Source organism: Carya illinoinensis, chromosome 12, assembly GCF_018687715.1.
Source record: "Carya illinoinensis cultivar Pawnee chromosome 12, C.illinoinensisPawnee_v1, whole genome shotgun sequence".
NCBI classification, from domain to species: domain Eukaryota; kingdom Viridiplantae; phylum Streptophyta; class Magnoliopsida; order Fagales; family Juglandaceae; genus Carya; species Carya illinoinensis.
The window spans coordinates 25,834,774-25,903,091 of record NC_056763.1 but is presented as its reverse complement, the minus strand read 5'-3'; the positions used below and the strand labels follow the sequence as shown (position 1 = coordinate 25,903,091).

The 68,318-nt window shown below is 34.9% G+C and overlaps 9 protein-coding genes and 1 non-coding gene across 22 annotated transcripts in view; 4 read left to right on the top strand and 6 right to left on the bottom strand.

Annotated features, from left to right (window-relative positions):
- LOC122289904 (translation initiation factor IF-2-like) overlaps nt 1-2,020 on the bottom strand; it is a 7,814-nt gene extending 5,794 nt beyond the window's left edge. The window contains exons 1-2 of one of the 5 annotated variants that reach the window (XM_043097294.1): nt 1,680-2,020; nt 374-484 (exon numbers count right to left, since the gene is read on the bottom strand). The gene's annotated coding sequence lies outside the window, so the exon portion shown is untranslated. The remainder of the gene's footprint in view (nt 1-373; nt 485-1,679) is intronic. The other 4 variants (XM_043097295.1, XM_043097297.1, XM_043097298.1 and 1 more) reach the window with 4 other exon arrangements.
- A 740-nt stretch (nt 2,021-2,760) lies between these two features.
- LOC122289906 (V-type proton ATPase subunit E) lies at nt 2,761-5,576 on the bottom strand. Its single transcript, XM_043097300.1, has 6 exons — nt 5,298-5,576; nt 5,024-5,124; nt 4,441-4,597; nt 3,871-4,067; nt 3,433-3,532; nt 2,761-3,021 (listed from the first exon to the last, which is right to left on the bottom strand). Exons 1-6 carry the CDS (start codon nt 5,397-5,399, stop codon nt 2,986-2,988), a joined length of 693 nt encoding a protein of 230 aa, XP_042953234.1. The 5' UTR covers nt 5,400-5,576; the 3' UTR covers nt 2,761-2,985.
- Nucleotides 5,577-9,485: 3,909 nt separating this feature from the next.
- Nucleotides 9,486-13,306, top strand: LOC122289142 (putative glucose-6-phosphate 1-epimerase). 3 transcript variants are annotated; one of them, XM_043096096.1, is made up of 10 exons: nt 9,486-9,642; nt 9,920-10,045; nt 10,131-10,225; nt 10,474-10,548; nt 10,694-10,729; nt 10,819-10,982; nt 11,275-11,409; nt 11,860-11,962; nt 12,287-12,386; nt 12,805-13,306. In XM_043096096.1, exons 1-10 carry the CDS (start codon nt 9,633-9,635, stop codon nt 12,972-12,974), a joined length of 1,014 nt encoding a protein of 337 aa, XP_042952030.1. In that variant the 5' UTR covers nt 9,486-9,632; the 3' UTR covers nt 12,975-13,306. The 3 variants fall into 3 exon arrangements, with proteins under 3 accessions (XP_042952030.1, XP_042952029.1, XP_042952031.1); XM_043096095.1 differs by having other exon boundaries at nt 10,685-10,729; XM_043096097.1 differs by lacking the exon at nt 9,486-9,642 and adding an exon at nt 9,669-9,795 and having other exon boundaries at nt 9,920-10,225; nt 10,685-10,729.
- Nucleotides 13,307-13,606: 300 nt separating this feature from the next.
- TRNAM-CAU lies at nt 13,607-13,678 on the bottom strand. Its single transcript has one exon. It is a non-coding gene; the product is annotated as a tRNA-Met (tRNA).
- An 880-nt stretch (nt 13,679-14,558) lies between these two features.
- Nucleotides 14,559-19,703, top strand: LOC122289141 (probable inactive receptor kinase At4g23740). 3 transcript variants are annotated; one of them, XM_043096094.1, is made up of 3 exons: nt 14,559-14,884; nt 15,544-16,832; nt 18,791-19,703. In XM_043096094.1, exons 2-3 carry the CDS (start codon nt 15,596-15,598, stop codon nt 19,390-19,392), a joined length of 1,839 nt encoding a protein of 612 aa, XP_042952028.1. In that variant the 5' UTR covers nt 14,559-14,884; nt 15,544-15,595; the 3' UTR covers nt 19,393-19,703. The 3 variants fall into 3 exon arrangements, with proteins under 3 accessions (XP_042952028.1, XP_042952027.1, XP_042952026.1); XM_043096093.1 differs by having other exon boundaries at nt 14,560-14,742; XM_043096092.1 differs by having other exon boundaries at nt 14,560-15,085.
- Nucleotides 19,704-20,826: 1,123 nt separating this feature from the next.
- On the top strand, nt 20,827-24,821 carry LOC122289143 (ubiquitin-conjugating enzyme E2-17 kDa-like). The gene is made up of 5 exons (XM_043096098.1): nt 20,827-20,967; nt 21,076-21,148; nt 22,943-23,070; nt 23,510-23,614; nt 24,491-24,821. Exons 2-5 carry the CDS (start codon nt 21,079-21,081, stop codon nt 24,632-24,634), a joined length of 447 nt encoding a protein of 148 aa, XP_042952032.1. The 5' UTR covers nt 20,827-20,967; nt 21,076-21,078; the 3' UTR covers nt 24,635-24,821.
- Nucleotides 24,822-32,566: 7,745 nt separating this feature from the next.
- Nucleotides 32,567-34,599, top strand: LOC122289115 (ethylene-responsive transcription factor CRF2-like). Of its 2 annotated transcripts, none has more exons than XM_043096056.1 (2): nt 32,567-33,308; nt 33,341-34,599. In XM_043096056.1, exon 2 carries the CDS (start codon nt 33,410-33,412, stop codon nt 34,385-34,387), a length of 978 nt encoding a protein of 325 aa, XP_042951990.1. In that variant the 5' UTR covers nt 32,567-33,308; nt 33,341-33,409; the 3' UTR covers nt 34,388-34,599. The 2 variants fall into 2 exon arrangements, with proteins under 2 accessions (XP_042951990.1, XP_042951991.1); XM_043096057.1 differs by having other exon boundaries at nt 32,567-33,332; nt 33,365-34,599.
- Nucleotides 34,600-40,321: 5,722 nt separating this feature from the next.
- On the bottom strand, nt 40,322-41,710 carry LOC122290283 (umecyanin-like). Its single transcript, XM_043097912.1, has 2 exons — nt 41,396-41,710; nt 40,322-40,929 (listed from the first exon to the last, which is right to left on the bottom strand). Exons 1-2 carry the CDS (start codon nt 41,610-41,612, stop codon nt 40,538-40,540), a joined length of 609 nt encoding a protein of 202 aa, XP_042953846.1. The 5' UTR covers nt 41,613-41,710; the 3' UTR covers nt 40,322-40,537.
- An 8,881-nt stretch (nt 41,711-50,591) lies between these two features.
- Nucleotides 50,592-54,011, bottom strand: LOC122290401 (CMP-sialic acid transporter 1-like). Its single transcript, XM_043098050.1, is given in 9 exon segments — nt 50,592-50,993; nt 50,996-51,088; nt 51,206-51,283; nt 51,565-51,751; nt 52,221-52,390; nt 52,850-52,928; nt 53,106-53,320; nt 53,436-53,519; nt 53,855-54,011. Coding segments are annotated over 9 exon segments (1,164 nt in total). The 5' UTR covers nt 53,906-54,011; the 3' UTR covers nt 50,592-50,786.
- A 412-nt stretch (nt 54,012-54,423) lies between these two features.
- Nucleotides 54,424-62,941, bottom strand: LOC122289655 (protein SPA1-RELATED 2-like). Of its 4 annotated transcripts, none has more exons than XM_043096841.1 (8): nt 62,663-62,941; nt 60,457-61,988; nt 59,098-59,255; nt 57,990-58,827; nt 56,904-57,050; nt 56,050-56,367; nt 55,866-55,925; nt 54,424-55,612 (listed from the first exon to the last, which is right to left on the bottom strand). In XM_043096841.1, the coding sequence occupies exons 2-8, from the start codon at nt 61,945-61,947 to the stop codon at nt 55,421-55,423; spliced, it is 3,204 nt and encodes a 1,067-aa protein (XP_042952775.1). In that variant the 5' UTR covers nt 61,948-61,988; nt 62,663-62,941; the 3' UTR covers nt 54,424-55,420. The 4 variants fall into 4 exon arrangements, with proteins under 4 accessions (XP_042952775.1, XP_042952773.1, XP_042952774.1 ...); XM_043096839.1 differs by having other exon boundaries at nt 60,457-62,080; nt 62,667-62,941; XM_043096840.1 differs by having other exon boundaries at nt 60,457-62,064; nt 62,667-62,941.
- Between the last annotated feature and the right edge of the window lie 5,377 nt (nt 62,942-68,318).

Sequence of the window (68,318 nt, the reverse complement as noted above, 5' to 3'; positions counted from 1 at the left end):
AAATTGTGTAAAACATGATTAAAATAAAAGAAGAAAAAAAAAGTGCATTTGCATTTATCGGTTTACTTCTTTGGTTATATATCCGGTCTCCGTATCACTGTCCATATTTTAAATTCATTGGCCAAATTTTAGTTAGATTTTAATTTTGACTAATTCACTACAAGTGTTCTTAGATTAAAAAATAATGTTAAAAGACGTAAAAATTAGAAAAATTTAAAGTAAAAAAAAATTCTGAACTACTAAAAAATAAAAGTTTGTAAAATATTTGAAAAAACTTACTAGAAAGAGGACTTATGTTTAAATAAAAAACAAAAGAAAAAATAAATCCCATTTTCGGAAAAGGAAAAGGCTGCAAATAAAACGACATCGTTACCAAGGGGGTAGAAAAACCCTTACACCACGGCTCATCATCCTCCTCGGCTTTCCTTGTTCTCTCTGCGCACCGCCTGAAGAGTTAAGCCACACCATAACATTGGTTCGGTATCTGTTGCAAAAATTAGGGTAATTTCTAAATTTGCTTAGCCTGAATGCTTGGTTAATTTTCTACATGCTGGGTACAGAATAATCTAAAAGAATGAATGTTGATAATGGCTATTTGAGGGGGGCTGGAAGGGCAAGACTTGGGAAGGGGAAAGTCTTCCCAAAATCCATAATCTTGTTTTTTAGTTGAATTGTTAACTTTAAATTATTTGCTAGGAGTTGTTGCACATTATGTTGGAGTTTTGAGTATGGTTTTAGTGACACTGAAGGCTGAATCACACGCACATTCATGCTTATTCTATCACACGGACGTACGCACCCTATATCCTTATATTTTTATTCTCTTTATTTCAACGTTCTTTCCTGGGTTGAACTTGGTTTTTAGGAAAAGTGTTTCAGCTCAGTTGGGTCAATTAATTTATTTTATTTTTAAATTCCCTGTGGGATCATGTTAATGATAGAGTCCTCTCCAGCACGATACTATTGCATCTTCACAAGATAAAGTCCAATCAGATTGAACAACTACATGTTTCATAGTTAGAGTTGGTCAATATCTTGTATAGATTAATGCGATAGCTTATCAGAGGACTGAGACTCCTACTTGAACTCTGTAAATGTATTCTATTAATAATAAAAGCTGCACCACGACTTGGTGAGCTGGAAATTATTCAAGAAAAGCTATACTTTAACTGATCATGAATCATGGTAAAATGATAGATGGGAAGTCTTGGCAATCATGAATCATGTAAACTAGTTTTTGGAAAATCCTGGCTCGTGTAGTTTGTTTTATTTTGTTTAATTTTACTGAAGAAGATGGCCACTGTTGAACAATATGTTTAATTTGGATATACGTTCTCAACTACTTGATCAGCAATCGAGAATTCTGATTAGATGTTGAGCTAAAGTATGTTTCTTGTGTCATGTGAATATTGGAAACTTTATATATATGTATAAATTATATAAAGTATGAGAATGCATGACGATATTAATGCAGCCAAGAGTCCTAGATAAAAATTCAGGGCTAAAACATGCAAAGACCACTACTACGACTCTTTCAGGACCATAAAAACCTATATAACAGAGCATTTGAATCTATAAAGAAATAAGACTAGCACGTACTTTTTAATCTTACAGAGTAGCATTCCAAAAGCTAAACAGACCCAAATCGAAAAAAAGGACCCAAATCGCAGAGAACAAACCTCTGGGTCACGAGGATGATGGTGATGGCAAGGGATTCGGCGCTCAAAACAGAGGGATCATCTTCTTCGAAATCTGCTTTCCTTTCCATCAAGTAATCATCGAGACAGTGAAAAACCCGTGAGACACGGCGATGGCTAGGGTTTCAAAGCTAGGTTCCTTGTGACAGAGAGAGAGAGAGAGAGAGAGAGAGGGAGAGGTAGAGTGAGAAAGGGATGGTCGGAACTCGAGGGGGAGACGGGCCGCGTCAGACACGGCGGCGGCGGCTAGGGTTACGAAACTTCTTTCGCTTGAGAGAGAGAGAGAGAGAGAAGGGGGGGTCGGGACGTCGAAACTGGGTGGTATATTTTCTATTTATACAAACCCGGTTGTACCGGGTATTGAATACGAAACCCGGATTTCATACCCGGATCGGACCGGCTGTTCATGTTATTATAATTGCTGGTTTCGGCCCGGATCCGGTTATCCGGGTTCCGGATGAAAATGCTTGTCTAAACCGGTGCAGCATGTAAATCCCTCGTTAGGGTCATTACTCGATAAGTTGCTCGAGATCAGTTTGATCAAACTCGAGTTGAACTCGACCCGTTTAAATTATGACTGGCTATTAAATGATAGAGCTCATACAAAATCGGACTTATAGTGTTTGATCTAAAGAATTCACTTTTTTCATTATAAATAGTCACTTTTTATAAACAAATTTTTTAAATTGATCTCTATTTTATTAAAAAAATATATATTTTTTATTTATAATTTTTTTATTCTTACAGTAACTGAGATATTGATTCCTTTTTAAAAAAATACAAAATTAAAATACAACAACTATAAGTGCAAAAAAAAAAAAAATTATGAAATAGGAATTATAGATTTTGTCACTCAAGTGAAAAAAGTAAATTAAATTTTGATTTGGATGGGATTGTGGAGTACGGGATCCAAATATTTGTAATAAAATAATGATAACAGATAAATAGGAAGAGCAAAGAGAAAAATAACTACCATGCTAAAAGTATTTGTAATAAAATAATAGTAAAAATTAAATAGTTAGCCAAATTTACTGGTCACATTTGGCCAGCGGCAGCGGAGTAGTGAACAAATAAGGGGAACATTTATTAAAAGTTATCACTAAGAATAGAGCACTGCTGTTCCATGCCCCAATCAATATGAGCACCACACTGAACACACTAATTTTGGGGGATAAAATTATTCGGCAAACAAGAAAATGAAAATACACAAAGAAAGCAATTGACAATAGCTCGACCAAACTTAGAACCTGAATAAATCTAGAGCCGAAAAACAACACAATCCAACCCATTATGCAGCAACCAAACAAGATAGCCGCTTGCGGATCTGCAATAAGAAAAATATAAAACTTGATTCCACAGTTGTCTCACTCACTGTAGAACATGATCATTGCAGATTGGGAAAGAACAATATAACTAGAAAATACTGCAGCAATGTCTTGCATGAGAAACTCCTGTTTTAATGACATAGTATGATGACCCAAAAAACAATCATCATTGATAGTGAACCACAGGAGGGGGCAACAATAATTAGTATTTTACTTTTGCAACATCATAATTATCTAACCAGAATGGCTATAGATATGATATCACAATGCATGAAACAAGTGACTACCAATTAGAACGACAAAGGCAGTAACGTATACATGCATATGGATTTATGCAGTCTGTGTTAGTTTATTTTACTTTTGAGAAGAAATATACATATCCACGACTTATAATTTATATCCGGAAGTACCTCTGGAAGCTTTTTACGGAACACAACATCCAACCGTGCATCAAGGGTGTTTTCACAGACAATCTTCCCATCTCGAGAAGCCAACACCACTCCTCCAGAGCTGAACAACATAAAAAAATGGTCAGAAGGCTTTTCCATCAACATATTTTTGAATAACAAAGAGGCTGTTGAGAAAAAAGAGATTTTTTGTTTGAAAAAGTGATGTTAGGCAATCCAATTTTAGTTCTCTCTGATTGACTGGCTGCTATAAATCAATAAAAGAAAATGGATGGTGGTTCTGAAATCTTGGAAAGACCTGTCTAAAAGCTGCTTTTGTATCCCAAAAATTAGTTCAGCAGAAGTTTGGTATAGCTCAATTAGAATACTTTACAAAACCTCAAACATCTTATATGAAGGGTCATTGGCGGACAAAACTAACGATTTAAACACAAAACTTACCAGGAAGGACCATGGGCATTATGATGGCTAGGAGCAGGTGGAAGATAGACAATATTGTCGACTATGATCTGAGGTGGATGAACATTTGCTTTCTCAGAATATTCCTGTGCGGCTGAATCCAGCACAGACTGCACCAAGTAAAGATCATCTTCACGGCAACGCAGCAAAACAGCAGGCTCTTTCAGCCTGAGCAAACTCTGGAACACAGAATCATTATCTTAGTAGCAATATCAGAGACCTCAACTTTTGATTCTTGCTAATCTCTTCCCAAAATTTGTGCTGAAACTCATGGCAATTAGAAATATTTCAGCATCCATTGAAGATTACATGGATTGGCCTCTTGTGCATTTAACAGCCAAAATCGATTGCAGCAATGCATACAAAACAAAGCATGTATTTTCTATACTCAGAAAATACCCAAGAACTATGAACAAAATTTATAGGATCTATATATGTAAATGCAACTCCACCTTCTTAAATGCCGAAGCAAATTAATCATGACTACCAAAATATGATTTCCGAAATTGTACTATACTAGAAGACACATTCAGGAAGTCGGATTTTGATGACCTGAACAATCAGATCCTTCAGAAGCCCTTTATATACATGGTGATCACGGCTCACATTCAGAAGCTCCTTGGATGCCGCCTCTTTCATGGAATTAACGACGTCATCTTGAGCCTGAAGAACTTTTATCCGAGAAGCATTAAGCTGCATCGAGTACTCACTGCAACCCACCAACATAAGAATCAATTATTTATCCCCAGCATTCCTGTTTCAAAAAATTACAAGAACGACTATTTTCCAAAACCTTCTTCCATACATTGAATCCTATGTTTGTGGGAAAAAAAAATGCCCTTAACAATAGCATTCTCAGCGATTCGTTACGTTCTCTTTTTTTATCAATAAAGAAGAACTTTATTAATGAGAAAAGTAGGCAAAGTCCATGTACACGGCAAATATACAAGAGCAACATCTATTCGTTACATTCATCCCATATTATACAACCAACTGAACCAAATGCAAGCTCATGGAAGTCCAAATTTAACTTCTAAGCAATCCGAACAACAAAATGTGAGGAAATAAAGCAGTTGTGATTTGTGCGAACAAAAATGAGAAATCAAATAAGCATTCCAGGCAAAAAAGAAATTACATCTTCTTTCGAACTTCGACCTGCTTCTCTTTCCGCTCATACTCTTGCCTGATCTTCTTCTTCTCTGCCTCAACAAGTTGCAACTTCTCGATATTGAATTCCTGCCACCGAGAAATAACGATCACTTGGATAATCAATGCTACGGTCTATACGTACACGTAAGAAACCAGATGAGACTGACTTTAAAAATTTTGGGATTGAAAAATGTCAAAAAGAAGTGGAAATATAGTGGAAATATATGGGGATGGCAAAGGTGATCCGAATTTGGGCCTACTTCTTCGGCGGAAACAGAGATCTCGTTGGCCTTCTCCTCGGCTTCCTGGAGGATGAACCTGACCATCTGCTGGATCTGCTTAGACACATCGGCGTCATTCATTTTCACTGTTCTTTGAAATCTGAATCGAAAAAGAAGGAGATCCAAGAGTGTTTGAGCACCGGAGTTCGGTTCGGGGAGCTTCCTCGATCTTGATTGGGGGAACTAGACGACGAGAGAGCAGTATGGCCAATATATATGCGTCGTTTCAATGTCGTTGGGCTGAAAACGTTCTCCTTTTTTTACTTCTTTTGGCGTAGCCATCATAAATGACAAATTACAACCTTTATTTGCTACTCTCCAATTTTCATATTTTAAATAAATGGAAAAAAAAATGTAATAATGCATAATTTTAATTAAGGGTGCCAAATGTTATATTTTGCTGATTTAGTAATGCAATATATCATTTGAATAATTTGAGTTCTAAAGCAAAAATTATCACCAAAACATATTATGAAATGAAATTTATCTCCGATTTAAGATTTAATATAAACAATATTTTACATTAATTTATAAATTTATTTTTATGTAATTTTTTTATAACTAAAGTAATTTCTTTTTACTAAACATTAAAAGAAGTTCACCCACCCACGCTTCATGGGTGATCCTAGCAACCCTGGAGCGGGGCGAGATGGGTTCCAACCATTTGGAGGGGTGGCGGTTGCTACCTCCAGAGTAGATCAACTCTCTTGTTATCAATTTAGATTTTTTTTTTCTTTTAAAATGAAAATAATAATTTAATATGATTAATATTTTCTCTAATGTTCAACTTTTACAATTATGGGATGAGTTCGATCATTAGGTTCTTTGATTTGTTCGGAAAAGAAATGAGAGACAATAAAACATCTTTGATTACGATTAAAAGGAACAATCTCAAATAAAGTAAGATCCAATTTCGGGTCATTTCAGAGTACTACATTTCAATTGGTAATAACGTTCATTATTTATGTTCTAATACAAACGTAAATCCTATATACGTGTAATGCTCATGACCACGAAGCCATCCAATCAAAGTAAGTGGGTTTGAATTATTATTCCAACTTTTGTCTGTGTTTCTACGAGATTGTACAAAGGTGACCGAGAGCGACAAAATCATCTTGTCTCGGGCCCATGGTTAATAGCAAATACTTCTAACATCATCAAGATTTAAATTCTTAAAAAAAAAAAATTCTTTTTTCCCCGCTAAATTGGAACCTGTAATGCCAAAATTGTTCATGATTTTTGTATAAAACATTATTCGTATGGAATACACCTGTTGAAAAAATTTTAAAATTTTAAAAAAAATTGATAGTTACAAATATAAATATACAAACAAATATAATTCACGACTATATATCACGTTATTAAATAATAATCTTCAAATTATTTATCTACCCAAAATTATTTATTTTTAAGATTTTTGCTTAGTACACATTCTGTTGAAGTATGATAGTTGAGCTGACGATAATAAACAAAATGATAACATTGGTAGTCAAATTTTGTTGGCACGTGTTAATTGAAGATCAACGTTTTTTTTTTTTTTTTTTCTCAACAAGCTTCCTTCATTGAATTAAACCAACCAAAATACTAGGGGTGTAATGGGTCTAGTCTCGTCTAATTTTGAACAAAATTTAAGATTGAACCGGTATGTAGCAGTTTTATATTTTTCAAAATCGATTACGCACCAGTTACTTTTCTAAACCGATATTCCGAGTTTACCGATTTCCGATCCAGTTGGTTTAATTTTCTAGTTTTAATGTACTATATTATATATTATATAATATAGTATATTATAATATATAATACTATAATGATAATATATTGTAATATCTTATAATATATATTATAATTATATTATAGACTATAATGATAATATATTGTAATATCTTATAATATATATTATAATTATATTATAGACTATAATGATATATTATAATATAATATAGGTACAATATATAATATAGTACCATCAAAGCGGAATCAAGTAAAGATTGGAAGAAAATGAAGATAATGAGTACAAAGATTAATGGCAAGAATTAAACATGAGCAGAGTATGTGGAGTCTCAGACTTCCAATGCATGCTATGCTAAAATATGAAATGATGAATTAAAAAACCAAAACTTTCAAATATTATTAATTGAAAGTAAACTTTAAACAAAGACTTACAAGCTTGAGATAAAGAAAGGAGGAAGGAGAAAGGAGAAATATAAGCTTGAAAGTAAACTGGGAATTGGGGAAGCAGTTCTTGCTGAAGGTTGGTTCAGCTAGAAAGTTCTACCTCAACAAAGAAACTAAGCATCCTTTTATAGATGAAGGAAACGCTTTTACAAATAGTGAAATCCCATGAATCACGAATGAATAGTGAATAGTGACTTTTCACTATTCAACTTTCAGAAGCATGTCTCTCGTCGAAAGTAGTTTTGTCTTCTTTTATTGAAAGTGAAATCATTCTTTCTGCACCGAAAGCAACTCTGTCTTCTTGTGCTGAAAGTAATCTGCATTAACCAAAATCACATTTCTGCCCCTAAAAAGTTGAACCTTCAGGGTTGAAAAGATGAAAACAACCAGGCATTACTCAATCATTTCCTAGACGAGGGGGATAATCTTTTGAGTTATGTCCCAAAATATTGCTGTAAGGATCAGAGTCTACTAATGAAGCATCTGATTCTTTAGCTGAACTTCACTGTCGAAGTGGTACTCAATGGATTTCTTTAACAGTTGGAGTAAATCTTTCTTCTTCAATAGCCGGACCTTCGCTTATATAATTCACAACTATATGTGGTATTAAATAATAATCTTCAAATTATTTATCTACCCAAAATTATTTATTTTTAAGATTTTTGCTTAGTTCACATTTTGTTGAAGTATGACAGTTGAGCTGACGATAATAATAAACAAAATGATAACATTTGGTAGTCAAATTTTGTTGGCACGTGTTAATTGATGATCAACGTTTTTTTTTTGGTTTTCAACAAGCTTCCTTCGTTGAATTAAACCAACCGAAATACTAGGGGTATAACGGGTTTAGTTCAGTCTAATTTTGAATAAAATTTAGGATTGAATCGGTATGTACCAGTTTTATATTTTTCAAAACTGATTACGCACCAGTTACTCTCATAAACTGATACTCCGATTTTACTTATTTCTGATCTAGTTTGGTTTAGTTTTCCGGTTTTAATGTACTATATTATACATTATATAATATATATAATATAGTATATTATAATATATAATACTATAGTGATAATATATTGTAGTATCTTATAATATATATTATACTTGTATTATAGACTATAATGATATATTATAATATATAATATAGGGATATATTATATTATATTATATTATAATATATAATGATATAATATTACTATAATTATTAATACAATAAATAAAATGATATAAGATTTTAAAATTTAATATTATATTAATTAGTAATTTATTATATAATACAAAAATATTTTATATATAATTATATATTATATATAAAAATTATATACAATAGAAAAAATTAAAATATATATATGAATCGATTCCGTCCGGATTAAAAAAAAAAAATTCAGAACCAGACCGATTTTGATCTATTTTTAAAAAATTAAAATCGGTACCGGATCAAACCAAACTTGAAATCAAATTGATCTCACCGATTTAGTCTGATCCGGTCTGGTTTAGTTTATCAGTTTTTTTTACATCCTTACGAAATACAGTCATACATAATAATTGCACATTCAACGTGTTAATTGACGATCAACGTATTTCTTGAGGATAAAAAGTGTATATACATTTAAATAAAAACAGAGGGACAAAAAAATACACACGGCAGTTTGTACTTTGTCCGCTTTCTAGATAGATAAATGTATAAATGTAAAATATATAATAATATTACGAATAGTTATAAAATGTATAAATATCGTATAATTATTTTAAAAAATAATAATTTTATTATTAAAAAATTTATTATTTTTCAGATAAATCCCGAATTTATTTTTTTTAAAATGAATTGTGCAGTATTTACTCTGATTGTAAATATGATTTTTCTAAAAAAAAATAACAGATTATTTGAAACTCTCAGACTCGGGGGCCGAATACTGGATATTTTCCAAATGGGTCGTTAATTCTGGTAATCAGCGACACATGTCAGACTTCATCCTACACCAGGTGTGGAAACAGAGTCGACCACAGAAAAAATTCACGGCTGATGAGTCTTTATACGTACTTACGCACACGTTGTCACTAGTATATTATCTGAGGACTGAGGATTGAAGGCTGAACTCTGATCTTTCCAGCTGCTGACTCTCCAAGATATTTTCTTTGTCGATGAAAAAAGGTCAAACCAAAATGTTGATGAACTTTTCTTGATTATAGTGCTTTCCATTCATTGTTTGCGCCGGGTGGGCTTCAGTTTTTCTCTTTATTTATAAGATATTATATCAGTTCCCATAATAAAGTTCGTAGTAGTGTTTGGACTGGTTTGAAATTAGTGAGTATTGGGCAATTCAGAGGAGTCATATATTTTCTTGGTATTTATAATTTGTCTGTGGGTTTGTTTGAGTCGTGCATAAAGATTAAAGTAGTTAAATTGGTAGTTGGGGTTTTGTTTTCAGTTCACGAGAAAATTGGTGTTTCACAAGAAAGGTGTAGAGGGAAAGCTCAGATTCTCAACTACTTCTGTGAGCCATTTTCTACTGCTCAGAAGTGGTTGTTCACAGTGTTTGGGACACTAATTTCAGGTTTTCGTTTTGGAGAGAGTTCTGTCTTCTTGTCTCTTCTATTGATTTCCTAATTGCGTTCTTGAAATGAATCATTCTGGGGCAGAAACTAATCTGAGAGCAGCAGTTGAAGTTACAAAGGACAAGAGTACTGGAATTGAACAGGTCGTTCTAAGGAACCCTCAAGGGGCTTCAGCTCGGGTTGGATCCCTTTACCTTCCTTTCTCCTTTGTTTAATTGCTGCCTCAGAATTTCTTCTTCGCTTCCTTTACCATATCTTTTGCTTTCTTCAAGTCATCAGGTAATTGATTGCATAGATATCTGCTTGGTCCTCGATGAAATAATCAGATGAAATGACTTTTGGTGCTAATTCATATATTGCCAACTGCACCTTGAAAGCAGCAAAACTCACTGTATCATATTGATGTTGTTGTGTGACATCCATCCAGGTTAGCTTGCATGGAGGACAGATTCTTTCATGGAGGAACGACCATGGTGAAGAATTACTATTCACAAGTAGTAAGGTAAAAGTTGTCAATTTCATGGAGGAACGACCATGGTGAAGAGTTTTCATATTGCTCTGCATCCTCTCAACCTTGTTATGAGTTTTTGCTCATATCTTCTTAATTCTTATCGATTCCTCCTTCCCCCTTCTTTAAGCTATCAAAGGCGGTGCGAGGAGGAATACCAATTTGTTTCCCGCAGGTACCGACTTTCTATAGTATTATAAAATTATGTATTAATCTTGGTCGATAGTTGATGTAACTGACAATGTTTGATTAAATACGTGTTAGTTTGGAACCCGTGGACTGCTGGAACAATATGGGTTTGCCAGGAACAAGATTTGGGTCATCGATCAAAATCCTCCACCACTGCATCCCAATGATTCAAAGGGAAAATCCTGTATTGACCTGCTACTCAAACCATCTGAAGAAGATCTGAAGATCTGGCCACATAGGTATGAACTTGAGGAGCTTATCATCCTTCCTACTTTAAAGTGAAATCAAAGGTGATAGGATCACATTTTGGTTATTCAATTTTGGGAAGAAAAAAAAAGTAAAAAGAAACATCGTATTAGTTCATACAGGCCAGTGCAGTAAAAGAGCCTGATAACTTATCATCCTTCCAAAATAGGTGCACACTCCTAGAAATAGGTGCATGCTATGACCAAGGTTCCACCATAACTTTCTTGTGAACTTGAAAATTTACCCTTTGGCATAGAAAGATAATGATTTGATGTGTCTTTACAGTTTCGAGTTTCGTCTGAGAGTCTCTTTGGCGGAGGATGGGTATCTAACAATGATATCACGCATCAGAAACATCGACTGCAAGCCTTTCAGTTTCTCATTTGCCTATCGTACATATTTCTCCATCTCTGATATCAGGTACGTACACGATAAATTCATGTTGAAAAAGCTTTTGTTTCGCTACTAGCATCTTCAATAGAAGACGAAATGCTTCCTACACTCGTTATCTTTTCTTTTTCTTCCTTTCTGTCCTTTGAGGAGCACATTCATGCAAAGAATGTGCTGGATTCATATAACCTAAACTGGAAATCATTTCTTGGCTTTATGATATTTCAGACTTTTGAAAGTCTATATGCATGTATGTGGTGAGTGGTCACAAGGGGAGGGGAATGTCAATCTGAATCTGGAGCTGCAGGTTAACTCATCATCACCCAAAACTTCAAAATGGGAGGAACAATCAGTGCTATAATCTGGACTAAGATTAATAATTTTCACTGTTTTTCATGTTGCATATTTGCAATAAATTCCAAAACTCTTATTATATACTTGTTTCTTCTGGACACTGATAAATATGAACTGTACTCACAGTGAAGTGAGGGTAGAGGGGTTGGAGACTCTTGACTACCTTGAAAACTTATGTCAGAAACAGCGCTTCACGGAACAAGGAGATGCCTTGACATTTGAATCTGAGGTGAAACTTTTTATGTTTACTTTTAAGTGGTTGAGTTGTGGGAATCTTATGCTTTGGGAAGTGACCGCTAGTGCCTATTGCAAACACTTTATAAGGCAGTCGGCACTGAGTGGAATAGAACTTTTTTCTGAACATTTGTGGACAAAATCCTTTTGTTGATAGAAATTGGGAAGAGAAACGAGTGATAGTCAATATCAATAGAAATCAGACGATAGTGGGTTAACTTTGCTGTTAAACAATGTACTTATAATAGAAAGATTTTTGGTTGGACTGAGTGCTTTTTTTTCATTTGGACACTTTCCTTGTTTTCTCATTTCTTGGCAGGTGGATCGAGTTTATCTAAATTCCTTGGACCTGATTGCTGTTTTTGATCATGAAAAAAAGCGCACATTTACCATACAGAAGAAAGGGCTTTTAGATGTTGGTGAGGAATCTCTCATAGAATCATAGAGTCGACATTCTTAAATAACAAGTTAGTACTTTCCAAGAATCCACCATACACAAAGTCGGTCGTTTACGCGACACTTCTGTCTCAGAATGCCAACCATGTATCCTTCTGTCTGCATTGAAAAACTAGATTGAACCAAGCCATTGACTGCTCAAAATCCATTGAATATGTGCACACAGGTATCTACATGCACTTGCATATACACATACAGGGGCATCCAACATTATACAGCATTAAGTTGGCACTCTGTTTAATTTGCATCTACTTGGGTCATTAGCCAGTTATCTATATGATCTCAAGCATCCAGTCTTGTCATTTTTGCCTGGTTAATCATATGTAATGCCATACAGATCGACATCTAAATTTTATGCTTTTCGATTGTGCTTGCATGGAGGCGTCTGGAATCCGTGGGAGAAGAAGTCCAAATCCATGGCGGATTTTGGGGACGAAGAATACAAAAAGATGCTTTGCATTGATGCAGCAGCAGTGGAGAAACCAATCACCTTAAAACCAGGTGAAGAATGGACAGGCAAGTTGGAACTCGCTGTTGTCCCTTCAACTTAATATTGAGCATCTGGATCCCCACAAGTACAATTTCAAGATTGAAGACCAATAATACCAATTACAAACAAGAGACTGCTTTTTGCGATGGTGGCTACCATTGATACTCCTCATACACTGTAGTTACAATCTGAAACTGAATAAGAACATCAGCCTCCTAACTTGGTCATCCCTGTAATATGTATATTTTCCTGCAATGAAGGTGGAGAATCGTTTTAACGTTCCTCTCTCTCTCTCTCTCTCTCTCTCTCACCACTGTAGTCATGTTTCAAAATGTAGTTATACCTTCACCTACTAAGATTATATATGAAGCGTGAACTGTATTTTGAGTGGTAGGCATGCTTGATTATGGATACAAGTCTCTCTCTCTCTCTCCAATTTTTTTGTCTGCAAGATTCATCTTGTAAAATATCGTTCATTGTTGATACAAATCATGGATCCATGACCAAAGGCTCAAAGCGACAAGCTTTTGAAGGACTAACTTAGTAATTATGGTGCCAGGTAAAGGAAGCGCCTTAAGTGCATTTCCATATATTTGCCTTTGACCACATAAAATCTCTGAACGAAAGATATCAAAGAAGACGATCCAAATATCTGGGAAAAAAATAGTAATGGCAAGCGAAGCTACTCTTATTTATCAGAGCCAGGTTTCGATCCTGGGACCTGTGGGTTATGGGCCCACCACGCTTCCGCTGCGCCACTCTGATTTGTTGTTTAAATATGCTCAAAAAATTATAAATACAAAAACCAAAAGTTTTTCCTTCACAGGTTTCCTACTTTGTCTTCCTCAATTCTTTGCTTTTTCTTCGATGCGTATACAGGAAAATAACAAAACCAGAAAAGAGCTACGTTAGTCCCGTTTACATGGTAAAAATGTTTCATTTTATCTTCTTATTATAATATTTTTAAAGTTTGATATAAAATATAATAAATAATTTAATATTTTTAAATTTAAAATAATATTTTAATAATATTTTTTAAAATTTTAATTTTTATCTAAAATTATCTCATCTCCTTGTCCACCTAAGACATTCTTTCCTCTTATGGTGACAAATTGGAAATTATTTCCCATCTTTCAAGATCGTTCAAGCACATCCAAAATCTCATAAATAAAGCAATCAGTTTTTGAAAATAATAATGATATGCATAATTTTTTATATAATCATATTTTAAAATGAAAATATTTATATAAAATAATATTATTTTTATAAATTATTTTACAATAATACATATCACTTTAAACAAGGTTGCGCAGAGGATCTAAGATGGTAATAGTTATATGTTTAATATTTTCCCTTTCACTTTTATAAATTAAAATAAACATATTATAAATTAAATGTACAGCAATCTTAACATACAACCTCTGACTTATCATCCGAGATGATTGATACAACAAGGTTAGACGAGAGTTTGCAACTTATCCAATCCAACGGCACGATTTCGTCTGTATAATTTATTGGATCAGATTCAACGGTGGAGATTGCTTCTATACCGCCCAAACTACCCAATGTACTCATCCTAAACAAACGAGTCGACGGAACAAACATCGGTCCCACATCGGCCAGGCGGTTTTCCGTCCATTCGTACGTACGTTCGCCGTTAAGTTCTACTACCGCCGCTTCCTCACTCACAATCTCTGGTCTTCTCTCTCTCTCTCTGTCCCCGTCGTTTGCTTGCTCTCTAGCATTCAGCAACAGTGAGACACAGAAAATACAGCCATTGGGAGCCATTTCAAAAACTATCACCGGCAAAAGCGTCAATGGCGATCTCAGTACTTTCTTATCTCAACCACTTCCTCTGACTCTCTTTCTCTCTCGTTCTGTGTGAAAAATCATTAGCTTTCTCTGCCTTTTTAGCATTGGATGCTACTTTATATGGCACCATTGTCTCAGAGAAATCATAACCACTAACCAGTACGTTTTTCACAACACACATTCTTGCGATAAATCTCAGTATTTGTTCCTATTTAGCATACCGATTATAAGTTTACCTTTTAAAAAAAAAATCTCTGAGAAGCAGAGTTGTTCGGTATTTAACGTACATTCACTAGCAGAGGAACTTCTTAGTTCAGATCTGAAAGATGGTATGTAAGAATTAAGATAAGCCAAAGCCAGGTACCTTCTCTCTCTCGGATTTGTTTCTCTCTCCCTGTCTCGGATTAGTAGCTTCTGTTTCTAGTTTCTAGCGCGCGTCTCTTCTTGGAACTTTCATCCTTTTTTCCTTTCAGTGAATTCTCGATTTTGCAACTTCAAACAAAAAGTTAAAGGGCAAAGAACAAAAAGAAAAGAGGAAGCACTGCTTCTGCTGGAACAAATTGCTTTTCAGATTAAAATAAGCCTCTTTTTGACTGAAATGCATAGTTCAAAGGCTGCAAGTTTATTTCTTTGCGTGAATTTTCTGAGACCCGCTAAAACTTTTGTCGACAACTACCTGGGAATTTGAATTGCTTATTTTCCCTTCCCTATTTCTTAACAGTTCCTCCATTTTTCTTCTTTTAGTTTTTTGTCTGTTTGTTTTGGTTCATATTCAGCCAGAACTATAGATGTTAAAGAGAAGTTTTTTGTTTTGGCAGAAACAGCTCGTTATCTGGTTGAAGAATTAGGATTTTAACGCAGAGTGAGGGAATGGGGGGTCTGCGAGTTCTTTTCTCTTCGGTTTTCTTGGTGAGTTTGGCTTTCATTCAGGGTAATGCGGACCCAGTTGAGGAGAAGCGAGCTCTGCTTGACTTTGTGAACAACTTCCCTCATTCTCGCTCTCTCAACTGGAATGAGAGCTCACCTGTCTGTCACTATTGGACCGGAGTGACTTGTAGTAAAGATAACTCTAGCGTTTTAGCCGTCCGATTGCCCGGAGTTGGATTTAAAGGCCCTATTCCGCCGAACACTATAAGCCGCCTCTCAGCTTTGCAAATTTTGAGCCTTAGATCCAATGCCATTACTGGGCATTTCCCTTCTGATATTGCCAACCTCAGAAACTTATCGTTTCTTTACCTTCAATTCAACAAATTCTCGGGTCCATTGCCATCAGATTTCTCTGTTTGGAAGAACTTAACCATCGTCAATTTGTCTAACAATGGTTTTAATGGGAGCATTCCTTCCTCAATCTCGAATTTGAATCAGCTGGCGGGTTTAAATCTTGCAAACAATTCCCTTTCGGGTGAAATTCCCGACCTCAATCTGCCCAGATTGCAAGTGCTAAATTTGTCTAACAATGATCTGAATGGCAGTGTGCCTAAGTCGCTTCAGAGGTTTTCAAGGTCGGTGTTTAGTGGTAACAATATTTCTTTTGAAAATTTTCCTGCTAAGGTACCTCCTGCGCTTCCATCCTCTTCAGCATCTTATCCGAAGCATGGGAGTACTGGGAGGCTTAGTGAAGCGGCATTTTTAGGAATTATAGTTGCTGGTGGCGTTCTAGGAATTGTGGCATTTGCTTTTCTAATACTTGTCTGCTGCTTCAGAAGAAAAAGGGAAGATAGTTTATCGGGTAAATTGCAGAAGGGAGAGATGTCACCTGAAAAAGTGATTTCCAGGAGTCAAGATGCGAATAACAAACTGGTTTTCTTTGAGGGCTGTAGCTATGCATTTGATTTGGAGGATTTACTGAGGGCTTCTGCTGAGGTACTGGGAAAGGGGACATTCGGCATGGCTTATAAAGCAATTCTAGAGGATGCAACCGCTGTGGTGGTGAAGAGGTTGAAAGAGGTGAGCGTTGGGAAGCGGGATTTTGAGCAGCAAATGGAGCTTGTGGGGAGTATTAGACATGAGAACGTGCTGGAGCTGAAGGCATATTACTATTCAAAAGATGAGAAGCTGATCGTGTATGATTATTACAGCCAGGGAAGCGTCTCGGCCTTGTTACATGGTTCGTTACTTTCTTTAACCCCTGATCTTTCTGTGTTGATCACTTAATTTTTGTACTTCTATTTAATTGGAACATTTCTTAAGGTTTAGAGGAAGGCAGTGTTGTAGCCTCCTGTTTCTAATTGAGCTCTCTTGGGCATAAGCTGATTTCTGGATGTATTTTCCAGTGGTATGTTTACGTACTTTCAACATTTCTAACGACAATGCTGGATAATCCAATTTTCCTTTTCCCCATGTGATTGAGCTGACAGCATGCTGCATGCAGCCTCAAAAGTTTTTGTCCTTTGATGCCTTGACATGGACCTGGGGAGCTAAACCTTGCTACCGAGCAATCGAACTGTAATGTTTGGTTTTCCAGCCAGTAGTAATGGAACATGCAAATTAGTCCTTTATTAAATTCCTTTTTACTTGTTTATGTCTGTATTGAAGTAACCTAACTAGCAGGGACCAAAAATAAGGCCTCATTTGGTTACACAGGTGAGAGATGAAATGAGAAATTTGTGAATAGTAGTAAAATAGTTTAAGATATTTTATGGAGTATTATAAAAATATTTTAAGATAGTTTAAGAGAAAATGTTGAATAAAAATATTATAAATTTAAAATATTGTTAGAATAGAGTATTTTAATATTTTTTTGTTATTTTAGGATTTGAAAAAGTTGAATTATTTTTTATATTTTGTTTGGAAGTTTGGGAAAGTTGTAATGATGAGATAAAAAATTGAAAATTGAAAATTTGAAATTGAAAAATGTCTGTGTTTGAAATTTGAATGATGTTTGGATGCTAAGATGAGATAAAATGAAATAAGTTGAGACCATGTGTAAAACCAAACGGAGCCTAAGTAGAATTTTTGTTGCCTCTTGTGCTGGTTCACCATAGGAGGAAAGAAAGCATCATGAGAGTACAACTGCTAGCAAACACATGTTAGTGTTCAAGTCTTGTTTTCATAATTAAAAGCAATTTCATTTGTGTCTGATTTTTCCAATGCTTGGAGTTTACTTTGTACAAGAATGTGAGAGATTGTATCAGGATGATCTGCATATAATCTAAAAAAAGTGGTCTTGCGAACAATTAGATAAGGAGTAAGAACATTCAACTGGTTTTTTCAAGTTCAAGCTTGCTTTCTATATTTAGGCTTGGAGCCTTGGACATCTGAAGTAGGGCATTATGAGTACATATCTCTGTGATGGATGTCTCTCAATTCTTGAGATCAGAGCCATTCTTCTCAATCCTTAAGATAAAAGGAATGCCATTAATTTGAAGTGCGAACTTGAAGCTTTGTTGTATGAATTTCATTGCTGTAGTTTCTGCCTTCTTCTAATGTTGTCTACTTTTCTATTTCTTTTTCTTTTTTCTTAATAAGTAAAATATCAAGTTTTCTAAAAAAGGTCATCTTCTAAAATATTTTCCTCCAATCTTTTCCCAATTTTCTTTTAATTTTGAAATACTCTCGTGTTTGAATGTTACTTATCACAAGAGGTTCTAAATATCTGAATCTCAGAGGACGTCTCAGAGGACTATGCATGTTGAATACTTAAACGAGCACCTGTTTAACTTCACTGTACTAGCATACTCAAGTGGAAGTTCAACTCTGTTGATTGTCAGAATAAGAATGTGCAGTTTTGTTATTTCAGTTATTTGTGAGCAATTTGAGTGCTTTGAATATAACTTAGAAAATAAGGGTCAATAGGCATTCTATTTCTAGTTTTTGAAAGTTGTGGCAAGATTTGACTTTATCTGACCAAGAAGTCAATTATGGCTGAACCGATGTTGTATGGGCAGCTTGCTTACCATTTGATGTTTCTTCCGCCTCAAGGCTTGAGATAATTTTCTGTTGGTATTAAAGCTTCAAGAGTCCCTGTTTATGAATATAACTCGGTGAATTTCCTGGACCAGATAACTAGAGTGGTAAGTAGCTGTAGATCTTGAGACATCTTCTAATGCATATATGTTTTTTCAGGTAAAAGAGGAGAGGATAGGACCCCTTTGGACTGGGATGCCCGACTAAGAATAGCAATAGGTGCAGCAAGAGGCATTGCTTGTATCCATTCAGAGAATGGTGGGAAGCTTGTTCATGGCAACATCAAATCCTCAAACATTTTTCTCAACTCCCGATCGTATGGATGTGTGTCTGATGCTGGATTGACAACCATAATGAGCGCACTGGCCCCACCTATCTCCCGCGCTTCTGGTTACCGAGCCCCAGAAGTGACAGACACCAGGAAAGCAGCACAGCCTTCTGATGTCTACAGCTTTGGGGTGGTGCTACTGGAGCTCCTTACTGGAAAATCCCCCATCCATACTACTGCAGGTGACGAGATTGTCCACTTGGTCAGGTGGGTTCATTCAGTCGTCCGAGAAGAGTGGACAGCAGAAGTCTTTGACTTGGAGCTGATGAGATACCCAAATATTGAGGAAGAGATGGTGGAGATGTTACAGATAGCAATGTCATGCGTGGTGAGGATGCCAGATCAGAGACCTAAAATCATGGATGTCTTGAAAATGATAGAAAATGTCCAGAGGCGTGATACAGGGAATCAACCATCGTCTGTAAACAAATAGGAAAGGCCGACCCAACCACAACTGGTGGCTGGAAAAGAATTCTCTCGTGCTGAGTGAGCCATTTGTTTATCTTTCAACCTTGGTTTGGTGGTGTATTGTCAGTTGGATTCATGCAAGATGTTTTGCTCCTGTTAATGAACAAAATCACGATTCATTCTTGTTAACATGATCCGAGTGAGGTAGATCGAGGTCAGGTTTCGTATCTGTGTATCTCAGTGGGCTGTTTATGCCTGTGATAACGGTAAGATGCTCTCTCTCTCTCTGGTGTATTAACAACGATTGCATGGAATGCTCAATTCTCATATTTGTTACTTTCGATCTTAACTACAACAAGTGAATGCATCATGCATGAATCCCCTCCCACATAGAGCACAAAACGTACAGGGTAAATCATGTGTTTACTCATGTTGTTTGGAGTGTTGCCCGTTGGAATTGGAAGATTTCTAGTAATTTTGTTCGTTCATGAAATTCTATTGTGCTTAAATGCTAAAAGAGACGCAGCTAAACGGCCAAAAGCTCATGAGACTACGGAGGACCTAATGAATAGAGTAATAAGCGGGCCAGTTGAAAGTCGAAGTTTGGCTTACTTCTCAAAACACAATCAGTCTTATCATCTAAGAGACTATGAAACATAACTGTTCTTAGATATTTTCAAACTATTTCATTATCTTTCACTACTAGTTTATTATTATTCACAGATAGTATGATATATTCTTAATATTCACAACCGAGATGAAAGAATGAATTGATCTCATCTGTTCAACCCGACGTGCACAAGAGTTTTTTCCTTTCGAGTCTCCGGTGCATATGCTACTGATCAACATCGAGCTAAACTTCCAAATCAACTTGTATTGACAATGACTAAGGGAATAGTCGTACACGCACAGTTATGTAACAAATGGGTTGAAGCAAAGGCTCTGAAGCTTGAATTTTGAACAATTCTATCATGGATTGGAGGCAGTCAACGTATACGCGTTTAAGCCTTTAAGCTGAAGGAACGTATTAGCTGCATCCATCCAGCTGCTGTGTGGCATGCGAATTTGATACCCAGTACTTCGAATCGGCGAGACAGCCACAATTGACCTTGAAAATTAGCCAAGCACGACAAAACTGACCAGGGGTGAAGAATATAAATATAAAAATTTTAGGGGTACTTTTAAGAAAAAGAAATGAGATTTAAAATTTTGTAAGTTTCTCGTAATTTTTAAAATAAAAATAAAAATTTGAGATTCACATAAAAAATATATATATATCTTTGCAGTGATATCCCTTCACAATATATAGAAATTGAAATATCATAATCTAAAATTATGATACCATGTAAATAATGTCACTAAGATACATGAAACCGAAAAAAAAAAAAATTACATCAAAAGAAAAAGGAAAAAATAATGCGTGAGAGGGGTCCACGGGAGTTGACCGTTGACCAGCCACCGAACCACTTCTTGAGACCGAAAACAACCCCCGTTGGGTTTGATCGGTATATAATGTGCCCAATCTTCCAAAGTGGGGAAATGCTCTAATCCCCCATTGTCAGAAAGCTCAAATAATAATCAGAACCGCGTAGGATCCAAGGTATACTTCTCTCTCTCTCTCTGAATGTGTGTAGCTTTATCCACAGACAGAGAAGGCATCTGTAATCGTACGGTCTGGCTGAGAGGATCTGGGTTTCGAACTTTGTAGGTGATGGCGTCAAAGCGAATCTTGAAGGAGCTCAAGGATCTCCAGAAAGATCCTCCCACGTCTTGCAGTGCTGGTACTTTCTTCTTCGCTCCGATCCGCATATATATAGAGATAGAAAGAGATACACCTTATGATGTTCTATTTATGTAATATTTTTTCATTTCCTTGTATGTGCTTCCGTTCATTCCTTATGCTTTTACCTCTGTGCTTGAGTTGTGAACTTTCCGCGAGTTTGTGAGGCTGAATTTCTACTTCTTCATTAGGGTTTGCTGTGGAAATGAGCTTTTATTTATCATTTTGTTTGGGTTTGCGGTTCGGCCTGTTGTCGTGTTTGCGTGGATAAAAATTCGTGTTTGTGACCTTTGTCTGCTCAAATTTTAATCGGAGTGTCTGCTGTATCACTGAAAGTTTTAAGCAAGGTTTATTGCTGTTCATTTGGTCGGAATCAATTGCTAATGTGTTTAGGTGCCATTCAGTTGAGTTTTACCTATATTTCTCGCCTATCTATAGAAACTTCTTCATATTGGTGCAATCATAAGCACTGAATGTGTTATCCTTGGAGGATCTGAATAAGTCTTGGCACTAAAGAGAAGATATCACGGGAGATGAGAGATCATTAATGAAGGCGTAAAGTTGTTTCTTTTGACTGAGCCAAATTTATTCATTACTTTTGGAGTGAATAAAGAACTTAAAAATTAAAGGAGGTCGGAAAAAATCTAGCATAAATGACACATGCAACGAGAAATAGGATGTCAGTTTGTTTTTTGCTAATAGTTTGCATCGATAAAATTGAGAAATCATATGTTTTCTCTCAGTAAAACTCTATCTAATGGACTTCTAATTTAAAACTTACGCCACTGCCTTAAATGCTAACAATATAACGAGGAGAGTCCTAGATATTTTGTTTTTCATAGTTCATATTAAGAATTATAACACATCGTTGAACTAAAAGGCCATGTTTGGTTAATAAAATTTTGAGAATTCTTTTTTTGTAATTTTGAGATGTGTTTTTTACTTGGTTTTGTGCAGATAGATGGGAAATTGGAATAATTGTTTTAAATTATGTTCTGTATTGGCATTTTTTAAAGTGGATGAGAAGACTTGAAAAGATGGTTAAAGTAATTTTTTTGGGCACTTTTGTTTTGGTTTTTTATCTTTTCACTGAAATCTAGGCAAAGGTTGCGATGAAGAGTTGGAAGATATTTGGTTTGAAGTTGAAAAATGGTTGAAACCAAACATGGCCGAAGTGTTTTAAGTGTTGTTATTATTTTTTGTTTAGCTAATTCTGATGCATTCACGACGCCACCCTTTTTGTTACTGGACATATGGGTTACAGGCCACGACCCCAAGTTTAGGGATCATATATGGAGTGATAGTTCATATCATGCCAAAGTATGTAACTGTACTACAACAGAGTTGCAATGGACGTTTTCAATGTTAGCTATGGAAAATTTATGAATATTCAATAAAATAATTGCGGACTAATTTTTATAATCTTTATAATAACATTGTATATGGAGACTTGACCAACAATTTTAAGCATCACTTGAAAATAATGAATCAAGAAAATGCAATGAGAACAAATGAATATTCCTACTGTAGAACAGTAGGTCATTTGAGAAGTGCAAAGGAGCTCTTTATAAGTGTACCCTTTTGCTTCTTCGTGGTATCTGTTTTATGACTTTCTTTTATTTTCTTTTATCTATATCTGGTATTTTCCGGCATTTATTTTTCCTCTTCTGTCAAGCATTTTTTTCTGCAGATTGTTTTCAATCCTCGTATACATTCTTTACAAATTACAAGTTTACTCGTGCAATTTTTTGTTCACTGTTATTGTCTCTGTTTGCATGGATCTATAAATCCTCAGGCCCAGTTGCTGAAGACATGTTCCATTGGCAAGCAACAATTTTGGGTCCTCCTGACAGTCCATATGCGGGTGGAGTTTTTCTAGTCACTATTCATTTTCCTCCAGACTACCCATTTAAACCACCCAAGGTATGCAACTGATGCTTATTTTCATGTCAATTCCTTGCCCTTTTTTTCTTTTATTAAAAGGATGCTGTATTTCCTTTCTGATATTTTTGTTTTGAGATATACACGTGGTCCTTTTATGTTAGGATCTTGACATTTCGTTAATATTAATATTCAAAGCCAATATGTACTTGGTACTGACGTAGTTGTCACAAGCAATAAAGTCCTTGTAAGCTTGGACATGGCCTAGCTTTTGACGGGTCTGTACATACATGACGCTCAATTTAAACTAGAGTCTTTAGGATCTTAACTGAATTGGCACTCTGGCTTCATCTGCTCTGTTTCAGCCTTTTAAGAGTATTAAATATGCTTGTATATTAGACGAGATTTTTTTAAGTTGTTTGACAGTCTTTTCTCCAACCGACACGTATTAACATATGTCTTCGATGTATGGTTTGTTCAGGTTGCTTTCAGGACAAAGGTCTTCCACCCCAATATCAACAGCAATGGGAGCATTTGTCTTGATATCTTGAAAGAGCAGTGGAGCCCCGCCCTCACAATATCCAAGGTTATTATTTTACAGTCTAAAACAGTCCCTGCTATCTCAAATGATGCGTTCCAGTGTGGAACACAGCTTTCCCGTTGTGTCTACATATATATTGCCTATCTAATATGAATCTACCAGTTTGTATGTGCCATAACAAAAAATGTCACCCATCTTTGAAAGGTGCCAGCGAGATTTTGCAAAGAAAAATATTTTAGTCATAAAGGGATTACAAAAGTAAATCCACAAACTGACAGGGCTTGATGTAGTACGTCAGATTGTAAAGTAGATCTAACGCATCACGTGAAGCCACATCAATTTGTGAGTTTACTTTTATATAATCTTTTTTTATATCTATAGCAATTCTCTTTTGAAAAACAAGCAATCTAATATTTTAAAGATACCATTCTTTCTGAGGACCAATTATGGAGTATTTCGTGAATGCTATAGAAAACAGAATGGAGCTAGTTGGTTTCATTGGATGTCTTAACGTATGTAAGATACAGATATATAAGCTATGTTTTTGTTGTTGGTTGCTCTACTCAAGTCCTGTTCCATTTTTAAACTGGTATTACCTTATACCTGACTATCTGTTGACTGATCACATGCGCACAAGTTTGGAGCTTTCTCCGGCGCCACAGAATCGTTGTGGAATCGACAGGAAGTTTGTAAATAAAAAATTACCAATGATTATTTTATTGAGTGACAATGTCTCTCTGATTGCTTTCTCCAATGCTAATTGAGGAAACGTTGTTCATCGATACACGTTCTTGTTGTGATATTGATATTCAAACAATTGTCTTTATACAGTTGCATTGTTCCTGTCAGTCTTCTTTGCTGTAAACAATTAAAGCTTGGGAGATGTTTCTTGATACATTGTGAATTTGTGACTATGTTCAGGTGTTGCTTTCAATCTGTTCGCTTCTGACGGACCCAAATCCTGATGACCCCCTGGTGCCCGAAATTGCCCATATGTACAAGACGGACCGGAGCAAGTACGAGACAACTGCAAGAAGCTGGACCCAGAAGTATGCTATGGGCTAGTGGGCTGCTGCTTTGTGTGTGTGTGTGTGTGTTATAGGTGGGCTTCTTTCCCAAATGGATTCGGTCTTTTAAATTACTACAAGTTGGACTCCCTCTACCTGCTCTGCACGTGGTGGTCTTCAACAAAAGTTAAATAATAATGTGCCCTTGCTTTATCAATATTGTAATCGATCTCTATATTCTGCAACTTCCCTCCTCCTATTCACCACCTGGGCCCAAAAGCAATCATCCTATTTCAAAGCTCATTGAACTTTCTTCCATCCAAACTATTAACGAAAATATATCTTTGGGGACCGTTCCAGAAGTTAGCTGCAAATTGATGATAGATGCCTGTGGCTGTAACAACATCCTGGGTAAAATAAAAATAAAAAGTAAATACTGGTGCCAACAGTGCTAGGCCCCCATTAAGCAAACCCTGACATTATCTTAATAACTTCCTCCATCAAACTTCGCAGGTGAAATAATGCTTTACTTTCATTTATGACAGTAAGAGGTGGATACAATCCATAGTCCATATTTATGGAGAGAAGGGGGGTGGGGGAATAATTTTGGTTTGGGCCAAGCTAAAGGTCAGACGACAAAACAATGGAGGCTGAGGCTCCTTTATGCCTCGAATCAAGAACAGTACGCACTCAATTATGTTTCGAAAAACATAGTTCAAACTTGTTCTTAAAGAATGATTTATTGCTGGGTAGTTCTGCTGCGAGAAATAATATCTGAAACCAAACATTACTCGAAATTGATTCGGGTGAGAGTATTTACAGCATTAGTTGGCAGCAGCATTATTTTCCCAGAAAAAATGGCGACTTTCCTGGAAACATCACGTAGGGCTACAAACCTAAACTTATTGGACAGAGTCACAGAAGCATCACGCTCACTAGATCGTCTCTCACTTGTCACTTTCTAGCCGAATCTCTGTTTCGAGTTTTTCAGTAGGCTTTTTTCACCTCTTGGGCAACTGAAAAGCCATATGGTGCTCCCCATATAGTCTTTCAATGTTTTAATTTAATTTAATCAAAGTCAAAACCATATTGGCAATAATCAAAAAAATTAATACCTATACCTATCTACTAGAATAAAATCAAAGGTCGGTGCCAGTTCCCTGCCAATACTATATCTCCACTACTTTGCTTCTCTTCCCTCCTGAAAAAATCAAAAAAATATATAGAGTTGAATCTATTTAGAAGTAAAATTGGTCCGGTTCGATTTTTTTTAAACAAATTTTAGAACCAAACCGGATACACCGATTTTATATTTTCAAGAACTAATACTGTACCGATTATCTTCTTAAACCAATACTTTCGATTTTACCTATTCCGTTCAATCCGATTTTACAGTTTTAATAAGTGCCAATGTTATCTACCACTCTAAATTCAATTGAAAAACTTTTATAAATCCAACAAACTACCTCTTCAATATTTAACAAATATTAGATGAACAAAGATCTCCTGACCATGGAATAATTTGACTCAGCACCTCAATTAAATTTGTATTATTCGGTATTGATGCAAGAACATGGTAGTTATTTTATTTTATTTTTTTATTTTTCCATCCAAACTAAGACTGATGAACCGGAAACTTAGGAGTCAAAAACCATGGCCTGTATCTCTGCAAGACATTAAATGCGGTTTTGTTCCCCATAAAATCAAAAGAGAAAAGGGCAAACAAAGCTTAGTTGTAATCTCAGTTCAATAATGTTCTCTCTATGGGACACCGTGACCCATGTCTTTTTATGTCTAGCAACGTTGCATTTGGAGCCATTCCTTCGACCAACGATGTCGATCGTTGATTCTTCTTTTCTGGTAATAATATTATGTGAATCTTTCAGACCCACTTCTTTCTTTCATATATATATATAAAAATTGCATGGGAAAACCCTAGTAATGCAGAAAAGAAAATTCAAATCATGCGCTCGGCAAAGCAGTCGTGCTCACGATTTGGAAAAAGCCTCTGCTCCCTGAAAATCTGGTCACCCAATCTCTACTTTTAAATTACCATTAACATACTTGAGGGCTTTGTCATCTACTTGAGACACAGTGTGAAACTTACAAGCTGACCCCGGCCCACCAAATAAATATCTCAGTAATGGGTGATTTGGCCATTGTCAAGTCCCCACGTGGACACCAAAAAGTTGCTTATTAGGTGGACTTGTCTCTGGTAGTTTGTGATTATTTTTTTAGATTAAAAAAATATTCATTAATCATTCCTCATTCATTATAACCATCCATTTAGCTGCAGTTTGTAAATTAGTTAAAATGAATTGAGTTAAAATAAAATTTAAATACAATACTATTAAAATATTATTATTTTAATAGTATTATTATTTTGAAATTTAGTAAAATTAAATTATTTATTATATTATATATAAAAATTTAAAAAAAATTATAATAATAAAATGATTTAAGATAATTCTGGTATCCAAACTCCTTGGCATTTAGACATGCATTATTTTCCATGTAGCAGATGTTTTCTATTTTGGACCTTAAGTTAATATGATATGAATATTCTTGTTCCTTGTTTGAACTTTGAAGGATTTAGGTGACTTCTAATATACTGTCAAATTAAGAACAATCACTGGGTGGAAAATGAATGGCATTTGACACCCAGATTTTTGAAGGAAAATTCTGATCGTAAGTAATTTTGTATACCAATAGGTATATGCATCCAATTTGATTGGCATGAAAGTTGAACTTTAATGAAAATTATATCAATTTAAAATTTGAATATTAAAACAACAATATTGATATACAGATTGGTACACGAATTCACTTATATATAACGAAACTCTTCTTAAAAGAACCTAAATGCTAAAAAGAAAATCACGTTTAAAACTTGCATTTTAAGCCAGATATTTTCGATAGATTCAGCTGCTATACATTTAAAGGGGAGAAGACAACTGTATATATATATATGCTGTAAAACAATGGTTAGAACTTTCAACCAAAATCAATGGTGGTACGTGTTACGTTGTTAATGCTGCCTTAAAAAGAGGTAGAAAAATAATGTAGGAGTTGAGAATTAATACACCTAACCCATTAAAGACTTTGTACCATATATTCCTAACATGCTTTTGTCCCCTAACGTTGGCCACTAGAACCCCCCTCAAATTGAGGGCTAATCTTTACCTTTTCCGGAACAGCCAAAGCGTTCATCTTGCAAACAACAGTCAACAGTGTCTGTTCCCGAAGCAGAAAAAGTGGGAAAATATTTTTTTAAAAATGTTAAATTTTTTCAAGAATTTAATATATCAGTTGTAAATAAATATAGATAAATTGTGTGATAAAATTAATTACTAAATATTATCGTAATTTTTTAAGAGATGCAGACGATTATCATGTTGGGTTTTCCATCGATTCAAATACAGAAGATAACGTCACATGTGGTGGGAGATGCAAACGTGTCGGTCGTTGGGCTCAAGAAGCTTTCAAAAAACTGCGGCGTCAGCGGAGCCCACCGCTTCTTGCCGGTTAATTTTACTGTCTTTCGCGTGCATTTCGAGACAAACCACCGTTGCTCGACTTGCAATTTAAATACGAGTGACGATCGATACAAATAATTTTTGTTCATCTCAGAAAAATAACGTTATGACCAAAAAAGATGTCATGTTGCCTCTGTTTCGACAAAAATACAACCTTGACTCTTTCTTTGTTTTTCATTTTTTTTGCTCTGTTAAATGCAACCTTGATCTATGTTGTCGAAAATATTTTCAGGACATTTGTAGTTTTTTTTTTTTTTTTTTTTTTATCAAATGATGAGAAATGATTCATTTCTATTGAAAACAAACGTTGCTTCTATGGCGCCGGGGGGGTTTGGTGTTTTAACAACTTCTGCAAGCATATTGATGCCAGTGAAGATCGAAGAGAGTGGTGGGTCTTGCAATAGCACGTACGTACAGCTTGCTACAAAAAAAGTATGAGGTTTTTTAAACCGATTAAAGAGCTAGCATGCATGCATGTGACTCTTTCAAAATCGAACTAGTTGGTGGAGAGCATGATAAACACGTTCTAGAATTAATACATAAAACTCTACATTAGTAGTTTTGGTTATATAAGTAATCTACGTGAGTGCCGTTTAAGTTCTTCCGCTTAGCTCTAATCATGTGTACAGCTTTTCTAAACCATGCATGCAGTTGTATGTGTCAAGTTAAGCGATCGGTCTATAAGAATAGTACTACATATAAAGGAAAACTATGACCTTCTCATCAATTGATGATCGCCTCATGAACGGACTTTCATGTCCATCCACCCTAAACTCGTGAACTCTCTATGTAACAGGTAATGTTTCAAATAGTTTTTAAAAAAGTGGACCACCATTAGAAAAATATTTTTGAGGTGGGTCTTAAATTAACTCCTTTTTTTCAAATAAAGTACATGGAGATTGCATATTCAAGAACTGCAAATAACATTCTTTTTTTAAGAAACTTGATATATTTGTTTATTTTTTTCCTCCACGACTCATCCCCACTTTATTACAATCTTATTATATTAAGTTTTGAATTTCAAAAAATAGTAGAACCCATAATTAAAAAATGAAACTTATTAAGTGGATTCTAGATTTATCCACTTTTTTAATATGGTGTGCACAATATTGCACATCCTATAACTTTACAACTCATTTTTTTAAGTTTTACATAAATGTCAACTAGTCTTTTGTTGTTCAAACTTTTTGCAATCAAGTTGGGATTTTCCTAGTTAGAAATAGGCTTGAAAAGAGTGAAAGGGTACATATATAAGATCCTTTTGTTGTTTTCTAAAAGAGGGTTGCGATACCCCTTCAAGGAAGATATTTCCAATGCAAATCCGAACAAACAAAAGAGTTCTCCTTCTCATGTATGATTTATCTTACATAGAGATCATGATCACGAGATTCACTCCTTGTCATGTTTCATAAACGTTATGATTGTCTAATTACAATTACAAAAACAAAGTGGTTCTAGGACCATGTGTGTTAATTCAGTACTCGGTTCAAAAACATTGGCATACGATATTGATCAATCATACCTTATAAAAAAACAATATATGGGGTGCATCATCTCGATTTTTGTGGCTCAAAGAATGCATCTAGGGGATGATGAAGCTTATTGACTTGTGTCTCTAGTATATGGGTCTTCCACGCAATTGCAATAAGAAATTGATAGAAATTCTCGTGGCTTACGAATCCAAACAAAGCCCGACCGACATGTATTTGTTAAGTCGGTCGGACCCCAAGACTTCTTCTCAAGGATTTGTCGAATCCGATGTTCTTGTTTGTTTGTATTTTTATCTATGGTTTCATTATTTCATACGACTTGTAATGTGGGGGAAAAGTCCGAGACAGATTTTAATTACAGCAAGCTTTCATCATCCTGTCTTTGCTAATCCACATGGCACCCCCCACCTCTTATCAATAAGTTCATAATTATTTGTACAACTGGGTGTTTCTGAGTTCATCATAAACTTTTCCTTGAAATCTGTTAGAAATTAATACAAATTTGTTTTTGGGACACTCAACAAAAATGTAAGGACAAACATTTAGAAACTGGTGCAGTTCTATTTATAATAATCTTGGTATGTATTTGAATTTATATGTAATAATGCTTTATGTAATAATCAGGTTATGTCTTTTTTAGACTATTTTGTTCTTGTCTTTACTATCATAATCTCGAAACATCAACAACAACAACAACAACAACAACAACAACAATAATAATAATAATAATAATAATAATAATGCAATTTCTATATGTTTAGTCTAATTGATCATAGTTTCTAATGAATAATAATATTTTTAAAATTATTTTACAACTTATTTTACAATCAATTCTGTAAAAAATTTTATTTAAGTTTTAGATTTTATATAATTACCTTCTATTTAAAACATAATTGTAAAAAATATTTTAAAATGGTTGTAAATATTCCTGTATACCTTTATATAAATAAATGGTTGGTTGTCCGAGATGTGTCCAGATTACGTTTCTAACCCAGATAATTTAACAAATTGCCGAATAGGGGTCAGCCCATCCAATATTAAAATACCTATAATAATTATAAGAGAAAAATATTAAAATATTAGATATTTGAAAAGCAGAAGATCGACAACAAACCGACCCAATCCAGTAAAAATTATTGCGCCTGTCTCCAACTTTTTTCGTGTAATATTTGGGACGTTCATGTATTACTGCTTGTAGTAAAAGCAAACAGGATGAGGAACGAGGCGTGTCAATCTTGCCTTTTTTTTGTTAGCCACCAAAATATTTTGTCAATGTGGCCTTTTTTCTTCGAGAAAATATTGGAAGCAGCCACTATTTATCATTGCACACTACACACCTTATAAAAACATCTATATATCTTATGAAAAGAATTCTTACACCCTATAAAAATCTATAAGTGTGTGGTGTGCAGCATGAATAGTAGCTACTCCCTAGAATTACTCTTTTTCTTCTAATCAAATAAATGTGGCCTTTGTTCACAAGGACACACCCTCAAAGCTAAAGACACTATGAATCACGTGAATCATCACCACCCCCCTCCCCCCAAGTCAAGTGGATTGGTAAGGTTCTCTTTTTGCCGACGAAAATTTTTTACTTATCCTTCTGATGTCTTCCAATAGATGGAGGCCACCTGTCAAGTAATGAGCTTGAACCTAACGTGGAGAGGAAAATTTTGGACATAATAATTTTAAGAGGTACGTTATAGTGTCAAATATATTACATAAAAATAATTTTATAAATTAATGTAATTTTATATAATTTGTTAAATTTATTTTATAATCAAAATAATTTTATAATCTAATAAATTATATAAAGATACGATAATTTATAGAATTATTTTTATATAATCTATTTATACTTAAATTATTTCTTTAATTATAATAATTATAGAGTGTATAAGTGTTATATATTTTTTATAAAAAATTAAATAAATATAAAATTTAAAATAAATTATATTTTTTAAGAATAGAATCCATTATTTTCAAAGAATGCTCCAAACAAAAAAGTTAATAGTATTAATTAAGACCGTATGTATTTTTTAAATAAAAAATTATATAAAATAAATTTATAAATTAATGTAATATATTAAATTTATTTTATAATAAAAATAATTTTTGATAGGTAAACTCTCACGGTCATATATGTACCGTTCATTTTATTCGTGGATATTTAGTTCACCGTAAAGGTAAAAAGAAAAATTAAAAAAGAAATGAATATAATTGGTACCAAATTCTAGGTTGCCTCCCACGTTACGGTGAGAGTAAACGACAAAATAATGAGGTTGGATGATTTAAAAAACAAAAACAACTATGAACCCAGAGTAAATACTTGTACGACCTTTTAGTACAAAATGACGAGATCACCCACCGGATAACATAAAAAACGGTAACTAAAACGAGAAATTTAAGGGGCATTAGTAGCAATTGACAGAGTGTAAGTGCTTTCTTTTTCCCCAGTCAAAAGGAGGGACTGAACCGATGTTCCCCCACCTCTTACTCTCGTCTATCACGTGACCTGAATCCCAGTTTCCGAGAACAAATCTTTTGCCGAGTCAGCACCCCGTGTTCGTATGCCACGCGTCACGTGCCCATCTTATGCGGCGCCTAGTGAATACCTCCTTTCAACTCCCACATCTCCGCCATACGATCCGTCGTTTAGTCAAATTTACTAAACAATTTTACTGGTGACATCTTATCTGCAATATTCTTGTTATATATAGCCTATTATTATTTTTTATATCAATGTTTTCAATATTAATTAAGGTTACGAGATTTCTTTGAAAAATTCTTAATAATAAGAACCAAAAAAAAAGTTGAACAGAGAGAGAAGGGAGAGAATTAATTTGGTTGATTAATTAAGAAATTAAAAAAATAGAAAAAAGAGTGGCGCTTGAACCGGGTTTAACAATTACGGCTGTTGGGGGATCCTATAAAATAGGTCCACTCCAGTGTCAACCGCAACTCTGCTTAATGCCCTCTCTCCGTCTTATCTCTATCTCTCGCTCAGACTAGTTCTCACTTTTTCTATACCTCCGGTATCCACCACTCCTGCTCTATTGCCTGAAACTTTCAGTGTCCGATCACCGAGAAGAAGAAGAAGAAGATCACTGTCTCGGCTCTCATATATAAGAGATACTCTTCCTGAAATAGCAAAGTTGAATGTTCTCTGAGCTGAGTAAAACCACCGGTTGAGGAAAAAGAAAAGCTTATAGCTGTGTGTCCCGAATCGGACACATTTACTCTTTCCCTTTCCGGTAAAGCCTTTGGTCTCGGTCGGTCGCACTGCCCTTTTCTTTTTAGCTTTGAAACTTTCCCAGAAATTTCCTCCCTTTTTTTTCATTCAACGAGTATTATTACTCCTAGTTCTTGCTCTCTCCCATTCCCTTCCGTACTTTCGGCTTAGGTTCTATCTGTTCCCACATTACACCCCCGGCCCCTCTGTCTATCTGTTCTCACGCACACACAGTCCCGCTCACACTCTTTATCTCAAGTCCTTTATTTGTGCAACTTTCCTTGAAATTTCTCGTCCTTTAAAATTCATTAATGGTAGATTTCTCTCGGTTTCAAGCTTCTCTTTGACGTTTTCTGTCTCTGCCTCAGCTTTCCTTTATATCTTTGTCTCTTTATTCCCCTCTCGTGTCTACTACTATCATCAAAAGAATCTCAAGCCCACTTTTTACCCTTCCATATTTCACGCTTTGCAAGTTCTCTCTCTCTCTCTCTCTCTCTCTCTCTCTCTCTCTCTCTCTCTCTCTCTCTCTCAATGCTTTTCTTGCGAAGAATCTGATCGGAAAATTGCTCCCAAACATGAATCACCACAGTGTTAATGCTATACCTCCGATTAAGTACACAGAACACCGTAACATCATCAAGCTTGTTAGACCGGTCCCTGAGGATACGAAACGCAGAGTCGTACGGATATCCGTAACGGACGGTGACGCAACTGACTCGTCCAGCGACGAAGATGGTGGAGAAGAGGTGTGCTTTAGGCGCCAAAGGGTCAAGAAGTTCATCGACGAGATCACTATCGAGTCATGCTCAAGCCAAAACGACGGCGTTTCGAGGAGCAGGTCGACGAGAAGTGTACGAAAGAAGACTGCCCGGGTTTCGGAGAGTCGCCGAGCGTTGAAGGTGCCTGGGGCGAGGAAGTTTCGGGGCGTGCGGCAAAGGCCTTGGGGGAAATGGGCGGCAGAGATTAGAGATCCTCTACGACGTGTCCGCCTATGGTTAGGTACCTATGACACCGCCGAGGAAGCGGCGATGGTGTACGACAACGCGGCTATACAACTCCGTGGACCCGACGCGTTCACCAACTTCGCCACCCCGCCAACGAAACATCCAACGGAAAATAAGCCGATGATATGCTCTGGATACAACTCCGGCGAAGAGTCTCACAACAATCGGCTTTGCTCACCTACCTCAGTGTTACGGTGTTCTTCACCCTCTAACGAAGAAATCGAGCTGCAAAGTCCAGAGATTATCAAAGAAATTGTCCAAGTCAGAGACATACAAGATGAATCCTGTATGTCCGAGAATTTCTTGGATTTTTCAGAATATTCAAGTTTCGATTCGTTAATACCGAACGATATATTTGATTTCGAAAGTCCGGCACCAAGTTTATTCGAAAAGACGAGCTTGGGACATAACTTTTTTGAAGAAGAATGTGGGCACGAGTTTCTCAGTTCCTGTGAAAATTTTGGATTCGATTTTTCAAGATGGCACGTGGACGACTGTTTTCAAGATATCGGCGATATATTTGGGTCAGATCCTCTTATGGCTCTTTGACTCTTCTCGGCTAGGAGGAACCTGTATGTATTGTCAAAAAAAGGGCAAGTTTTGTATCGGGCGGGAACATTATATCGGAGTTTTTGTTTAGGTTTTAACATTTGTTTGCATTTCTTCGTGCAGTTTAATATTATTTATATATTATATTTTATTTATTAATATCAATATTAAATAGGTCCGTTACGGTAACGGGGGACGGACAGAGTTGGCTATGTGTTCGCCTGCTTTGTTGCTTCTTTGCAAATGCGCATATTAAATAGAGTTGTTTTGTGGAACTTAAATGGGGTTTGATAATTGTTCAGACTGTACTGTTCACCGATCAGACAATGGTATATTCAAATTGAGTCAGTCCACCTAACTTTAGGAAGGTGATAATAAATAAAGCTTAAAGGATGCACCAAATAATTTGTTAAATTTTGAATAAACTCATTACAACATATCATAATATGAACTGTCTACCACAACTTGCAGCTGATGTATGCTATACAAGGTGCTAATAGTACAAGTTTGAAAACCTTTCACATGGTACGACAAATCCACTTCACATAGGCACCCTAATAAACGATATTAGGGTAATTTGTGTGTAATTGAGTTTTTCCAACATTGAGTTTTTTTGTCAGGCCAGCCCGAGCCCAATCATGAGGAGCCAGGCTAACCTAACAACCTATCAACCTAATCAAAGGATTCCTAGCCTAGGAACAAAAGTCGGTCTATAACCTTGAATGCGCATAAGCCCACCATGAGGCAAGGGAGGGAGGAACACGCCGTCTCGATAGAACTTGACCTCATGTAGCCTTGAGCGGACAGGTGGATCCAGATCGTGGGGAGCTCTTGATCCCTTGATGGATGAGGAAAGAATGGTTTAATAGTGTGTATCCCCTGGCTGAACAAGGAAGAGAGCCACCCCTCATTAAATGCACTACCCATAGGCCATGCCACATTAAAAGAGTATGACTGAAGGAGCTACTAAGAGGACACGTGCCCTGACACAACGCAAAAATATCAAACCCCAAAGAGAGAGTATAAAAGGCAATCATCAGGTACCAGAAACTTTATCTGAATTCTCTACATACTTACACTAAACTTTAAGACGATACTGACTTTAATATCGAAAACTCATTGGCCATTACCACGGCCCTCGTCTGGCTATGTTTTCTTTGTATTCGCAAATTCAATATTGAAAATTCGAGTTGTTAAGAGCTCAACTTAAATGTGTGCAAAACATGACGTTAACAGTACGAGATAAGTATTACATCCACAAAATGATATTACGAAAGTACACTTATATTATAAACTATGATTTCATGTGGTACGTACAATTAGATAGTCAAATTTTATCAAATTAATGCTTCTTCTTTATGTCCTTTTGTGCTCTATTCAAATAAAACCCACCTAATAATTTTAAGAAATTGCACGGTACGATGATCAAAATCTGGGGTTGTGATGTTGTTGGGTACCAAAAATTACAGTTTTTGAAACAATTATAAGATCTATAGGCATGGCTTTTATTACACTATTAAGAGTTCTGCTAAATACAGTTATTTTTGTATGCTTTTTATGTATTTTATTAATGTAATTGACCAGAATAGTTATTTCATATTAAAAAAATAATGCAACCAATCAAATTATAAAATTGTTGACGCCAAATAAAATAGCAATTATTTTACAGGTTAGTTTCAATAAACAATTCATAAGGAAGAATACAAAAGAATCACTCAAACACACAGAAAAATACCTCTAATGTTTAATTCAAAATTATCAACTCAAAGAATGTTGAAAATCAACCTATAAGTTGGGTTGTATAATTGAAAATCGTTATTATCGAGATTTTACCTAAAATAGTAAAATTTCAATAATCATGTCAAAATTAAATACGTAATAAAAGAAATAATCTGCAAAAAATCTGGTTTAGATCGGATTCAATATCACTTCCTAAATGATAAATGAAATATTATTATAAAAAAAAAAAAAACTAAAAGATTCGAAAAGGAAAACTATGAATTTTGACCTTGAAAAATATGCGCACCGATCAAAGCTCGGTGGCCACATGTGCATAAAAAAATCTTTTCAAATTGAAGTCATATATGCAATTTTAATACCTATAGCCAAAATACTGAAACGTATCCAAATATTTCATAATTAAGAAAGTATTATAATTACCTATTATCTTTATGCTGATCTACTAACTCAATGTATCTTAACACTATTAACGTGCCATCTAATAACTCAACATTATCTTATTTGAATCCTCATCAAATATGAAAAAATATATAAAAACGAATGCCCATAAAAGTTTTGTATATATATATACACATGCCATTTTAACAGGAAAATGATCACTACATTAATGTTGGTCAATAAAAATCTAAGAAGAAAAAATAAAAAAGGAAAAAGCTGACATGATTTATACTGGGCACATGGCAGCTTATTCATCTTGGATTTGGAATTCTGACGCCACGGGTATACAGTTAAGGCCGTTACGTAGAAAATGTCACTCCCAGATCTGATAGTTATCAGTGAGAATTGAGAAAGCAAGTGAGACATTTTTATTTTATTTTATTTTCTATTTAAAAATAAAAGGCTTTGGGCAGTGAGAGGAGCTTCCATTGGGCTCTAAAGCTGCAACCTCGATACGGTTCGGGGCATAGGAAGGAGTGACCCACGCTCGCTTACTCTCACTTCCTATCTCAACCAAATGCAAACCTAGGAATAGGCACAAACTCTTCTCTCTCTCTCTTTTTTTTTTTAATTAATTAATTAATTTATTAATTTATTTATGATTAAATGGGTCACAATAATGTGCATCTTTTGTGGGAATAAAAAGGGTAAATGGGGGAGAGTGCTCAAAATGAAAATGATTCTTGCAATATCAACATAATTGATAAAATTGTGTGTTCGAGTGTTAGACATATTAATAATAAGTAAAAATATAATTACAAGCACAATTGTGTACTAATCTATATACTAATATGATGTGATTGGTCAAAAAGTAGATTTTATTAAAAACAATGTTAATTTAAATTTTAAGTATAAATAAATCAGTATTGGTACACAGATTAGTGTGCGACTGTGCTTGTATGTAACAAAACTCTAATAATAAAATCATTTAAAATATATCACGTCGACAATAATGATATATTTAATTTTAGGCTAAGAAGCCATTATTTCTAATCATGCCAAAATGGGAATTGATAATTGCAGCAAAGACCATAAGTTTTATTAATTAGCAAGTTTAAGCACAGCTTCAAATTACCTGCAACTTGATCAAATGGCGTTGGGTTTGATCAGAGCAATGAAATGGTCCCCCTTGCTAGTACCATAGCTGCCATCGGACTTTGGCATATTAGGAACCTCTCACTGCACCATTGCAGCCTGGTGCGAATAATTTAATTAAACAACATTGGACTATCTATGAAGCTTTGCAGCCTACTTATCTGTATCCAGTCTGGGATACAGATGATTCTAGAAATTAGATGCCTTCGCTTCGTTTTCTTTGTTTTTGTTACGTCTCTCATGTATTCAGTAAGGTTAACTTGTGCTGTGCGATAAAATCAAGAGGTGCTCTCGTGCTAGTGGTGCAGGCTTTTAATGAGATCAGAGTGATAACTAAGAGCATCCAGGACCAGGAGGATACTGCAAAGGTTACCAACTGGGATTTTTCCCAACTTCTCAGCCCATTTGATGCCTAAAGACAGCAACATCCGAGCCTTTCACTTTTGTATTTAATTAAATTTAGGGTACCCATCACTGATATATGCATCTTTTGACTATAGATGCATTCAAACCCCATAAAAATAAAATAAAAAATAAAGAGAAAATGAAACTTAAAAGAAGAAGAAGGAAAGATTACGTTATTTATTCCCCAGTAAAATCGATACTTATTGGGTAATTTGCAAATGAATAATCATTTTGGTATTCACATAATTTAACAGCTGGGCTATCTACCTCTGCTCTCTAAAGCAATAAAAGGTCAAGGTGAAGGCCAAAAAAATACAACAGCCAAATTTCTAGAAACGACAGTTCCTGGCAGAAAAATGCCAGAGCTTTTGCAGATTCATTCATTCAGCAATAGAAGAAGAAGAGAAAAAAAAAAACAACAATCCGAGATCAAGATCTCCTGTGTCATTCTCCAGCCACAAGCAGTCAATAATCACGGACGTAAACGTAATGTCGGGCTAACGATTTCAATTTTCATCTTGGGCAGTGCGAGCCAGACCATTTTACTTTTGAGTTAGGGCCCATGGCAGGCAGGCATGCATATATGAATGGTCCCCGGCGTCATATCCAGCTCAACCATCGCTGTATCGAAGGCCGGAGGGGGTCTGTTTGTGATCGCATGCGGTCCCAACTAATAATTAATCTCCTCTTTTACTGACGTGGATGCTACTTATTTATTCGAATAATGCCATGCAAGTTTTATACATTTTTTTAATATAAAATATATTATTAATTTATTTTTTTTTACATAAATAAGAGATTTATTATTATTTTTTTAAATACCGGAGATTATTAATTCTCATCTGTGTTGGACACTAGTCTTTTTTGTTCCTTCCTTCCATTTTCAGCTGGTTGATACTACCCACCACAAACAATATCGTACCGCCTCTTCGGTTCAACACTCCGCATATGACTTTGTACAACACATGAGTTTGGCATGTATTAACACGAAAATTGTACCTACTGTATCCGCGGTGCAATATTCGTTCCAATAGTACGTGTAGAAGATGGAAAGAAGAGCGTGGTCCAGATCATAGCCGATGCGTCTCATGTACTAATGCAGTGTGTGGAGGGTTAGAAAAGCAGGCTAGCTGACTAGTGAAGGACCAAGCTGGGATCAGACCGATCACTATCACACCACATTTCAACCCACAGACGATAATTTTGATGATGTGTGTCCGTATTCAGCATGGCTTGTCTATTTGGGTAGGTATGCACGTTATAAATAGAGACAGATGTCTCATGAAGTATGATAGCTAGAGAAGTTATTTGTAATAAAAGCTCAGACTGCATCGTGCACGCACTTATTGTGGGGATTTTGATTGCACTTCAATTCCATTTAGCCATGTTATGTTTATGAAACTATTTAATGCAAGTGTCTATGCCCCATATCTGCATGCACCCCACACAATGCAGTTTTGTTTTTAGAATAAAACAAAAAGAAAATACTATTCATCATCTTTAATCATTATTCTTCTTAACGTCATTTAATGGAGTATTAAACGATTGACTGATAACTGATAAGTGAAATGTAAATAAATATATATTTTTTAATTATTTAATTTCATATCATAAAATGATGAGAAAATAATAAATAAAAATAATTATAAATAGCATTACTTGGGAAAAAATAAAAAAAAAATATCTGAGAGCCATTTTTGTTATACGTATACATGTATATGGGCTTGCATTGAGAAGTGGAAGAGAAGGTTGTGCGCTTCATGCTCGGTAGTAGGCTGGTTAACCAAGCCTGACCATCCATGTCCGTGCCCAGCAGCCCAGGAAACTTGTCGGCCCGTGTTATAGTCGATTTACTTTTGGTCCAATTGTTCATACATTCTCTATAGTCATGAGGCCCATGATGTTATTTGGCCTTCGTTTTGAACAAAGGATTGAAAAAGTAAAAATAGAGATTATTTGATTATCTAATGGATTTCTTTCTTTCTTTCTTTTTTTTTTTTTTTTTTAGAAATAGACTTTATTCATTCATGAAAGTGAAGTTACAATTATTACCTGATATAATTACAAGCCAATTACTCACAACTGGGGCTCTTCCAATATACAAATTATTTTGTGATTAATATGGTCTTAATTTCTATAACTCTCTACAGATAAACCGTTTGAGAGACTATACTCTTTCTAAAACAGAGATTTCATCCCCCACCCTCCAGAGGAAGAGAAGGCTTCCAAACCTCACCCTCCACTTAAAAAGATGCCTAAAACAAAATAATATTCTTTCCTACACTTGAAAACATTTACATAGAATGTTACATAATATAACATGAGCAGCAACAACAATGGTATACACATGATCTCACGATGTATAACATTAAACTGATCCCATCTCGTACTTAAAAAACACATTAATCAATAGACATTTTTCATGACATTGATCATTCAGAAACAATGGCACAGTAATTACTGTACTGTACTTCAGATCATGAGCAGTGAAACCAAGAAAGCTAATAAACCAGAAACCATGCAAAACTTATGAATGGTGGTCGCCGAAGAATTAGGATGTAAATTATCAGGAAGGGCGGCCGGTGCCGGTGCAGCAGTTTTAGAATCGACATGGCCGACAAATTTAAAATCAGGGGAAGACTTGCCGGAGGAGCCCTGTTCGTTGACGACTTTGATGTGGAGCTTTTGGCCAGCCTCGCAATGCTTCCCAACGCCAGAATAATAGAAGTATTCCCCAGTCTCTGTGAGGTTCACAATCGTTGGTCCATTGTAGTACATGTTGATTACTTTCTTTTGACCGCATACGTCGAAATCATCCTTGTTAACCACTACAACGTTGTTCGACCCTGGCCTGTATGGAAAAACTGTAATTTTTGCTGCTAATTAGTGATCCTTCTATGCGAAAACTTTGAGGTTTATTCCATATGTTCTTTAATCTATGCCACATAATTTTCGACATTACCAACCAAATGTGAAACAAGAAAGAATGCGTAATTAATGCTCATACGTATAAGGATGCAAAGAGAAATTCTTTAGCGATTACATAAAAAGAAACCCACAAAGTGACGAGTTTAATGTGATAGGTAATAGATCATATAAAAGCACATCATTTTATAAGTTTATTTTTGTATCATTCCTTTACGTTTGTAGCACCCGTCGATCATTATTCAAGCAATACAAAATATCAAATGGGTCTATCGTTAGACAGCTTGTTACTTTGTTTAAAAGTAGAATCCTTGAATTTCAAGGGCAATTTATCCAAAAGGATTGAAGAGTTATCTCAAAAACTTTAACAAGAGAGATGATGAGGCTAAAAGACATTGAACTTACTAAGTCTGTCGCCAACACCAAACGTTCTTGGTTTAGCCCATTCATCAAAGAAGGTTTTGTTGTGAGGCACACGCCAACCATGGCCTCCTCCAACAACGTGGGTCATTGCATTTACTGAACCCATAAAAGCGCTGCAGCCAAATATTAGTGCCAACAGGAACAAAGTTAGATGAATCTTTGCCATTTTCATTTTTTCTTCCCAGCCCTTTTCTGCCATTTCCCCAAAACTTTCTGACCGATCTTAATTTTGTGTTGAAGGAGAGGTTGTATAGTTGGCTCGATTTCCCTCAACACATGCGGGAAAAAACATAACGTTGAGATCATGGATCTGCGCTCGGTTATATCGGCACGTGGTCGGCTTTTGTGCCTGTTCATGAGAGGCTGGTGTGGTTTTCCAAATTTCCACGGGTTTGTTAAAGTCCACGTATTTGCTTATTAATGGGAAATTTCAGTTAAATAAGAGAGATCATGAGCATTTCATCTCTATTTTTGGAGAACAACGAGGATGTGTTTCCTTTTTTTAATGGGTAGATGAGAGAGCCAGCACTGCCATCCAGGCAAGGTATAATTTTCAGAGAAAAAAGGAAACAAATGTATATTTATATGCATGGGTTTTTAATTTGGATTGAGCGTTTTTTTTAATCCAAACAACGTCATAATTTATATAATTCTTTTTAATTTTTAAATAAAAATCATCAAATCATTTTATGACTTTTATCTAAATTTTCACGAAAAATTAAAAAAGTACAAAAACCAAAACATAAAAATAAAATCTCCCAAAATATTATATTCAAATAAATCTTTAAACAATTCCAATTTACTTACATAAAATTTAATAAAAATTATATGTTTGTGAAAGATTTCAATTTTTTTTTTTTTTCTAAATCTAAACATATATACACGTGGAGGCATGGATCTACAATATACGATAAGAGCATTCTCAATAGATTATTCAAAGTTAAAAGACACTTTAAATGAATGTAAGATGAATTTAAATTTTGGCTATTCCATTTACATAAGTCTTCACATTAGAATAACATACTATTTTTTCATTATATAACAATAAAATAATATAAAATTAATTTGATTGTGGCTATTCACATAAAATCTTCATATGGAATTATCTATTTATTCATTATATGGTAATAAGTAATTAATGATTAAAAAAATATTTAATTTTTTTAATTTTATTTTATCATATTTTTCTATTCTACTTATTATATATTAATTAGTAATTATATTCTAATTAAATTAATAATAAAGAGTAATATGAAGTAATAAAATAAACATTTACTCTTTGACTTTATTTTTACCTATACTGTAATTACAGGTCGAATTTGAGTATGCGTAATCCATTACAGGTCGAATTTTCATCTCTAATAATTAAAAGAGACTTTACTTTTACATATGCATAATCAATGCTCTAAATACCGCGGCTTGTATAACCCTTTTCAGTGTCTGTGCTGTCTACAAACGGTCAAACGGACGGAGCAGTAGTCAAAATTTCCCAAAGTTTCTCTTGAGAGCCAACTATTCTGTATCATACATCAAGGGTTTTTCCCCGATTAGTCTAATAAACCCCAACCCCAATGGATAAACCTGGTGGTGCTCAGAGCCAGCCTGCTTGCGCAAGGGAGACTCTTAATCTGCTCAACTGCGTCACCGAATCGCCATACGATCAAGACAAATGCCTCCGCCTCTTGCAGTCATTGCGAGACTGCGTGCTCAACAAGGTGCTCCTCCCTTCTCTTTATTTGTGTGTATATAATCACAGATTGTTATAGGTATTTGTGGAGTTGCGCATGTCCTGATATGAAAATTTGATGATTGAGTGGTATTTTATATGAGTGTGATTGCCTGTCGGACATGTATATGGTTGTTTTCTGGGTTATATATCACGGATTTGTTGCTTCTTTTTCTCTCTCTCTTTTTTTTTTCTGTTTTGGGGGGTGGGGGTTAGGTTTGGAGCTTGTCGTTTTGAAGTTTTATCCAAGCAATAAATAATTGATCTTTGCTTATTTTAATAGTGTGATTAGTGGGTCATAGTGTTTGGGTGGCTTGATTGGACATCAATGTGTGGCCATGGTACCAAAGTAATATCTTTTCTTGATATCCTTGATAAGTATGACTTTCACATCTCCCTCCTGTTCATATGGTTTGCTAATCAAAATTTGGATATGCATTTTTTGTGAGATCTTTTTTTGATTGGCACCGGTTGTCCAGGAACAATGTTCCAACTAATTTCGGGAACAATGGCCCCTAAAGATTGTTTGCGCTTAAGGAGATTTGAACCTTAGACCTGGGGGAGCATAACCCGAAGTCCAAAATCTTTACCACTTGAGCCAACTCCAAGTCCAATGAGATATTTCATAAGATCTTTATTGAAACTATCCAAGTATTGTTTTTTATTTTTTATTTTTTATTTTTATTTTTTATCTCAATTTTTTTTGGCATTTAGTTAAATTGGTGATGGAAGAATGGGGGAATTGTTTCAAAACTTGCATTAAAGTTATAAGTAGGGTCAGCCTGAAGAAATATTAACTATAGTAGCCTCTTCTGTACGCTTGTTTTTTGTCTCCCTGATAAATGCATTACTTGTTTCTCAAACTAATTTTGGGAAAATAGACAAGTTGCTATCATGGTGATAAAAATTTTGATTATCGCACATGCCAATTTAACACATTTGCAGAACAGCTTGCTTGGCTACATCATCTCAAATGCCATTGTCAAGCTCTAAATTTACCTTCTTAGTATTTTCTGTCAAAGGGTAACAGAAGATGAGAATGTCCTTCATTCCTTTGATTCTGTTTTATTTAGGCTCAAGCAAAACAGAATTGACTTTTCATTTAATTCCCTTTTTTTCTTTGCTATTTAACCCACCTAAGTCTCGGTTGAACTTAATTGGCCTCGACCTTTCAACCGAGATGCTTGGCTGTAAGATGAATAGAGGCAAGTTAGCACAGGCACTGCTGTGATGAAAAATTTTGATTTGACATGTAATGTAATCCATTTGCAAAGGACTTACCCTTAGGTGAAGGTGTGCATTTTGAAGGAAGTAGACATTGCAAAATGCTATATATGATACACATCACAAAATGCTCTTTGGTATATTCATTCCATTTCTTTGTTCATCTTGATTGCAGGCCAATAGACAAACACACGCTTGTGCTCTCTTTTGCTTTTCTTTTCTTTTGTTTGAAATTGTTGTGTTGTTTTGTTCCTACACAGAAAGTCAAGAAATTTTCACTAGCTGATCAGGAACAGCAGGAAGCAAACCCAACGAGCAAGATAGCTTGATTGAATTTTGACTGAAATATGCTTCGATATTCAACAATGAGAAACTTGGTACCCAGTATAATAGTGTTTGCACTATAACTGGGCATGCAAATGCATAAAAGGATTTTGTTGTTAACAACAGATTGTGATGTTGACAAAAGTCATGTTTATTGATTCTGGCCGGAATTTCATTTGAAAGGTCAGGAGGATGGCATATGTCTTATTTTTCTTGTTTGATTGGTTAGAAGGCGCATGTGTTTTCAGCATTTGAATGCTTAAAACCTGTATAATGGGAAAAACATCTATCAAGTTTACCTACTTGTACAATGGCAATGGCAGGTGGTAAAGTAGTGGTAGGAAATAAGGAAATGCAAGGTTGAATCAATAGGAAACTGTCTAAACCGTTGGATCTAACGGGTTGTGGACTCTTTCATATCTGCAAAGCAGCAGAAGCATGTTGAATCAGCTTTCTTAGTGATCTAATATGATATTGCCACAAAAATAAATACAAATCCCGATAGTCTATCACGTATCTGTTCCATAATTGTGGAAGGAAAACTGCGGGTGTTATATGACATCAAATCCATCCCTTTCACTTGTTGGGTATTACGCGTGAGAGGGGTACCAAGTGAAATTATCATTTTCGTGTGGTGTTACTCCCACCGCTGAGGCTCCCGCTAGTACAGTTTTAGGTGTTTTTTATTTTTCAACTTTTTTTATATGTATTTTTTTAACACTTTTAAATATTTTTTTTAAAGAAAATTTACAACATCATTAAAAAATACTTTCTTACTCACGAAGTAAAAAAATTAAAAAAAAAAATCGGAAAGCCTAACATTATTCATCATTTTTTTAATGGAAGCTGCTGGACAACCGAGAAAACCCACCAAGGATGGTGGATTGGATTGACAGGGTAAGTTTTTTTTTTTTTTTTTTTTTAAAGCATTTTTTGTGTTGTTAATATATATATATATATATATATATATATATAAAACAAACACAAATCTTTTAAAAAAAATGATCGATTATCATTTTCCTTTATATATATATATATATATAATTTTGTCTTGTTTGTGTGATACTTAGAAATTGTCTTGGAGAAGGCTGCTCTTCCAGAAGAATCATATATATATATATATATATATATATATCCTTGTGGAAGGAAATATATAAACGTGTTAACCATACAAGTGGGTTTATCAAAAGAATAATTGAGAAGCTTCATAAACCTTAAGATTTTGCGCAACGGGAAAATTGTTGAACAAAGTTGCATATTTTGACAGTTTGTAAGGTTGAATTTTGAAGAAAAGGTGGCTGTATATGCAATAAAAACTATTTGATATGACAAGAATCTTTTTCAATCCATAATGTTCATGCCGTACATGGTAAGTCAATAGCAGTTCTCATATTTAATTGCTATTGACTTACATGAATCTATTAATAGTGTACGTGAGAGTTGGATGTGCATCTTAATTTCTTTTCAGAAGATCAATCATGCTCTTATGTGATGCCTTTGAGAGTGGTTGATCTTCTTGCGTGTTGGAACAAACTTTATAGTTATTTAATTCTCAAGTGAACGTGGTTTAGAATATGATTCTTTTGTGTTTTATATGGTCCATTTAGATTAAATGAATGGCGGCGTTTTAATGATAAGTTGCGTACTTTGGAGCAACTCTCGAATTTTTTATGCACTTTTTATTACTTTGATTTTCTTCTTTAGTAATTAACAAAATTTCTGCTCATGATTTTATGTTGTCATTTTCTGTTTCTCAACAGGTATTTTGTTATTTTATTTTGTCTACATATTATGTACATGAGTTTCATCTATACATTCGTTTCTAATAAAATTACTTCTTACTTATAAATATATATATATATATATATATATCTTTAAATTAGTATTATAATTTTCTGGTTGATTTTTCCACCATTTAACAGGACAAAAAGGCAATAACCCATCCTTTATAGAGCATATAGATTACTCATCAGAAATAGCCTAAACCATGAAACAAAGTAGGTAAAAATGTGTAACACCTCAATCTCCAATCTCACATTGGAATAGAACTAACTCTTAAGAGTACGTTAATTATAAAAGACAAAATTGAAAATTAGCGCTAGTCACGTACATGAGCTGTGTGATTAGCACTTTTCAATGTTGAATTTTAAAATATTGTTAATTAGATATTTGGTTTTTTTGTTTTGTGGGGGGGGGGGGGGGGGGGGGGGGGGGGGGGGAGATGGGGGGATTAAAGAAGTATATAATATGTTTATGTTGATCATGTCATAATGTTGATACCGGATAAGATGGGACATTTTGGCATTACATAACGTTGAATCGTTGATGCCGTGGGTGAGAGGTTACGTGTAGTTGTCATATTGAATGAGACCTTATTAATTCGATGCAAACTACACATACAACTCATATTGAAGTTTTTGTCCAACCTCATCCATTTCTATGTAATGGAGCCATCAAAACTAATCTCAGATGCCGTAAAGAGAGGGCCTACATTTTATTTTATATATATATATTGGGAAATTTAGAGAAGGGGATCAAACTCAAGACAAAACTTTTGAAGCTGGATCTCATACCATATAGACCACATACTTTTAGCGAGAGGGCCTACATATTGATCAAATTGCAACACTAGAAAGTGAAAAAGATCATGGGTTTATAGTTTTTACACTTATAATAAAAGAATAATTCTACTTATTATCTCTACGCACCAAACTTATTTCAATTTTTTTTTTTATTTTTCGAATAACAAATATATAATGCATGGATGATAAGTAGAACAACTCAATTCATTTAACAATAATAAAACAAAATAAAAAATAATATTAAAATATGTAAAATATGTGGTGTCAGATGATGAGTGGCATCCTTTCGTAAAACTTGCACCAAAACTTCCATTTAGTTCTGAAATCCACCACAAATTTCACTTGGTGGAAAACACCCCATGCATTACGTACAAGCTGATTTTTTTCGCATGTCTTCTATATATTTTTTTAAGTACTATACTATTATCTCAGTCTTATCCCAATATGAAGAGGTGATATTGTCTATCAATTTTTAAATTTCTTTTTGTAGTAAAGCATTATTAATGGATTATATATATGTAAATGACACTTTTGATAAATGTAAGCTAGATTTTGATTTAGACTATTCCATTCACATAAGTTTTCACATTAGAATATTTATTTTTTCATTATATAATAATAAAATAATATGATTTGAATTTAACTTCGACTAGTCATATCAAATCTTTATATTGAATTATTAATTTATTCATTATATAGTAATGAGTAATTTATTTTATTTTATCATAATTTACCATTCTACCTATTTATATGTTAATTAGGAATTATATTCTAATTAAATTACGAGAAAAATAGAAGTGAAAATGGGAAAAAGAATTCGAGAGAAAGAAACAGATGTCAGTTATGTTGAGAAAATATCAAGAGGAGAGATGAAGAGTTACATACGAATAATAAAATAAGGATTTTCTCCTTGTACAGTAGCAATCAAATTTAATTTTATCTTTACAAATACTGTAACTAAAAGCTACAAAATTTGGCATTAGCTAATCCATTGCAAGCGGTTTTTATGTCTAATGGTTAAAAATAACACTTTATTTTAGATATAGATAATCCGTTAGGAGTGCTCGAAGTTAAGAATGATCTTACTCTTTCTAGTAGCTATAGAAACTAATCACGAGACGCGAGACCGCCCATTAACATACTAAACAAAACTATCGACCAACGCACAATAATTCCTTACATAGACGATGAATAACAGCATAAGATTCAAACGTTATAAATAAAAAAGAATCCAATCCTGTTGGATATCAATTTTTTTTTTTTTATAAGTAATCCTGTTAGAGATCATGACCATCTATTTATAATGATGATTAAGAGAATAGCCTATTGATCCCTTTTTATTTCTTGGAGAGCTCAAGCTGTATGATGCATGCATGCAAGTTTATGATCTGCAATATTACAGTTGAACCCCTTTAGCTAGCTTACACACAAACATGATAAGCAGGTACAGCATGCATATGAGCTGCTGAGCATTGAACTGCATGCATGCTTTAGTCTGGTCTTGTATATATATTTTTATGCAGGGAAATCATGAACAAGCACATGCCGTGATGGTACTGCTGATAAATAGTCAAACATAGGGTTGGGCGCCACCTATATGCTTCTTGCAAGAATGGAACTTAAAAATATAAATGTTTAGGGGACCATGGCCACCCCAATCATGCATGAATCTAAAGCTCCTCGATCCTTTGAATAGATACTTGTCTTATGTATTAATATATTATATATATTCATTATACTTGCACACAAGTATTACACAGACCATGAGGATCGACCTAAAACATTAAAAATTACATGATAATCTAAATAAACCTCAAAGATGATTAAATATCTAAGATTATCATCCACCCTAGGCTTTTTTCTTAGTTATTACTAATAAGCTTTTGGAACGAAGTTACATGCAGTTGTTCATTGTTGGGAAGGCCAAAGGAAGGCTCCCATGGCGAACTTCCTCTTTTGGGTGACATCTCCATTGACAGGCAGCCCGTACTCATTAAGCAGGACGTCCAGTTTCCACTCAGGCATGGCCTCGTAGTCACTCTTCTTGTACCTTGGGTAGTGCAGAGGCATCTGGAACTTGTAGCACCTGTTGCTCTTGCTCATCACTTGTTGCCCATTTGGCTTTAGCCCCTGCAAGGCATAAGCAGTGTTGGCACAACCACTTCCACTACTCATCCTGATCACTTTTCCACAATGTGTTGTTTTGATCAGAAACCAGTCCCAAGTTGCCCTTTTATAGACATCCTAGGAAGGAGAACGTTAGATAGTGTGTACAAATACAAGAACGAAAACAAGAATGAGGGTGCATTAATGTTTTGAAAGCGAAGCATTCCGAACATTATGATGGATTTTTCTACCTTTTTACATCGTGGTATGCGAGCCAAGTGTTGAGAGACTCAATTTAATGCATCCGAACAACACTGAAAGCTATATATGATAGTCCATATTCATGCCTCTAACGATTGAATGGTTAGGATTGTTTGATTAAATTTTAGAAACACTGCCAGACCATCCATTTTCTAGAGCTATCCTTGCAAGTTATAAAATAATGCACCCAGTTGCAGTTTTGATGTTACATGTGTACGTACATATCTATATCCATTTTTGCTCAATTCACTGCACTAGTTACTTGTTAGTGCAGTATAGGGTGAAGGCCGTGATTCTTCAATTCACCACGAGCGAGTTCTAGAATCAGAGAAGCAAGGCATTTTAAAGGGAAAGTGCTAAAACTTGCGGGTTCATTAGGGATTACTCGTATTGAACAAGACGGCGGAGCACTTTTTTAGCCATCTGTCTAAAATAAAATTCTCTGCAGTTCCACAGATGTAGAGACATTATCAAACCAAGTAAACTTTGTGTCTTGTCTCTGATTGATTCTATTTTTTGTTTTTCTCTTATCATCCCTAACAAAATATAGCCCCACTCATTTTCTTTTGGTAAAACCCAGCTGTGTGAATTTAAAATAGGCCTAGAAGACTCAAATGCAAAAGACAATTTAGACATATCCATCGATCTTGCCAGAATTGGATTTAAAAATAAATAAATAAATTGCAGGATATAGAAAATGAACAAAGCAGAACCAAAGAATCCTCGATAAGAGATTCTGATTCCCTAACAACTTCTTCAGTTAATCTATGATTAGCTTAAAGAATTCAAGTTGTAAAAACTTTTTGTTCATAAATATCCTTGAATATATTAGTTTGTTTCTCGTGCCTTTGGGGGAGTATAGCCAGCTTCTGGTGAGCACATGACAAAAAAGCATTCAGTTTCCTTGCACGGGACAAACATCAGGAATTTGTAGCCATTCTTTAATCATGATGAATGAAAAACGAAAAAGAAATTAGTGGAATTTAAATTTTGAACAAGATTATCAGTACATGGAGCTAAAAATAGTACTTTGAAAACAATCTACATGTCAGTCTGTTCACGTACATAATGGAATACATTTGTTCAGTCACAACTTGGATGGTAATTGTCGGCCGGGGGGATTGTTCTGTTCCCCTGAAGAACCCAGATGTCAACAGGGTGGTTTCCAACTACAGATGCTTCTCGAAGGACGTAGTGTGGTATCCCCTCTCCATATATTCCATAGATGGCAATTCATTAGTAAGTTAGTAGCCATTTCCAGTGGGCATCTGACAAAAGTTATCAGTTTCCTTGAACAAGAGAAACAACAGGAATCTGTTCTTGGTTCAACACAAACTTCTTTTAGACTTTCATAGGAGCTGCTTCAGTGGTTGATGGCAAATCCACCAGTATGTTTGGAGGGGCAAAATACATGTGTAGGGACATCATACAGATAATAATACCTAAGAAAAGCTGCAGTAAGACAAGAAAAGGTAAACATGAAAAAAAAGGATCAATAACCATGTAAAAGTACTGCTTGGCATGAGATATAGAGAAGAAATTTGGACTTTGAAATACATGGTTTTTTACCTGCAGTGCAGGCTTGAAATTGAAAAGGTATACAGATAAAACCATTGTAAGCAGCATGGCCATTGATGTGGAATACACCTGATTTTAGCGCATGTAAACAGCAGTAAAAATAAGAAAACACATTGAATGGTCAGCAAAAGTATATCATTGAAAATGTTATACAACTTAGCGTATAGGTACACTTGATTTGTATATTTACACCGGTAATAGGGTTCCCCAAGTAGAATGTGAGTAAAAGGCTATGTAAAAATTAAGGGGAAAAAACAAAGAAACTAATAAAATATTTCAGCGCTATGCATTTTCGGGTAACTTATATTTGTAATAAAAGCTTTGTAGAAAAGAAAAAAAAAAAAATTCACCTTCACAATATTGTCAGCATACTTCATCAACCATGAAACCAGCAAGCCTGTGGATCCAAGGTTTAATACAACCATCCAAGTTGTAATACTGTATCCATCAAAAATACGGTGCCACCAAGGACCATTCTCAAATCCACCCCTAAAATCATCTGCAAGAAGCCGTGCCATATTGAAAATTGCACCAAACCTGAGAAAGAAACATTATCCCAAAGTATACTGGGGCAGTAGAAACACTAGACTACAATCTACATATATATTTCTAAAAAGTAATCAAACGTTTTATTAAAAGAGTACAATCAAAATATAATTCAAGCATATGCCTTAAAAAAAGGAAACCTATCTCCCAAAAATATCATACAAGATAAATTGAGAAACTTCAATACAACTCATAATCCAATAGCTTCTCTTATTTAGATCTTAAAAGGACCATAAGCAGAGAAATGCTACCAATCTTCAATTTTTATTTTTTTTTGGTGTTTTTTTGGGGGGGGGGGGGGGGGGGGGGGGTGCGAGAATTACTTTTAAACATCCTTTAAGACTTCCAATTATGAAAGACTTCTGGGCTTCTGGGTGAGATATGCAATGGCAAATACTCAAGATTACAGATGATTATGCTATTGAATAATCAAGTTAATATGAGGATAAAAGATACCTACGTATATAATTGTACATTCTGCCAATACAAGCTATCATTGTTCTTCTTCATCAGAAATTCTGTGTAAACGCCTGCCAGTGCCGATAGACAAGCAGATAGAATCCCCAACATATACCCTTGGATTGGTGCTGAGAATAGAGAGTCACATGAAGCTTCTCCACAACCTTTAATCTACAACAGTTGGAACAATAAAATTTGGGCAAAAGGATCGGTCACTTTTATATAGACTTCTTTTTTCTTTCCTTTTTTAGTTTTAATAATTCACCATTTAAAGGAACAATAATAGCATAATTTCTCAACTACAAAAGAATACAGAGATGACCACCTAGTTCACTCCTTCAAATGCATCTAAAAAAAATTCTATTAAGGATTATCAAGGGTACAAATAATACATTCTATTAAGTGGATTCAGAATATGTAAGGTCCAGCATCTTATAATGAATGCCATAAAAACACCAGGCAGGAAGCTGCCACTCATTAATTTGAGTATGTTTCTGAATAAGCATGAAGATTGTTGTGCTAAAACATCAGATGATTAAAGACCAATAGTTCATGAAAATGTAAGACACCACAGTTTTAATTAAGAAACCAGCCTCAGTTGTAATATTCTATAAGTTAGAGTAATCAAACCTGGCTTGTGGTTGTTCCAACTGCTAATAGACAAATAGCCATCCATTGTATATTAGACAGCTTCCTCCTCAGGAATAGCCTAAGCATCATATAAAGTGATTCTTCAGTAAATTAACAAAAAGATGCTACAGTAAACAAAACATATATCCTAGTCAAAAAAGCAAAAGACTAAAGATTTACAGATAACAAACAGTACAGCAAAAATCACAAAAAGGAATCAGATAATACATGACCTCAAAAGGGACAATGTAGGCACCTGAATAATAAGGCAGTAGTCACAATCTTCAGATTACCCATAATCTGGTAGGTCGACGTATCCACGTAAGTTAATGTAGCAAATTGAACGTTGTTGTGAACTAGGTATATGACCGAAGGAATAGGAAATAACCGCACACTTTTCCAGTCCGTGGTCATCCTTGTAGAAGGCGATACCCGGCACTCTTGCCAAAGAAGTAAACTAGAAACCACTAGCTGGAATAATAAAAACAAGATTTAAAAAATATATATATATATTGTATATTAACTATTAAGGGCTTCTGATAGGGTGTAGCACAGCTAATCTAATACTTCAGTTTATGAAAAATACCTTAAAAACTTCTGCAAGAAATGGAACGGTTGCATAGTCATACAAATACCGTCCATTACTTTGAGAGAGTGTTGTCAAAATCCCCTGTCACATCCAGAAATATCAATCTCTAACACATTTGAATCGGGAAGATAACTCTTTCATTAGAATTCAATCAGTCAGCGTAAGCAAGTAAAATTAACCAAAATGTCAATTCATTTCCAATAAGCATCGTATCTAAATGAAATTGGTCGAAATTGCAATGAAAAATCCCAACAATCATAGTAATGAGGAGCAGTGAATGTATGGGATCTATACAATAGAAAAGGCAAGCAGGCAGCGTGGATGAAATTGTAGCAAATCGAGCATTGATTGGGTACATTACGTTGCATTAGATTCGAAGCTCAACAAAGAGGAGTTATGATTTTCTGGTTGCTGACCTGAGAGCTGGTGAGAATGGTAAGGAGCGCCGCAACGAAGTACCACTGCATCGTCTTCTACGTTCGCGGAGCGAGCATGTAACGCAGTCGTTTTTGTGGTTCTTGCAATCTATGGCTAGCTAGCTTAGCTTGCGACTGCAATGATGACACGGTCCATATTTTTTTAGTATTTCCAAAACCTTTTTTTTTTTTTTTTTTGCCCTTTTTTCTTAAAATTTTTTTTATTCTCTGTAGTGTAATATAGAACGAGTTCTTATTTTGATTTTTTTAATTTTAATTTTATTTTCTCAAGAGTAATACTATATATAATCATAAAGTATATAATTACTATACAATCGTTTTAAAAAAGAATAAAATCTATTATTAAAAATTAAAATTTTCATATAAATTTCTGATTTATTATTATTTTTTTCAAAATAATTATACAACACTTATACACTCACAACTGTAACTACTATTTATATTCTGTGTAATGTAAAGTTTCTGAATAAAATTTTTAATAAATCATATTTGATAAGGTGCTTCCATAATATGATTTGATTTCAAATATAACTTCTAAAATTTAAATCTTTCAAATAAAGAAGTGCATTGACATACTCTTCCTTCGAAGAAAAATTAATCACAAGTTTACAGAATTACAAAATAAGCCAAAAAGACATAACCAGGACATCCTGTCAGATCTTTGGAACAAAACTTTAAACATTTTTTTTTAATATCCTTGAATGTCCGAGCCAGCTTGCGCGCACCTCGACTAATCCCATGGGGTCTTGAAGTTAACGGCCAGATAAATCTTCAGTAGCCATAAGAGGAATCAAACTAATGATCATTGAAGAGCAAACACAAAACCTGACCAATTGAGCTACGCCTCACGGTTAACAAAACTTTAAACATACATCAATTTTTTAAAAAATTACAATAAAATTTCTCACTTTATGACATTAATTGTCAGCATCAACAACACTTCTGAGCTGTCTTTGAACAAACGACTCGTGTTAAAAAATGCAAGTCCTTCATCGAGAACTTATTTTTATGGACCGCAACGCACTCTGCATTTGTTCAGACGAGCAACTGCAAAAACTGATCGCTTATTGCGAAGCAATTAAATGCCCAACACATTCGCGCCTCAAATCCTCTAAATTTAGAAATTATCGTGAATTCTGTCCTGAATTCATGTTGATCTGGATGAATCATTTGACATTGTGAAGCTTGGGCCTCTTTCTATTAATGACAAGACGATGTCTGGTTTTACGCCTTTAATTTCTTATGCTCTGGTATCTCAATCTTCCAATGTGGAGATCTGGAATCGGTTGTCATAATTTCTGGCTGGCTTCTCTCCCAAGATTTTCTTGGGCTGGGATTCTGCCGAGTCGGTATTTCAAAGGAGTGAATCCCTTCACATGAACAGCTAGAGCCGAAGAATTCTTCAGATTCTCAGCTTCCCCATATAGATTTTATTATATGGTTTCAGCTTAGTAATAGTCCTCCTCCAGGAAAGCCTTGGGACTCAGGGCTTCGAAGAAGCCACCAAAGACTGCAACTCCTTGGTCTCAGACAGTCCACTTTTACTCAAACCAACTGCAACACTTTCATGCACCCACTAGAGGTGGCAGCAACTACCATATCTGATTTCCCTCTCCAACAGACACTTGAAACAAATTGTCCATTGTCTTCGTCGGTATCTTTTTCGGAGATAGGATCAATGGAGCCAAACTTGTGGGAAGTAATTGGCATAGGCAGAGACCTATGGTAAGCATAAACCTGAAAACAATGAGACCGCTTCAACTGATTAGACGATTCTATTATCTCATGCAAAAAATGTAGATATTGGGGACTTGAACAGCAGCTGGAAGCTTTTTTTAAAACTTCTTCAATTTCTACCGGGTACCAAATTTCCTTCGATTTACAAGAAAAGAGCACAAAAAAGGGGAAGGGAAAACAGAAAGGATGAAAGAAAAATCCTTTTTCCTTCATAAATCAATGAATGCATGCGACACCAGCAATGAATGCATACCTCATTTGTTTCTGAACCGCATGCTATGTAACCATCAGCAGTGGATAAACCCACAAAATTCTGAGGAAACAAATTTAATATTGAACCAACCAAGAAAAGGAAGCAAATGTCAGATTCTTAGTCAAAGCAAGATCTAATTAGAATCAAGAAACAAAGGTAGGTCATAGCATGTAAAAAAACTAACCTTCTCATTAGTATGCCCACGAAGTGTTAAGCTGCAAGCATTAGCGGACAGACCACTAGGACTGGTATTGTTGAGATCCCAAAGCTTTAATGTGTTATCAGTGGATGCAGAAACCAATGTTTGAGAGTCCAAAAATTTCACATAGCTGACAGCTTTTCCATGGCCAGCCAATACACACCAGGGGATTTTAGCAAACCGAAGGTCGAAGCAATAAGTTCGATAATCAGCAGACCCAAAGGCCAGCAAATGCGAGGAGTGAGCAGAGAACTGAACACAGCAGACATTTGCAATGTTCTTGATTGTATCTAAACAGTTTTTCTGCACAAGGAGCTCTATTGCATAAGACTTCCAAATATTTTCAAGCAGTGGTCAGAGCTACAATTAAATAATTCTAAAATGTGACATTATCTTCAAATGGGTCAAAGCAAAACTGTCGCCATCCATCAACCGACCAGCACATCTTGCCAATTGACCCAACAAAGGACAGTCCTTGCCATCTTATTCAATCTTTTTAAAAAAAAAAAAAAAATTCGAATCACAAGATTTCGTTTGTTGTTCACTATGTTCAATGAGTGGCATAAAGATGATCTTCTTGGAAATAAAGTAAATTTATCCAGAAAAAAAAGGAAAGAAATATAGTTCTTCAAAGATCAGCAATTTAATGAATACAACAAGCAAACTTCGCACTTCTTTAGCTTAAAGAACAGGATAAAATTAAATAAATCCCCTTTTTCTCATACTTTCACTAAAATTATTGAGATAATGAAATTCTAAGAACAACAGACCATGTATTTTGGTATCAATTTTCTTGTATTAATTTGGCAAAGAAAGAGAGTAAAAGAGAGCAATTATGCCTCACTAATGCTCCACAGTTTCACTGAACAATCATCACTTCCACTGGCCAGTTTTGTGGGATATACTCGAGAAAAGTCGACAGACCATGCCCTCTTTTCGTGCTCTTTGAACTGAGAAACCCCTTGACCGGTACTTGCATCCCATAACTGTAACTCAATCCAAGCAAATCATGTCATGAGCAACAAGGAAATTTAGTAAATGTCAAAGTAAGGGATATGCCAGGTTAAAACACCACGCATCAGGGAAGCCCACAAGAACCTCCAGTGTTCAAAATTAACTTGTAATATCATGGATTACCCAATAATGATGTATATTGTAGTATCAACCATCAATACAGAAATACTTAGACATAATCATCATCAATGAACAATTGCATACATGCACCCATACCCATCCTGAACATAATCTAAGCCTGTAATTTTACATATATAATCCATTCTTCCATAGAGTAAGTCTCAAAATTATGTACTGAGGATAAAAAGGATTAAAGAAGATGGTGTGCACACTGTTCATACCATCCATAGGGAGTATGTAAATTAATTGTATCTACTCCAATGAAATCTTAAGGTCTCATTGTTCAGGTTTTAGAAATTCTGGTCAGCCCTATTCAATGCAATAAAAAATTAATAAATATTAACAGAGGGAACTAGAATTAACAGAGGAAATCAGAGCACGAGCATGAACTATTAATAGAAAAAGATCCTTTAGGGGGATGTTTGGAAATTATTTTCATCCATCTCATCTCATTCCCAAACAAAACTCAAACACAAACACTTTCAAACTAATCATTACAACTTTTTCAAATTAATCATTACAACTTTCCCAAACTTTCAAACAAAAAACAATTCAATTTTTTCAAATCCCAAAATAAAAATCATATTAAAAAATTACATTCTAACAATATTTTAACTTTATAATATTTTTTTTCAATTTTTTCTCTATTTTCCTAAAACCCAAAAAATACTTAACTCAAACTATCTCACTACTATTCACAAACCATCTACTACTATTCACAAAATTCTCATCACATCTCATTCCCCAAGCATCCTAAGTCAATTCACAGTGAGACATGTAGATATGCGCACCTTCACTACACCATCATAATCAGTTGAAACCAGATAGTTCTTGATATAGTTGTTCCAGCAAACACAACTGAGCTTTGACTTATTTGACATCTCAATTGCTGGATAATGAATATCAGCAGAGTCATTAAAGAGTGCATTAAATTCGAATATCTTTATTTTCTTTGATATTCCAGCAGCAGCAAAATAATCCTCATCCCGGTCAAAACTGAGAGAACAAATGACATTTGCAGAAGTATTGAAATCACCATTTCTTAGTATCCCACATGCTTCAAACTTACTGAAACGAGCATACTTGCATAAACCATCAAAGAAGGCTCCTAAGTGATCAGTAGGAATCTGGTTTTCTTCATCTTTTTGGGCCAAATGCCAATTCTCACGAGTTCTCAATAAATCCTTATCTGGGCGTGATGTGGCATCATTTTCAGAGAGCTGAATTTTGGATCTCATGGAGAAGTAAGCACTTTCAAGCTGGTCAACATTCCTAGTCAACCCCGACTCATGGGTATTAGAGATAGGGGGTGATTGAGAAAGCACATCCAGACTTGAGGACTCTTTACAACAAAACCTATTCTCGTTTCTACAGATGGAGTCATCCTGAGAGTAAGAATGAACCAATGAGCTTCTTAAACTGCACCTCCTGTCAACCATTTTAATATCCTCTTCTAGGAAGCTAATGTCTTTTACTAAATTGGAAGCATGCTGCTGCTTGTGCTCTTTCAATGAGACAAGGAAATGCAATAGTAGTTCCGATTCAGCATCATCTTCATCAATGGATGATGATAATTCTTCTGCATGCACCTCCTCCACTCCATTAATCAATTCGGATTGTAGAATCTCCCTGTTAGAGACAGACAAATATCAATTCAGATAATTATGCCCACATACAGATCCAAGCTGAGCTCCAAAATTCAAAGTATTTGCATCAGCTTTATTATCAGCTCAACCCAACACTTTCTAATAGAAATTATTTTGATGAAATAAAAATCCAGTATCTTGTTCTGTTGTTCATCAGCTCAAGTGAAGGAAAATACACTTGGCATGCCTCATTCTCCATACCCAACGTTAACTGAATTTAATAGACTTCAACTTCAAAAAAGTTTCGTATTACCTGGTTGTTGGGCGCAATGAAGGTTCAGGATGAAGCAACCAAAGACAGAATCCAGCCTCCTTGGGATTTTCTGATAAAAAATTTGGGGGAAGAATTCTATAATGCAGATCTGACATTGCTGCGGCGCGCACTTTTTCAGAGTCAAAATGGCCAAGTAACTGAAAAAAAAAAAAAAAAAACCCATAACTCATAGGTATAACCAAACAAAAATAGACCAAAATAATGATTCCAGATCCTGAACATGGCACAAAGAGTTTTTCAATTGTGATAATGCTGGTTTTGAACTGTCATAGAGACAGATGAGTGGTAAGAAAAGATAAATTCATTTGTGCTGACTACCATAAAAGATGGGAAAATGTATAAAATTGTCTAAAATGGCTAGGTCTGTGTCACATGAAACAAGGATGACTAGGTACACCAATGCAAGTGATTCAAGTAGAGGGTGCCAAATTAGCATAGCAAAGCCTAATACAATGTGGGTGAGGAATAGCATTGATTTTGACAACCAGTGGGTGTAATTTAAACCTTTATGATATCAGATCAAGAGCAAGAGGTGCAGTAAAACTCTAAATTCCCAGAGCTACGTCTCCTACGGTACAAGGATCTCTTATTTCATAGCTCAAGTTCTTTGCAAACTAGAGCTGGATTGAATCAGAAGTTCATATCATAAAGATATCCACATTCTACAGCTGACTATGCAACAATAAAATTGATTAAAACAGCACTATGCAGATAAAATGCAAAGTTCCTTTGAGATTAAATATGAATAGTGGAACCAAAGGTATATTAACTTATTAAGAACTGGGAATTTCATATTTACTTCTTCTCATATGCTAAAAAAACCCTCATAAGCGCAAAAAAAAATTTCAAACTCAGCAGTACCTCAAATCACAAGTCAATACAGGGATACTAAACATAAATTGGTCACATATTCAGCATCATTTGCAAAACACAAACCAAACCACAGACATCAGCGGCTAAACATTACATTGTAAATCAATGCATCTATAGTTTTGAACACAAAATGAGCAACAAGTAAGTTTGGCTCTAGACAGACAAAACAAGCACTCAGACACGCATATAAGTCATCTCTTCCCCATACAGTCACCAGTTGAGAAAAGCAGTCTAGCTAGTTATGGATTTCCCCATTAATGCTTTCCAGAAATGATTGTGGTAGAGGTGAGCAATATCAAGCACCACATTATTTATGGACAAATGTATGTACTTCTGTATTTGTCTCTAGTAGACACAGTGTTCAACCCAATGGCGACAAGCATGTCTGGCTGGAGTTTGGAATTAGCAAAAATATAAAAGTTGAAATGGAAATTTCAAGTCATATAGTGGGAAAGAGCATCTCACCTCAAAAAGAAGAACGCCCAGACAGTAAATATTTGATGTAGTGCAGCCATCCTCAATGAGCTCCTCAGGACTTCTATACCACTTCACTTCCAACTGGTCACTTAAGAATGTCAAGTGCTGTTGACCTATAGAAGATCCACACGGGCCTCCAAACTTGGTCTGAGTCTCACATGCTGTATCTGCATTATCTTCACCATACTCATTACAAGAATCCCGTGGACAAGTGATAGTAATGCTTTTATCATATGCAGTTTCAAATTTGGAGCCAGATCTTGAAGGGAATTGATGCCACTGCCTAACGAAGTTCACATTCTCCTTAAACTTTTGCTTCTTACCATAGAAAGCAGCAGAGGAAGACATTACTTGCTCCGAATGCCGTTTTCTTACAAGTGAATTATCCAAGTGCAAAGTATTATGATCCACAACACCATCTAACATTTCTCTCTGGACAGGTGACCCACTGTACTTAACCTGATTCGATGGCAACAACCTGAAACAAGAAGGTCGTAGGTTCTTCAAGGAAATTCCTTGAGAGTGAGAATGATTCACCAAATCCACAATCTGTCTAAATATATGCAAGCACTTAACTTTACTTGCTTTGTGGCGTTCAACTTTCAGCCATTGTCTCAAACTGACTCCACCATGATCAGAACCACCAGGCCTGATCCCAGTAAAACCTTTGGGAGAAGGCATTTCAGCTTTCAAAGTCAAAGACTGCGATACATCAGAAGACACCATAGTACCACCGGCCATTTTCAAAATTTTATGATCTCTGGACTCAACATGAAAGCCATGAGGAGGCGGGCCTTTATGTATAATCCCTTTTCCTTTCAACGTCTGTTTAACAAAAAACTCAGAAAACCCTGATTTAGATATAATCTTCGTCCGGATACCTCCATTATTGTTTTCTGATGCCCCTTCATTTTCAGCATGCGGTAAATTTTCCATATTATCATTACAATCGTCACTCAATGGTTTTGGTGCCAATAATTCCGGACAAGCTCCGCACCCCATATCCTCCCAGAAACGTGACATTGTCTGACCATTGTCCCTATGTATTATGTCACCGTTTGAATTCCCACCTTTTGATCCACCTGCGAGCTGATAGAGATGCTGCCATTGATTCTGCCTAGTCCGCATTCTTTGTCGATTGGTTGATGTACCAATTATAGCTAAGTTTGAGCCATTGTAATTGGTCAATCTCAATTCTTCAACCATGATACCAGCATCATCAACTGAGCAAGGAGTGGCATGGGGGTGTTCTAATCCATTCGCATGATGTATACTCCTCTTTACATTCTTACCCTCTTGAACTGCAAATTCCTGGGGTGGGCTTTGGGAATAGTCACCCTCTCCATGTACAAACATTTGCCCAGATTCCAACGTGTTGCAGCTTTCAGGTTTTAGAGAATACTCACTCTCTTTGCTTTGGAGGTGTGCACCCTCTACTGCACCTAACCGGCTCACCTCATCGCCCACTCCTTCGTCCATGGTATCCACACTAACCTCACTCAGTCATAGCTGAGCTTTTACTGCACAAGGGACAGTCAAAACCAGATAAACTACAAATTAAATGCAGCTTTTCTTTCCAGTTCCTCCTCACAGCAACTGCTAGCATCATCGGCTAGAAGAATTATGAATATGAAGGCAAAGCCATATCAAATAAATTAAGAGAAAGCACTCCCATTTTATCATATAAAGATATGGACAACAATTAAGCATGCAAAAATAAAAAAATGAATAAAATCTTCACGATGAAAGCAACCAAAGCAATTAGCTCATCAGTCTCCTAATATCCTTGGTATAACACACGTACATATGCATCGTTAGGAAATAAAATACAATTACTAAAGATGAAGAGAACGGTCCGAAACAGGTAGAAGTATGAAAAATTAGCAATCAAAGTTTACATAATTCTGATAATAAAAAAATAGAGATAAACAATACAACCAAAAAAAAAAATCTCCTCGGATGCAATTGGTAGCCAACAAAACGCTAGAAAATAAAGCAAGTGTGCATATGTAAATTTCAGAATGAACTTATTTTAAGACCCCAACATTTAAATACAACACCAAACTATTTTAGCTCCCTTACTTTCTTCCATTTTCTCAGCAGCCAAAGCAGAGACGGTACAAAAGCAGTAAATGCATTAAAAGCAGGGGAACAAAAAAAAAAAAAAAACACTCTAATTTAACGCAGTGCTTACTGACGTTTCCAAAACGAAGCACCCCACCGCGACAGGTCGAGCTCTAGAGTTGTTCCAAAGGAGTACGAACGGCTAAGGATAAAACCGCATAAATTGTCGAAGACGAAAGCCCTAGTTGATCCTGAAGATGAAACTTGTAGATAACTATCTCACTTCAAACATTAGACTTCGTTTTTCAAAACCGTGTGATTTTTATTTTTGGACTCTACAAAACTGTTAATTTGTTAGACGGATTTTTCTTTGGTTCTTTGTCATGGGGTCGCTCACAATTTAGAGTGGAATGAGTTTTTTTATTTCGTACATTGTTATTTAAATATCATGAATATCAATAAATATATTTAGCAAAAATTCAAAATTTATTTTTTAAAACTTATAAACAAAGTTATAAAATATAAAATAATCATATTTATAGTCTCAATCAATCAGAGTGTCCGATTCTCGTGTATATCTTTTTAAATAATAAATAAATATAAAATTTGTATACAAACATTTTTAAGAGCATTTAATAATTAATAATAATTTTCAAAAAAAATTACTTTATTTTATTTTTTGTGACTCTGAATTATAAAGAAAATGATTTAATATAGAAGTACTATGAACGATGAAGAAAGAACCGGAGATGGACGGTCCACGTAGATGGAATACAACAGTATTGCTCGTGGTACATAGGAGGGGAGGGTGGTCATATCACGTGGCCTGATTGAGCGGCAGAGCCTGTCACGGCACTCAGCCATTGGTTTTCCTCCCGCCACCGAATCACGTGGTTTACTCAGAGAGTTAGGCCGTTTGCATAATAAAAGTGAATATTTTCACCTTTTATTTTTAAAGCGGCTGTTCGACATCATCATTTTTTCAACTCATTATCAGAATGACATTTTATTCTACTTACTTTTATATTAAAGTGGTGCCCACTAGTATAAATTCATATTTTTTTTTCCTTTTTTAATATATTTTAAAATATCTTTAAATATTTTTAAAAAGTAAAAAAGATATTAATACACTAAAAGTCAATTTTTTAATCATTAAATAATAAAAAATTAAATGATTCAACGATTAAAATAAAGGAACAAATTCACAACATATTAGCATTGTTCTTTATATTACATATATGTTGTATTTTATTTTATTTTTTTAATAAATATCAAGTGCATAATATAGAACAGCTTATGATAATTTTTCTTACTCAAAAACCGCATATTAAAATTATAAAAATTACAATTGGAGAGTGAAGGTAGAATACAGCCACGGCAACTCTTTATAGGCATCGCGCGGCTGGTGCTATATTCATCTGAATCCTCTTACCATTAAAGAAAAGTTTTATAAATTACGTATTTAATATTTATCATATTTTTATCTCACTATAATTAAAATGATATTGTTCACTAATCCTATAAATTTTCTTAAATAAAATTATACAAAAATAATGAAATTTTTCTTTGAAATTATTATTATTTTTTTAAAAGTATATTTTTAACATCTTTAATCATTTAAAAAAAGATATAATTTCACTAATAGTCAATTTCTTTAACCATTAAATAAACAAAAAAATTAAAAATAAAAAAAATAATAAAAAAGTGGTAGAAAGGTACTAAACCTATCATTATTTTTCTTAATATAATCCGACAAATGCACAATTGCAATCAAGAATAGACATTTGATTATTATTTTTAATTGGGACCGGTTTAGATATTAAATTTTAAATTATCTCATTTCATATAATCATTATATTTTTTATAAATTTTTAAATAAAATATAATAAATAATTTAATTTTTTTTAATTTTAAAATAAAATTAATATTAAATAAATATTTTATAATAATATTTTATTTAACTTTTAATCAAATATCTCATCACAAACTGTATGATCAAACGTCACCTCGTATTTTCTTTAAAGCACTTAGCATTTTGAGGACCATTTTCAAGTTGGTCAATAAAAGTTCTCAATCAACCGGTGCGGGCTGCAGTTTTGATTATATTATATGTGTTTTATTCCATTTTTAACCTTTCCTTTTCTGCAAATGATAACAAATTTGACGAGGGAGATACGAGGAGTACATTGACCATCTATTCCCCGAAGAAAATCAGACCACAAATCTCAAGATACTGGCCTACAAGTGAAAGAGGCTGCCTAGTCCTCTTGACGATGACTAGCATGGTTGCTTTTGTCACTGTGGCATTTCATGTATGTAAATACAACCTTTTCTATTTATATTTTAACTGGGTTTAAATGAAATAGTTTATCAGCTAGTCATTAGATTTTTCTGAAATTTGTAGGGAGAATGGTGGTTGAATTCCTCTACTGCACTTTGAACTGATTGTTGGGTATAGTTTTGGTGTAGCAATGAGTTCTGATAGTACAAACAACTGAAGATGGTTTTAGTAATGACGAAGTTGGATAGACGAAGGGGTGTTGACAAATAAATTTGATATTTGTTGCCCAGATGACTAACACAAGAGAGGGGGTGAATTGAGTTGTATTAAAAAAATTAACAATTATAAATCAAATATATAATATAAAATATAAACAAAATATGAAATAACAATAAATATAAGGAGTAAGGGTAAGAGAGAAGCAAACTCAGTATGTTAACGAGGTTCGGCCCCACTGCCTACGTCCTCGCCTCAAGCTACCCCTTGAGGATTCCCAAATTCACTATTCAACCTCCTTCAGGTGGAGATAGAAACTTATTACACCTTTGAACAACACCGCTACAAAGGATCTGTGTAGAACACCCTCTACACTTGCAATCACCTTACACGTGGTGATTCAACTATTCCCTGTGTAGAATACTTTCTACACACACAAGGGTTATACACACCCTTTTTCTGATACAAAAGCTGATAGTGGGTAGGTTATCAGAAAATACTCCTCAACGAGTGAAATAAGAACAATACAGCGCAAGCTATATCTCTCAAAATGAACAAAGATTAAGGCTCAATGTTTAGAGAAGAGAGAATGAAAGCTTTGAATGAATGTTGTATGCTCTTGGTGTTGTGAATGTGAAGCTCTCAAATGATCTATTTATAGGCATATGAGACTTCATATTCAAATTTAAAAAGATTCACATGTCAAAGACAACATCATTCACTTTTTCAAAAAATTCAAATAAAAGGTTCTTCTTTTTCAATTGTCAAAGACAACATCATTCACTTTTTCAAATAATTCAAATAAAAGGTTCTTCTTTCTCAATTGTCAAAGACAACATCATTCACTTTTTCAAAAAAATCAAACCTAATCTTTTACTTTTGGCATATGACAAAATGAGCACACTTTCATTTTCAAAAAATTCAAACCTAATCTTTTACTTTTTGTATAAGTCTAAAAAAGCATCAATCACTTTTGAAAATATTCAAATAAAACATGCACATGTGAAAGATGACAATCAATCATCTTTAATATTTTCAAAGTTCAACCCTTTAATCAAGGCATGCACATGCAAAAGATGACAATCAATCATCTTTCAAAATTTTCAAATTTAATTTTCAAAAATATTCATGCACATGTGGAAACTGTATTTTAATGCTTTATGATAAAATATTAATTTTGAGCATTAATCCTAATTTCGAATTTTGAAGAGATTTACAACATTACTCTATAATTTTAATGTGAACTTGTTCCCTTCTTGCTCATGCTTGTTTCCTTGATGTGCTTGACTCCATTGTGTAGACAACTTGAGCTTGAGACTTCTTTATTCTTTGAATTCATTTGTTATCATCAAAATCCATGTGTAGATTTATAATCACATGAAACTTGAAATCTTGAGTTCAACAATCTCCCCCTTTTTGATGATGACAAATATTTGATAGAACTTGAAACCTATATTAATACTTAAGCTCCCCCTGAAAATATGCGTTAGTTTTTCAAGCAAAAGTATAAATATAATTCTAAGCATATATAACAAGTTTAGCAATTTAAACAATGTTAATGTTCTAGTCTAACACTTCTCCCCCTTTTGGCATCATTAAAAAGGATCCGCAACAAGAAAATGGACTGAAGAAAATGATGCGTTTAATAGTCACTGTAGATAGTTGAAAAATGGAGCCGTCCGTGACCCGACAAGTGCTGCAAAGCCTCGAGGCCTAACTCTATGAATTTAATACGGCTGAAGATTTAAACAATCGCCTGATGTTGTTGACAAACGGGATTGAAGGCTCCGAGTTTCTATAAAAAAATGATCATTTTCATCTATCGGATGCCAAAAAAATAATCACTTCTTGACCTGAGTTCTGTTTTTCCACAACGATAGAATGGCTGAGCAATTCTCTTCCACTAATGTTCCAGACTTGAATCAGGAACCCTTGACGCATCAATCATCAATCTTCTCTCCTGAGGCCGTCAATACCATGATAGGAGCAGTGAACCGTTTTTCTAATAAGGCTGATTCTGAGATTATTGCAGAATCAAGAATGCTCAGTAATCAATATGCTGCCTCTGTTACGATCATGTCTCGAAGGTTAATGGCGAGGGTGAGTGAGATTGATCATCTTAACATGCAAATATCTGAGTTACGACAGAAGCTTGCTAATAAGGATAGTGAGAATAAAAGGATAAAGCAAGAAAACCAAGAGTTGAAAAAATTTGCAGATTGGTATGCTCATGATCTGCAACCACGAATAGAAGAGCTGGAACGAGAAAGGGTTCAGATACAAGGTCAACATCGGCAGATAACAGCAGAGGTTCATCGTTTACTAGAAAAATAGGGACAATCTACTGTTAATCTCGCTGGCTTAGTAAGAAAACTTTTGACAATGTGTGTCCAGCATATCTTGTATTTCTTTTGACTAAATAAGATTTGAAGAGAAAATAGTTTGTCTTATTCTTTATGCTATCTCTATAAAATCAGTCCTGAAGTTCATCTAATCCGCATCAAGTTTTCATCTCATCTCTATAACTCATCTGCATTCCTTCAGCATTCTCGTTTTAAGCCTTCTATTCTTTTCTCAATGGCTCATTCTTCTAACATTTCTCTAGATCCATCCATGAGGCATTCTGCATCTCAACCTCCTGTTCTTTCTGCAGCTACCATTGGTGCCATGTTGCAGCAAGAAAATAATAATCTGACTAATAAGTCAGATTCTGATGCTATTTATGACTTGGTGAGTCTTGAGACTCGCTACTCTTCCTCTATTGTGGCTTTTTCTCAGCGGCTACAAGCCAAAAATCACGAAGTTGAAAAGCTCAAAGAACAAATTGTTGTACTTCAACAAATTGTTCAAGAGTCTCACACAAGGGAAGGAATCATTCGGCAGAAGAATAAACAGTTGAAATCTTTATTAGATTCTTCATTCCGCTTGCCGGTTCCCATGAATAAGAATGACATGATATTGTATGAAGAGAATGAGCGTCTCAAACATGAGGCTAAGAATCTCAAATTTATGTAAAAGTATTAAAAAAAATCTATCTCTATTTTTATTGACTCTGGTCTATCTTTTAAGAGATATTCATAGCATGCATCATACCTATTTCTCTTCTGATCATACATAATCTATCTTCTGGTAAAGGTTTTGTGAAAATATCTGCTAACTGATCGTGTGTGTTTGTGAACTCTAACATTATATCACCTTTTTGCACATGATCTCGAAGAAAATGATACCTTATTTCAATATGCTTAGTTCTAGAATGTTGTATTGGGTTCTTTGAAAGATTTATAACACT

Excerpts from the sequence above, each read along its gene's own strand:
- LOC122289906 (XM_043097300.1), bottom strand. The coding sequence starts at position 5,399 with ATGAATGACGCCGATGTGTCTAAGCAGATCCAGCAGATGGTCAGGTTC. Across the intron at positions 5,125-5,297 it reads TCTCTGTTTCCGCCGAAGAA|GAATTCAATATCGAGAAGTT; the intron begins GTAGGCCCAAAT and ends TCTCGGTGGCAG. Across the intron at positions 4,598-5,023 it reads GTCGAAGTTCGAAAGAAGAT|TGAGTACTCGATGCAGCTTA; the intron begins GTAATTTCTTTT and ends GGTGGGTTGCAG.
- LOC122289142 (XM_043096095.1), top strand. Across the intron at positions 10,046-10,130 it reads GTTTGGGACACTAATTTCAG|AAACTAATCTGAGAGCAGCA; the intron begins GTTTTCGTTTTG and ends ATTCTGGGGCAG. Across the intron at positions 10,549-10,684 it reads TACTATTCACAAGTAGTAAG|CTATCAAAGGCGGTGCGAGG; the intron begins GTAAAAGTTGTC and ends CCCTTCTTTAAG.
- LOC122289141 (XM_043096094.1), top strand. The coding sequence starts at position 15,596 with ATGGGGGGTCTGCGAGTTCTTTTCTCTTCGGTTTTCTTGGTGAGTTTG. Across the intron at positions 16,833-18,790 it reads CGTCTCGGCCTTGTTACATG|GTAAAAGAGGAGAGGATAGG; the intron begins GTTCGTTACTTT and ends ATGTTTTTTCAG.
- LOC122289143 (XM_043096098.1), top strand. The coding sequence starts at position 21,079 with ATGGCGTCAAAGCGAATCTTGAAGGAGCTCAAGGATCTCCAGAAAGAT. Across the intron at positions 23,071-23,509 it reads ACCCATTTAAACCACCCAAG|GTTGCTTTCAGGACAAAGGT; the intron begins GTATGCAACTGA and ends TGGTTTGTTCAG. Across the intron at positions 23,615-24,490 it reads CCGCCCTCACAATATCCAAG|GTGTTGCTTTCAATCTGTTC; the intron begins GTTATTATTTTA and ends GACTATGTTCAG.
- LOC122289115 (XM_043096056.1), top strand. The coding sequence starts at position 33,410 with ATGAATCACCACAGTGTTAATGCTATACCTCCGATTAAGTACACAGAA.
- LOC122290283 (XM_043097912.1), bottom strand. The coding sequence starts at position 41,612 with ATGGCAGAAAAGGGCTGGGAAGAAAAAATGAAAATGGCAAAGATTCAT. Across the intron at positions 40,930-41,395 it reads TGGTGTTGGCGACAGACTTA|TTTTTCCATACAGGCCAGGG; the intron begins GTAAGTTCAATG and ends CAAAAATTACAG.
- LOC122289655 (XM_043096841.1), bottom strand. The coding sequence starts at position 61,947 with ATGGACGAAGGAGTGGGCGATGAGGTGAGCCGGTTAGGTGCAGTAGAG. Across the intron at positions 57,051-57,989 it reads ATTATGATGGTGTAGTGAAG|TTATGGGATGCAAGTACCGG; the intron begins GTGCGCATATCT and ends ATTGAGTTACAG. Across the intron at positions 55,926-56,049 it reads GTGGGCATACTAATGAGAAG|AATTTTGTGGGTTTATCCAC; the intron begins GTTAGTTTTTTT and ends TTGTTTCCTCAG.